The sequence below is a fragment of the Ursus maritimus genome, unplaced genomic scaffold (assembly GCF_017311325.1).
Source record: "Ursus maritimus isolate PB19 unplaced genomic scaffold, ASM1731132v1 scaffold_11, whole genome shotgun sequence".
Taxonomy (NCBI): domain Eukaryota; kingdom Metazoa; phylum Chordata; class Mammalia; order Carnivora; family Ursidae; genus Ursus; species Ursus maritimus.
The window spans coordinates 51604444-51676532 of NW_024423453.1; the positions used below are offsets into that span (position 1 = coordinate 51604444).

Genomic DNA, 72089 nt, shown 5'->3' on the forward strand with positions numbered 1-72089 from the left:
TAAATAATTAAATCCCAAAAACAAACAAACAAACAAACAAACAAAACTGTCATATAAAAAGGCATTTGGAAACCCTGGCACTGCTTAACCTGGAAAATAGAAAACTCAGGAAGAATAGAATACCTGCTTTAAAAATGAGAAATATTTTAGTGCACCTGGGTGGCACAATTGGTTGAGTGTCTGAGTCTTGGTTTCAGCTCAGGTCGCGAGATCGAGCCCCATGCTAGGCTCCGTCTCAGCACAGACTCTCTTTGAGATTCTGTCTCCCTCTCCTTCTGCTCCTCCTGCTCCTGCTCATTCTCTCTCTTTCTCTCTAAAATAAATGAAAAAAATCTTTAAAAAAAAAAATACTTCCTATGGAGCTGAAATATAGTCAATGCCACACATAAAGAGCATAAAAAATATTAACAGAGTTTCCTCCTCAAGAATCTTATACTCTATTATAATAAATCCACATTTCTAATGTATCTATAATATGCATCTTTTACATTTGTTTATTTGTGCTACTCATGAATTCATTAATGTGCTAATGTATTAATGATATCTTGAAGGCGACAGTATACAAAATGTGTTAAAGTGAACTCTTTAAAAATTGAATTTCTTAAGTTCTACCATTATTTAAAACAGAGTAATAAATAAGTTACATGTTTTAAAACCCTAAGGTATATTTAAAAACTAGGGTAAGATTATGAGGAAAAGAAATGTGAAAATGCTTCCATAATTCTCCTCCTACGTTATAACCTTATAAGATATTTTTTCTTGACATTACACCCAGCATGGTGCCTTACTCAATTAGATGTTAAATAAATATGTTCCATGAAGATTTGAAACATTAGACACCATCTGCAGCACGTGAATGCAAGTATCTTAAATACCCCTCTAGAAATAAGAATATATCATATGATGATTAGATACAGGAAAGAGTAAACCTAGATTTCATCTGTATTTGTTATATTTAATTAAATTAGGAAGTGTTAGTGAAGATTATCATCCTGCCCCTGTAACAGTCGGTTCATTTTGACAGTAGGGCACCATTTACCTTCTTTAGTTCAGCATTGCTTTCCTGCTCAAACCGGAATCCTTGCCATGAATTTAAGGCCATTCATTAGTGGTAGACACCTTTTAGTTTCAAAAATTAAACTGCCAACCCTCCATCAAAGCAGAGTTTGTAGCTATTAGGATCTTTATACTGTGCAAAATGTAAGAGTTTTGACTTGCTAAGTGAAAAGTACCAATTAAAATGAATAGATCACTCAGGGGCTCCTGAGTGGCTCAGTCGGTTAAGCATCTGGCTTGATTTCGGTTCAGGTCATGATCTCGGTGTGGTGAGATCAAGACCTGCTTCAGACTCTGCTCTGGGTATGTAACCTGCTTAAGATTCTCTCTCTCTGCCCCTTCTCTAAAAAAAAAATCAATAATAATAATAATAATAATAATAATAATAATAATATAGATGTGAGAACAGCAGAAAGACAATGTAGTCCTTATACCAAAATGTCACAATTGGAGTAAGGAAAGAAAGAAGAGAGGAAGCAAGGAGAGAAGGAAAGGAGGAAGGGAGGGAGGGAGGGAAGAAGGAAGGAGTTAAGTTACTCCAAAAAACTGAAGAGAGGTAATGGCTCCCTTTTTGTCATTGAGATAACCAAATTTTCCTAGATCATCCTTTGAAATCCCTGAAATTTAATCATTTACCCAAGCAAGCCATTAAAAGTCAAATAAAAGTTAGAGGTGAGTTTAAGGAGATAGAAGAAATCTGAATTTTACAAAGAATACAGACTCTCACAGGAAGAAATGAAAGTCACCTTGAAGAACAATTAGGAAATGGATGAGGTGAGACAGAGGCCATCTAGGGAACAGAAGACACAAGATTCCTACCACGAGACAATCAAAGGGGCAGAAACAATGTCCAAAAGTGAACAATAATCCTGATCAAAAAGACAAAACATCTTACTGCATCCTTCCTATCTCCTTGCCGCCCCAACCTACCCTTGTATGTTCTCAAAATTCACTCATGGGTTTCCAAACTCCTCCAGCTCCAACCTTTACAGGGGAATCCCCTTCATTCCTCGGCCTCCACCGCAACTAGTTCTGCCCCAGTGTTCCGTCTCCCCTGCAGCCCTTTCAAGCAGGGACTGAACTTTTCCCCCAACTCCACAGAATCCGAAGATGGGGTCACCACCCTCCTCAAACAGTACTGCAACTTCAAGACCTCTTGTCCGTCATTCCCCTTCTTTCTTCATCCTTTTGGTTCTTTTAAGGCCTGCTCCACTGTTCCACCGTCTACCATTTTCCTCGCCATTATCTATTGAACTCCAGGTCACTTCTGCATGTGCATTTAAGACTTTGAAGTCCTTCTGTTGCCCTGGAAGACCAAAATATTTGAGTAGATAACTTGTCAAATGACTTGCCTCAGTGATACCGAATGAGCTCCTTCCCCCGACATCAGCGATCTGCCCCCAAGAGCACATCAAGCTTACTATTAAAACCCGGAACCTGGAATGAAACACTTAGCCACCCCGTCCGTAGTCATAACTTCCTATCCTTCCTCAACTTCTGCCACAATTCTTAATCTCACCCGAATAACATTTTATCCTATAGTCCCTGGTACATTCTTCCTTCTGTCCTCACCCTCATCTGCTCTGCACTAAATTCTAAAACTAACGATACTGTCCTAGTCCTGCTTACACAAGTGTGTTCAGTGTGTAAAACTTTATCCGGGGGCGCCTGGGTGGCACAGCGGTTAAGCGTCTGCCTTTGGCTCAGGGCGTGATCCCGGCGTTATGGGATCGAGCCCCACATCAGGCTCCTCTGCTATGAGCCTGCTTCTTCCTCTCCCACTCCCCCTGCTTGTGTTCCCTCTCTCGCTGGCTGTCTCTGTCTCTGTCAAATAAATAAATAAAATCTTTAAAAAAAAAAAAAACTTTATCCAGCTGTATTTCTATGATATGGGCACCTTTCTGTCTGTGTATACTTCAACAAAGTTTACTTTAAATTCATAGCCTGTAGTTTTAACTCCTTTCTTGCCAAATGCCCTATCTCCCTTGTTCTGTTCTTTTTCAGCGTGTAAACCATCATGTCTGAATCCAGCTCTCCGTCCTATCTGATCCTATCACCAGGCTGTTCAGTACTGCTGGGAAGGAATCACAAGACTACACAGATAGGTGTCGCTGGAAATGTGTCTCTCATCTCCCCATCTCCATATCAACAGACACACCAGCATCTGCACTCATCTTTTCTTCTTCCTTTAGTTACAATGAAAAAAAGTTTGTCAGCTTACCAGGGTCGGTTCCTTCCCCCGTGCCCAGATCCTATCCCTGCCTACCTTCTTAGGGATCTCAAGTCATTGCATGTTTTCCTTCTACCCTCTATCTTTCACCTCCCTATTTCTACTAGACCCTTCCCTTCAGCATTGCTTCCCATTGCTTCCCATGCTCTCCCCCTCCAGCTTCTTTGACACAAACCTCCCTTGTCTATGCTATTCTCACTCAATCATTCATTCAATAGACTTTACAGAACAACTATGGTGTATCAGATACCAGTGACCCAGACAGAAATCTGCCTCATGGAGCTTACAGCCTAGTAAGGGCAGAGAGATGGATACGGGAAAGAGGAAACAATCATGTAGCCTGTCAGAGAATAGTATCATGGAGAAACAGAAAATAGGAGCAGGAGAAAGGGAATGGTATGAGGGAGAACAGTGTTAAAGGGGGGGCTCAAAGAAGGCCTTCTGAGAAATAATTGAGCAAAGTTCTGAAAGGGGTGAGGTGTGAGCGCTCTGGAGACCCGGGGGACAAGCAGTCCAGGCAGAGGAACGTCCTCCTCCACCTTTTCTTCTTTTTTTTTGAAATTATTTTATTGAGAGAGAGAGAGAGAGCACATGCACAAGTGGGAGGGAGGAGCAAACGGAGAGGGAGGGAGGGAATCCCAAGCCGACTCTGTGCTGAGCACGGAGCCTGACACAGGGCTCAGTCTCACAACCTTGAGATCATGACCTGAGCCAAAATCAAGAGTCAGATGCTTAACCAACTGAGCCACCGGATACCCCCTCCTTTTCTTCTTTATATGCTTTCTTCTGTTCTCATGATTTATACTCAGCAGTTCACAACAGACATCTATCTGTCTGTCTGTCTCCCTCTCTCTCCACTGCCACCGCCCTATCCTGTTATACCATCTTCTCACAAAAACATTCTGTCTTGTCATTCTGCTTCTTGCTCCCATTCCAAAGCATCCTCCGCAATTCCAAGCCAGAGGAATCATGCTAACAATATCTGGTCTTGTTTTGCCTCTTTCAGTGGCTTTTGCAGGACACATTCCAAAGGCACATAAGAACACCCCCTCCTTCCCCACACAATGTTCTGGAACCGTGTACTTTTCCACAATGACTGCTTAGCACTCCCTGCCTCATACTTCTTTCAAACCCTCAAACCTACTATTTCTAATGTAATATCTGAGGTCATCATTCATACTGGAACAGAAACATTCTGGTCTTTCCCACACCTTCCAATCATTTCCCACTTATTTTTTTAAATTCCTCCAAGAGGCTTTCTCTAACCTATTAAACACTTAATAATAATGACAATAGGTGCCTTGCGCCTTATTAGCATAACATGCTATCATTTATTATTGTTACTAAGTGGTTAATTGTCCTTCTCTTTAGGTGGATTATAAACAAGAGCCATGTACATTTTGCTCCTCAGTACCTAGCTCATTGCCTGGCACATAGTGAAAGCATAACAAATAAAGAATGAATGAACGGTGAAATGAGATCCCTGAGAGATGGGTTCAGGGTCGGTTGCTTTCTCTGGAACAAAACTAGTTCACTCAGCATCATCAGAAAAAAATCCTAGCCACCAATTTGCTTTCTTATGGGTCTGTAGAAGAATTTGAACAGAACAACTAATCATTTCTTATCTAAAGGCCATAACTTTGGGGTCTTGAAACACTTAAATGCTCAAAAATCCAAATAATTCTTTCCTAGCAGTGATGCTGACATTCAATTTCCAAGCACATAATATATATATATATATATATATATTTTATTTTTTGCTATTAATGGAAGGGATCTGTATTTCCAAATTGTATCTCCTTCATGGAAAGTTAAAGCTAACAGGGCTAATAGAAGATCAGGCCCACCACCCTCGTTTTCCAAATAATGAGGGCAGCTGAGAGGCAGAGTCACTTGCCCTAGATTGCACGGTATTTTTTTTTTTAAGTAGGCTCCACACCCAGCATGAAGCCCAACACGAGGATTGAACTCACAACCCTGAGATCAAGACCTGAGCTGAGATCAAGAGTCAGGCACTTAACTTACTGTGCCACCCAGGCACTGTGTTTGCACAGTATTTTTAATGGCAGTGCCTGGGCAAGGTTTCTCAGCTCTCAACATGGTGGCTTCTGAGTCTGCTTGGCTGCCTCTCATTTGAGTATGTGGGAGAAAAAAAGAATTATGCTCAAATCATATAACTATCTGGGGATCATTAAAGACTCTTCTAGTAGAATCTCTGAGCAGGAAAGAAAACTGGTATTTTTAACGCCCCTGCTATATCTCCTACATTTTAGGAACATTTTGTGTACTGTTTCACTTAATTTTTATGAAAGTCCTGTAAGTTAAATATTATTATTCCCATTTTACAGATGAGGAACGAAGAATAGAAGTTCAGAGAATATAGTAACTTCCCAGAGTAATACACATTGTAAATGGCGTCATCTCTATTGGAATCCAACTCTGTCTCAAAGTAAAAGGCACTCCCTTTCTTCTGAACTAGAAAATTTTTTTCAAAAAAAAGCCACAGTGCCTAGCCGGGGTAATTAGGCAAGACAAAGAAATAAAAGGGATCCAAATCAAAAAGGAAGAATTAAAACTACTACTATTTGCAAATGGCACAATATTATATATAGAAAATCCGAAATACTCCATCAGAAAACTGCTAGAACTAATAAATGAATTCAGTGAAGTTGCAGGACACAAAATCAACATACAAAAATCTGTAACATTTCAATACACTACTAACGAATATCAAAAAGAATTATCAAAATTAAGAAAATAATCCCATTTGCAGTTGCATCAAAAAGAATAAATTATGAAAAATAAATATGATAAGTTTAACCAAGGAAGTGAAAGACCTATTGAAAACTACAAGGCATTAATGAAAGAAATTGAAGGAGACACAGATAAATGGAAAGATATCTGTCCATGGATTGAAAGAAATAATATTGTTAAAATGTCCATACTTCCCAAAGCAATCTACAGATTCAGTGCAATCTCTGTCATAATTCTAATGGTATTTTTCACAAAAATAGAGAAAATGGCCCTAAAATTTGTATGAAACCATAAAAATCCCTGAATAGGTTTTTAAAATAATCTATTGAGAAAGAAGAACAAAACTGCAGGCATCACACTCCCCAACTTCAAACTATACCACAAAGCTGTAACAATTAAGAAAGTATGGTATTAAAGCAAAAACAGACACATAGATAAATGGCACAGAATAGAGAGCCCAGAAATAAACCCACACATGTATGGTCAATTAATTCACAACAAAGAATCTAAGAATACACAACAGAGAAAGGATGGTCTCTTCAATCAATTTTATTGGGGAAATTGGACTGCCACATGCACAAGAATGAAAATGAACCACCATCTTGCACCATACACAAAAATTAAATACTCAAAATGGATTAAAGACTTGAACATAAAACCTGAAACCATAAAACTCCTAGAAGAAAACATAGGTGGTAATCCCCTTGACATAGGTCTTGGTGATGATTTTTTAAATCTGACACTAAAAGCAACAGCAACAGAAGCAAAAATACACAAGTGGAGCTACATCAAACTAAAAAGCTTCTGCACAGCAAAGAAACCATCAACAAAATGACAAAGGCAACCTGTGGAAGGGAGAAAATATTTTCCAGTATGTATCTTATAAAGGGCTAATATACAAAAAATATAAAGAAGTCATACAATTCAATAGCAAAAAATAAACAATCCAATTTAAAAATGGGCAGAAAATCTGAATAGACATGTTTCCAAAGAAGACATGGAGATAAACAACAGGTACATGAAAAGACGCTCCACATCATTAATCACCACAGAAATGTAACTATCATCTCACATGCATTAGAATGGCTAGGATCAAAAAGACAAAAAATGACAAGAGTTGTCACGGTTATGGAGAAAGGGAACACTTGTGCACTGGTTGGCGGGAGTGCGAATTGATACAGCCACTATGGAAATAAGTATGGCATCTCCTCAAAAGATTAAAAATAGAAATACCACACGTTCTAGCAATTCCACTGCTAGGTACTGATCCAAAGAAAATGAAACACTAATTCAAAGAGATATATGCATCCCTGTGTTTATTGCAGCATTATTTACAATAGCCATGATATAGAAATTGTGATACATGATACTGTATATATGATATATGCATAATAGTGATATATGATTCTGTATATATGAAACTGTGATAATATGATATATACATGATATATATAAAACATATAATGGAATAATACTCAGGCATAAAAAAGAATGAAGTCCTTCCATTTGAGACAACATGGAAGGACCTCAAGGGCATTATGCTAAGTGAAATAAGTCAAACAGAGCTAGACAAATACCATATGCTATCCTTATATGTGGGATCAAAAAGAAATATATACATATATATGATATATAACACTTATATATAATATATTTTATATAATATATAATGTGATATATCATATAATATATGATTATATATTATAATATATAAGATATTATATATATATATCTCCAAGCTCAAAAATACAGAGAATAGATAGGTAGTTGCCAGAGGTGGGAAGTGAAGGATAGGAGAAATGGATGAACTGTTTTTATTTTTATTTTTTAGTTTAAATAAGTTGAATTTTTTAAAAAATAAATAAGAATATCCATAGCTACTCCTGGGCCCTGAGAGTCTCTTCTACTGCACCACTCACTGGACCAAAAGTTCTAGGCCTTTCTTCAAAAGAGCGTTTTTATTTTCACTTGCTACTAACATATAGGGACTTTATGAATATTCTTTTAAGATTTTCTTTATTTATTTGACAGAGAGAGTGAGAGAGCACAAGCGGAGGGAGCAGTAGAGGGAGAGGGAGAAGCAGGCTTCCTGCCAAGCAGGGAGCCCAATGTGGGACTCAATCCCAGGACCCTGAGATCATGACCTGAGCCAAAGGCAGATGCTTAACTGACTGAGCCACCCAGGCACCCCAGGACTTCATGAATTGATAAGTGTACTAAAATTTGGTATTGATAAATGAAGATCAGTACATCACTAAAGTCTGCAGAAAACGCTAATTCTAGAGTTGAAATGCCACAACAAGCCCATTCATACACACCCATTCGAAAATAGTAGGAGTTTCACAATGTTATGTTCTTGGTTGTTGACCCATCATCAGAGTATTTTCATATGGTCATGATGTCTAGTTAGTGCAAATTTTCACTTTTCTTTTATGAACTCTTTATCATCCTTGGACATTAGCAATAGAGTTTAGCGTATCAACTCTGGAGTGGACAACCTATAGCTGTGGTGCTGGACACATTGCTCAGCCTCTCTCTTCCCCGGTTTCCTTATGCAGTTTCTCATAGAATTAAAGGAAGGCCGTGTCAGGCACGTAGGGTAGGGGCTGGAACACAGTGGCTTCTTCATAAATGTCAGTTATCATTATTTTAACCTGGTTTTTGGAAGATCATTTAGTTAAGTCTATAGTGGGTAGTAATGTATATTTGCATGAATAGTTGGGTCTTTGTTTCCTAACTGGAACTGAAGACCTTGTTATTTATTTATCTATTACACCACTGTTAAAATAGATGATTTTATAATTTCCTCAAAATTTGCTTGTACACTGATATGTCATTAGTGTGGTCTGTGAACTTGTTCTATTTTAATAATTAGTAATATATTGCCAGATGGAATGTGATGAAATTGTTATTTAGTTTTTAGAGCGTTGCTTTATAAAAATTAAAAGCATGAACCCATATCTTCATTAATTTAATTATAGGCGATTCACATACATTGGTATCAACAGATTTTACTTAGTTCTTTCTTGGCCCCTTTTTTACCCATTTCTTTTCTCCTGGATAGTGACAATGATCTAGGTGGGCTGTAGAGAATTTTGACCTTAATTAAATGGAGTGCAGTAAAAAAAAAATTAAAAATAAAAAAGTTTGTGAACTAAAACAACTACTGTATCAGTTCATATCTACAAAATTATCACATACTGGCCTGCATTACAGTTATCTTCCTATTCACATCTTAACTCCTCAACAAGATTCCATTCCCTCGGGGCAGGGACCCTGCACAAATTATACTGGTTAGTGGCCCCTTGTGTCATTGAGTGGAAAATCTTGCACATAGGAGATTCTCAGTAAGAAGTAAGGAGTATGGTTGCAGCCACTATTTAATCATCTTCTGCTAGGCTTGAAAATGGGAGATATGATTTCCTTGATATGACTAGGTTTTGGGCGGGAAATTGCTGAGATTGGAACACCATTATAGACTTTTAGATATACCACATGTTAGAGCTATTTCTCTGATAATAACAGTGGTATTAGAAAGTTATGAATTCATAAGTAGTCTTCTAATACAGGAATTTAATAAAACTTTGTAAATGGCTCAGGCCCAAAGTTAAAGGTCACAGGGAAGATGAGACCCTGGCAGGTACTAACCCCCACATGGGTGAACAAGCGTCAGAAGCTGTCCTGCCTCTCACCATACTAACGACATATACCATCACTGATTGGCAGGAGTTCTTCCATTTGTGGGAATTGACTTAAGTCACTAGAGATCCTTATTTTAATGATGATTGACATCTAATGTGTCTCTCTAGCAAGAAGTTTTCCTGCTCTGACATTCAAAAATCTATGTCACAAGCTTCAAGAAAATGTGCCAGATGGTAAAGACCAGCAGGGAATTTAAGGCTGCTATGTACAGCTCTGCCCCTTATTAAGTAAGTGTTTGAAATTGGGGAAGAGGGAGGGGATACCTGCCAAAGATCAAGGCTGCTTATTATATGAGAATATGAAATAACTACTTGATATTCTTCTGTACCAAACATAGTATGTTTGATAAGGACAATCGTACTGAACAATTGGACAGGACCAAAGCCAGATAATTGCCTTGGCTATAAAAGAATACAATGAAAAACAAAGAATAGAAAGTATTATCTTTCATGTTGATATTTCATTTCACTTTAATACGTACAATCTCACTCTTCCAACGATTAAGGTGGCATTTATTTGTACCTATATAGGGAGCGGGGGCAGTGGCTGGAAAGACGAGAGTATTGAGAGGAAGAAGTAATTTATTTATTTATTTATTTATTTATTTATTTATTTATTTATTTATTTTTAAAAGATTTTATGTATTTATTTGAGACAGAGAGAGAGAGAGAGCACAAGTGGTAGGGAGGGGCAGAGGGAGAGGGAGAAGCACAATCCCCACTGAGCAGGGAGCCTGATGTGGGACCCAATCCCAGGACCCTGAGATCATGACCTGAGCCGAAGGCAGATGCTTAACTGACTGAGCCAGCCAAGTACCCCAGAAATAATTCATGTTATACAATAAGAATTATGTGTTTCCAGACACATTTTTTTTTACCTATTGTAAATACCTGAAAGTGTTTGTTTTGCTTCCTAAAGTCTTGACAATAGCCGTTGAAAGAAATTCAATTTATTTCAACAAATATCTGTTAGGCCCTTACTATAGAAAGCTCCAGAGGGACATAGAGATGGGTTAGGGAGGTTTATTTGTCAACGAGTTTGTGATCCAGAAGGAGATATGAAATGTTTAAGGGTAATCCTATTACAAGGTTGAAGGTGATTAGTGCAATTGGGGTCTGACTGCCAGAGGTTCTAATTCCTTAGCTGCAATTCACCAACTCTGTAAGCATGGGGAAGTCATATCATCTGGTGGTATCTCCCTGTCTTCATCTGGAAAATGGGAGCAATAATAGAGTAGACAGCACACGCTTTGTAGGAGGATGAAATGAGTGGATACACGCAAACTCTTAATACTGGCACATTAGAAACAATCCACGTTACAATGATTAGTGATACTCAATTAAAGTGCTATATTTCAAAGAAAAGAGACATTGTATTCCATTTAGAAGATTAGAAAATGTTTGGGAAAGAAAATATAGCATTTGGAATGGGTCCTAAAAAATGGGCAGAGGAATGGGAAAGGGGGGAGCGGGGAAGGGAGGAATGGGCAGAGGAAACAGTGTGAAGAATGGTGTGGAGGTGGGAAAGCCGGAAGTGTGATATAAACAGCACAGAGCAGTACTTAGTCACAGGAATGTGAAGTATTTGTACAGGAGAAAGAGAAAACGAGTCTAAGAGGCTTAAAAGTGTTAACAGAAGAGTCCACATTTTAGATGGCAAGATTTTAACAAGGAGCTGACCCATGAAAGAAGTCTGAATACCAACCCGTAGTCAGAAAACATTCGGTTTGCAGGCGTGTAGTTTTTGTTGCCACAGCTTTTTGGAAACTGAAATGCTAGACCATTCAATTAACTTTTTCATCATCGCATAATCCAATCAGTTACAGCAGTGGAAATATAATTCATGATTTCTGATTTGTTTTTCTCAGAAGGCTTCAGAGACTCCCTTCATAAAACTAAGTAAAAAATGTCAACCAGTCCCCCCAAAAATGTGACTTCTGTGTGAGTGTCACCATAAATGAGCTCTTAGACATCTAAGTCTTGCTATCTCTAGTAACCAATATTCCATAGCCCTTTTTACTTTTGGAGGGATACAGTCTGAAGTGAAGATACTATAGTGGACCTGTCTGGGTTCTAATCCAGACCTGGAACCCCAACATTACCATTAGGTAACAAGAAAGATGGCCTTCTTTATTCGGAAGAAATAGTTATAAAGAAAATAAATTGCCACATTAAACCACACACCAAATTATTACACCAAGGGACTGTGTGTTGGGCAAGCAACTAAAGTTGAAACTGCCCTTATTTCTTTATCTGGAAAATGGGGATAATAGTAGTATCCTCTTCACAGGGTTGTTGTGAGCCTGAAATGAGATAACCCCATGTGAATGCTGAGCACAGTGCCTGGCAATAAATATGCCCTGCTATTTTGACCTGCTATTTTGGGTTGTAGCTTCTCTGCAGCTGACTAGGATATATGCGGCATATAAAATTGTCACCAGAGAGAGAGAACCACAAGCTATCTGATTACACACTAGAAGGAAACAAAAATGAGTAAAAATGCTGCAGAAACCTAGGGAAATGCACTTCTGAATTCAGACACTGGTATGTTTCAACATTGCATGTGCTATATTGTAAGCAATCATATCAAGTGAGGTCTCTTAATTCTTGTTTCAGAAAAATTAAAGTATTTTGTAAATGCAAATAACTTCTCCCTGATTGTAAAAGTTTTGTAAGGTTAGATGTTTCTATGTTGAGGGCATGTTTGTAAATGATATTGTGACTAAAGTTTAAATACAGTATTTACTATCTGAAAAATTGATTTTAAATATGATACGTGCCAAAAGTCAGTTGCAGGTCGAGTCCATTTTGCATGCCAGATCCCACCCCCGCACCCCAAACCGTAAGCAACCAGCTGCATCACTATACCGTGCAGTAACCTTCTCCAAATTCAAATCGCTGTACATCCCTTTGACTTTTGAATAAATATAACACTAGAATTAAATTTTCTTCAGTTTTATTGTTGTGTCTTAGAAATAATCCCCAGTTTTGCATAATTTAATATTTTATTAATTTATTTGAGAGAGAGAGAAAAAAAAACAAGCAGGAGAAGGAGCAGCAGGAGAAGGAGAAAGAATCTCAGGAAGACTCCAAACTGAGCACAAAGCCCGATGTGGGGCTCGATCTCACGACCCTGGATCATGACTCTGGTGGAAACCAAGAGTTGGAAGCTTAACCCACTGAGCCACACAGGCGCTCCTACTTAAATTTGACTTAGTACTATTATTAATAGACCTCAAACTAAGATTTTCCATCAAATAATAGAACCACTAGTGTTCTTTCTCTATATGAAGTGAGGAAGAGAAATGACAGAGTATTAAGCAGCTGAAAATACCTCTAATTTAGCAATAGGCACAATAATGATGCTGTTATTCATGCTAGCGTTCTGTCTTACTTTAGCACAGTTAAAATTGTGTATAAGAAGCTACTGTCCTGCCAGAATCAATATTATCAGATGCCTGAGTTTCCCACTCTGTATTGTCTCAAACACATGGCTTTAACTGTAAAGCAATGCTTAACACAATTATCCCTTTTACTTACAGCTAAGAAGTAGAGGACAATCTACTTACTCCATTTCATGGTATTTTCTTCTCACCCTGCCATCATTATTTTTTTTTTTTAAGATTTTATTTATTTATTCGACAGAGAGAGAGACAGCCAGCGAGAGAGGGAACACAAGCAGGGGGAGTGGGAGAGGAAGAAGCAGGCTCATAGCGGAAGAGCCTGACGTGGGGCTCGATCCCAGAACTCCGGGATCACGTCCTGAGCCGAAGGCAGACGCTTAACCGCTGTGCCACCCAGGCGCCCCCCTGCCATCATTATTAATTTGTATAATTAATCTTTTTGGTTTGAGATAATTTAGATTCATATCAACTGTAAGAAATAATAAAGAGAACCCATGTGATCTTTACCCAGTTTTCCCCAGTGGCAACATCTTGCAAGATTACAGTACAGTATCACAACCAGGATTTTGACAATGATACAGTTAAGGCCCAGAACATTTCCATCTCCCCAAGGACCCCTCATGTTGTGTTTTTGTAGTCACACCTTCCCTTTCACCCCCCATCCTCCTCTTACCCCTGGTAGGTACTAAATTGTTCTCCATTTCTATAATTTTGTCATTTCAGTGATGCTATGTGAATGGAGTCACATAGTATATAGCTTTAGTAGTTGGCTTTTGTCACTCAGCATAATCCCCTGGAGATTCATGCAGGTTGTATGTGTCTCTTGTCTGTTCCTTTTATGGCTGAGGAGATACTCCATGGTGTGGATTTACCACATTTTGTAAACTATTCATCTATTGAAGGACATCTTGGTTGTTTCTGTTAATTGATTATCTATCTGTTTCTACACCTCCCAGGGCTTTCAGTCTTCATGTTCCACCAAACAGAATCTTTCCTACTTTACAAACCTGTGGTTTTCCTCAATTTAGTAGCATCTCTCTTGACTGGCAACCATGTGAGTGTTGTTTTTAAATATCCAAATCCAAAAGAGATGGCTGTCCATTTCTCTATCGCATCTTGGCCTAGGCTTGAAGAGAAGGGAAGAAACCATGGCCCTAGGCATCACCAAGAGAAAGGTTCAGCTTGTCCCACAGACAAGACGGTATCCCCTGTCTTTTCCAAAACACCCTCCTAAATGTGATTTTCATGCTTCAGTCCCCAGATGAAAAAACAGCATAATTCCATTCTGAGTTCCCAAGTCAGCAGACCCTTAAAAGGAATGCTGTCTTCCACACATGTATAAACAGATAGCCAAAGATAATCCACCTCGCTTAGATTTGTGCCTGAGAACTAATTGTCCTAATGTAACTAACACACGTTTTCATTTTGTTGAAGAAGACATGGATACTAGTCATGATCCGCAGGCGGAAAAAGCAGAAGGAAAACTGTCTATGCTTATCCCAGAGACAAAACAGCAAAAGAAACAAACTGGTTTCTTGTGCCAGACCAAGGATTTCCCAAATGTGTCCATTCAATGAACATTCATGGAGTGGTCAGATACCCCACTGAATATTGTGCTTACCAGGTATATAACACTGACATTACATACTTCTCAATCTTGGGATAATTAGATTTATTATATCCTGACCAGGAACTCAAATGAAAAGAACAGATGAGAATAATGAATGATCTCTTACTAGTCAGTGATTGTTAACAAATGTATCGTGTGGTGGCCTGGGAATATCCCCCTTTTATTTTTTTTTAAAGATTTTATGTATTTATTTGTCAGAAAGAGAGAGAGAGCACAAGCAGGGGGAGTGGCAGGCAGAGGGAGAAGCAGGCTCCCTGTTGAGCAAGGAGCCCAATGCAGGACTCAATCCCAGGACCCTGGGATCATGACCTGAACCGAAGGCAGATGCCTAACTGACTGAGCCACCCAGGTGTCCCGAATATCCCCCTTTTAAAACAGAGTTCCTTGGTGAAGGGCATCTCTGAGAGGAGGGGACATATATAAAATTACATTACATAATATATATAAAATTATGTTATTAGATATATAAAGATAATATAATAATATATTATTATATATTATAAAATAACTTATTGCCTATTATATATAATTATATATAAAAATATATATTAAAATTCATACACATATAATAAAATAAAATAAAATAAAATAAAATAAAATAAAATAAAATAAAATAAAATAAAATAAATATACATATATATAAATTCCAACAGGTATAAAAATTTGTTGCTCTAAGAAGAGAAGTGACAGAAAAATGGGGAAAAAATTTTCCCATTGAGCCTGATTATCACAAAATCTATAGAAGGAAGTTAGAAAACCTTAACATTTTCTTCCTAATTCTGGTTCTCTAATAATTAATAGATGGCTGCAATGGAGAACAGTGATACCATTTATTTGTACACTCCAGACAGAAGGGGGGCAATGGTTTCTTTTTTCTTTTCTTTCTTTCTTTTTTTTTTTTTTAATAAGGGGCAATGGTTTCTAAAGGAAATGGCAGGTCAACAAGTTCTGAATATTTTATACAAGGAGAATTAAAATTATTACAGTTTGTATGTTTTAGTCATTATTAGATTTAGTTAGTGTGAAATTATTTCTTCAAACAACAATTCATTGAACAACAACAATAGTACTTTCTAAGATTCATTGAATACTTATTACACGCCTTACCCTGTGCAAAGGTCTTACATTACAAATCTCACTCAGTCCACACTGCAACTCTTTGGGGTTATTGCTATTACTATGATTATCCCTGTTTTGTAGTTAAAAAGATACTCTAGCTTAGGGAAGTTGTTCCCTAAGGCCGCTGTAACAAATTACCACAAACTGCATGACTTAAAACAACAGAAATTTATTCTCTCACAGATCTCGTGGTCAGAAGTCCAAAATCGAGGTATCAGCAGGGCCACACTCCCTCTGAAGACTCTAGCAGTGGGCATTTCCTTGCCTCACCCAGTTTCTGGGGGCTCCAGGCTTGTGGGTGCATAACTCCAACCCCTGCTTTCACCTTCACATCACCTTCTCCTCAAGGTGTCTCTCTCAAATATCCCTCAGCCTTTCTCTTAGGATGACACTTGTCATTGGATTTAGGGACCATCCAAATAATCCAGAATGATCTCATCTCAAGATGCTTAATTTAACTACATCCGCAAGACTCTTTCCAAATAAATTCACATTCACAGGTTCCCGGTGTTGAGGCAGGGACATAAGTTTTGGGGGGCCACCCGTCAGCCCACTACAGAGATTGAACAATTTCTCCCGATCCACACAGAGCATAAGGGGCAAATTCCAGCTGTCTGACCCAGCATATGTGCTCTTCTCCACACCCCTATTCACAACCGCTCCCTGAAAATTAGATGTTCACCAAGGAGAATATTCCTTAGTTAGGAAATATAGGAAGCATCTAATATGTTACATTTGCAAGGCATTATGAAAACACTATTTTTAACCTTTCTTAAAAGCCACTAAGTTCAAAATCCTTGAATATGAATGCTAAGTATTGTCCTGAAAGTGACTTCTTTCATTTAAGAAATATTGAAATAGCCAAATCATCTTGCCTAGTTTCAGTCTTTTTGAAGGATGCTGATTCATTATTATTCAGTTGGTTTAAATACAAATGGGCAAGTCTGACAATTGCAGTACCTTCTGCATTCTGATTCAAGTAGTCTGACTTATCTTTATAGATTTAATGATGATGATACCCAATCAGAAAGCTGCAATGTTCTTCTCTAACATGGGAGAGACTGCACAGTTTCAGTTGATCGCTGTAGCAGGACCACACCCTGGGGTAGAACAAAGAAGAAATCACAAACGTGAAAATTTTTCCCGGAGAATTCTGATGTCTTTCTTTTCTTTTTCTTTTTCGGTAATAAATTGGGCAAGAATATACTATCACTGTTAAAAATGTTTCCTGGAGATTTTTAAAGTGCTCTACCCCTATGGCTTTTAAATGATCTATTAGTTGGGGAAGAAAGTGGGGAAAGAATAATAGTCTTTTAACTCCATTTGTCTGAAAGAGAAATTTATCCTCCGTATGATTGCCTAATGATGGAACATTATCATCCCCACTCTTTAATGGTCCATAACAAAACAAAATACTCAGAGGGCGCATGGGCATAAGACCTAGCAAAAAATCACAGCTACCTGCTCTGAGCGCCATTAAAGCAAATGTGAAAATAGCCTGTTTTCAGAGGAATTAATTTGTGTGATAGACAGTCAAGCAGAATTCTGTTGGCAAGGATATCTTTTTTTTAAAACATCTAGTTATTGCTTTGGGCACAGAAAACATATTTGCATGCAGCAGTCATTTGGTAAAAGAGTCGAAAAACAAAGAGTAAGGCTGAGAGATACCATCTACTTTCAAACATAGAGGCTGCGACTAAACTAAAACACAGTTCAGGTACAAATTCAGAATTTCCAAACCAAATTAGAGAAGGCCGTTATCTTTTTTACAAAACTGTAGCAGCTTGCAGAACCTTTGTTACTTTGCTTTGACAGGCAAGCTATTTTTTCTTTCCTATTATAGATCCTGATATTCTTACCAGATATCAGATTTTTAACTGCATTTTCTTCATCTGTGTGTGTCCAAAGCACCTTCTTTTTTATTGTCTTATTTGTCTATGATAATAGTGTGTTGTAGAGAAGAAAGTAATCGATCAGTAGTGGTTATCGAGGCCAGCACTCAATGTGCTAGGTGAAGTAGGAGACACGGAGGAAGCTCAGAAAGGATATGATTAAATACCCGGATGTGGTAGGGAAAGTGCTTTAGGAAGCAGTAGTGAATAAAAGCTTCATAGGGCAGATGGAGACTTGAGCTTGGCCTTGGAGTTCAGGTCGAACAAATGCTGGGAGAAAGAAGGAACGCTTTCCAGCACAGGAAAAGCACAGAGGTAAAATGCTCACTCATTTATCCCAATAGCTAACGTAGTGCCTGGCACATTCTTGGCACTCAGTAAATATCTGTGGACTGTTAAATGATTAATAACGTACACAGATAATATTGATTTAGGGATGACCTTGCATCTTAAAAAACTCTAAAGCTACGCAGAGTGTTTTACATGACATGACTCAGTAAGCAAGAAAGTGCGCCATTATTAACTTGCATTTTTCTGTAGTATAAATAGACCAGTACCACCCCACCCTCCCCCACCCCTGCCAAGAGTGGCCATGACATTGCTGGAGCATGGACACAGCAAGTGTTTGAATTCTTATGCAAGAATTTTCTACTGGATAGTCCACATACCGTGGAGAAAGTGTAGGTCTGGAAGGGGGTTAGGAGAGATGTCCAGCTCATCCACTTTTTCCCGCATTCATCTTGAGGTCAAGCACCCTTAGCAAGCGTCCGGTGATGCAGTATCGCTGTATTAAAATCAGGACATACTAGAGAGCCCTTCCATAAGTGATGGCTGACTGAAGCTACTCTCTTCAAACTAGCCTCTCAGTTTGAGAATAATAGTTAGAGAACCATGAGCAAAGTTCACTGAGAAAGCCATAATTTCCGTCCGCGTTGGTACTAGGTAATGCTTGAATTCCAAGCCCAGCCAGCTGGAATGAGAACATTGCTCCTTAGATCCCACAGAGCCCTGTGTCTTCTCTTCATTTCTGATGCTCTTTCTCGCCTTTAAATGGTACCCACAGAGGACTGAAATGTGCTTTTTAGCATTTATTGGATATATTGGCTAAAGGCTTATGTTTATGCTGCTTGATTTTAGAGCAGATGGTTAATGAATGTGCTTGTGTGTGTATGTGTGTGTGTTCAAATGGCTTTCTCTATAAAGACGCCAAAAGTTAAATCAAATTCTTTAATTTATTCGTGACTCTCAGTTGATAACATTACCCATGTGTATCCATAGCTCTCCAAGAGGTCCATGATCTTTCAGATAGTTTTAAATTTCTCTAATATATTTAAATCTTATTTTTAATATACAGGAAATATTATGTATATTGAAATATTAACAATTCCACTTGGCTTCTACAAAATGCCATCCATCAGAGAATGCTCTACTATGGCCGTCTGTCCTTCTCCCCATCTTTCTCACTCTCCATGATCAAAACTGCTTCTTATAGTTTTATTAGACAAAAAAATAAGTAGGAAACAGCATGACCTTTATACCTTCTTTCCCACCTGTACTTATTGGTATGAGCTAAATTTACTGTAATATAATGCCTTTATAATTCTAGTGTCAAAGGGCAGGATTAATATCAATATATTAGACTATATTTCATTGCTACATCCCTGAGGACCTAGTCTACCCTGTGACGTTCCTGAACTTATGAGCTAACAAACTGCTACATGAAGTACTGGCAGAAATGTGAGATAGAAAGCCCTTTAAAACCTCACTGGAAGCACCAAGAGCATCCCTAGTGGCAAATATAGGAAAAGAGTAATAAATTTTTATTTCACATAATATATGTCTCAACATAGTATTATAGAATATTTTCTTCCCAAATATTAATATGACATGGAGGTATGGCATACATTATAGAATATATTCTGTAACACTTCAGAAATCTTCAGGATCATCCTTGAAATGGAAGGATACACACATAGACTCTGTGTGTGTGTGTGTGTGTGTGTGTGTGTCCCATCAGATATGATGTCAGCCTCCAGAGGAGGCATGTTCTGAGAGAGACTCTTTATCACATGCCCTTGACCCAGCCACCTCATTTCTTTTTTTTTTTTTTTAAGATTTTATTTATTTATTCGACAGAGAGAGAGACAGCCAGCGAGAGAGGGAACACAAGCAGGGGGAGTGGGAGAGGAAGAAGCAGGCTCATAGCAGAAGAGCCTGATGTGGGGCTTGATCCCATAACTCCGGGATCACGCCCTGAGCCGAAGGCAGACGTTTAACCGCTGTGCCACCCATTTCTTATCTTGAAACCTCATCACCTATATGTGAACATTTTCTAATACAGTTTCTTCTCTCTCTTCTTCCCTAGTAGGGCTCAACCTGGAAGGGCTCTACTCTTTCTGTGTTGCTTTTCTGTAATTCATTGTTTTTATCCTGGTAAATATCATCTGCAGCTTTTTAAACCAAACTCAATACTCAATGGTGGGAAGCTATCCGGTGACAGAATACACCCAATACCAGCAAGAGTTCCCACGACAGCCAAGTACCCCTGAAATGAGTACTTTCAACCGCTGGAGGGTACCACGGCTCCACTTTCAAAGCACCCTTCTGTGTGGGAAAATACGCAACATTATCTCACTTGGTAGATGCAAATGAAATAAATTTATAATAAAAGTCATCCACCTCCATAATTTACCAAGGTTCTGACGTATCTCCAGATCAGTTATTTCAGTTATATCAAATACACATAAAAACTAGTCGTAAACTCTGGTAGCAAAACAAAACAAAACAACTAGTAGTAGTTCTTTAATTTAGCTATCTTAAATTTGTACGAGTTAAAAGTAGGTGGAACTAACAAGAAGCTCCTTGCCTATTTAATATACATTTCCTTAATAGTTTGAAAGAGCTTTAAACCTGCTCATTATGTGCAAGATATTTATACTTTTCAATGCAAATCATTTTAAAAATGACCTTCTTTTTGGGGCGCCCAGGTGGCTCATTCAGTTGAGCATCTCCCTTCAGCTCAGGTCGCGATCTCAGGGTCCTGGGATCAAGCCCTGTGTGGGGCTCCCCACTCAGTGGGGAGTCTGCTCCTCCCTTTCCATCTGCTCCCCCCTGTTCATCCTCTTTCTCTCTCAAATAAATAAATAAAATATTTTAAAAATAAAACAAAATAAAATAAAATGACCTTCTCTTTTATTTTTAACAATCCCTAGTTTTTCTACACAAGAAATGGGTTTAAAAAAAAAGAAATGGGTTAGTAATTTAATATAAAAATAGTGATAGAGATAGTTTTACTAATACTGATATCTCCAGCCTAGCTCAGTGACTGGCATTCAATATAGTTTATTGAACAAAAACATAAATAAATGAATACATGAATGAATGAGTAAATGAGAGCAAATGAAGGAAATCACCTGGAAGTTAATATAGAAAATTAGATAAGATCTACACTAGTGAAAAGCTCTCTCTTTCCAATAATTTTAATACATTAAAGTCATAGCCTATATATGGGGGACCCTTGTTATAAAAATAATTTTACTTTTATTAATTTCATAAATGTTTCTTCCAAAAAACAATGACAGAAATGACACAAAATGGAGACGTTTGTACAGCAGTTCCAACGTTCTATAGTTAGTCAAGGTACTTATCCAGGACAAAAAGATATTGCCAGTAGGGCAAGAAGAAATGTTTGAGTTTAGGGAATTGGTCAAGATGAGGTAAATTAGATAAAGAGCATAAAACTATGCTAAGTAACAAACAACGCCCAAATCTTAGTGCCTTAGAACAACAAAGGCTTATTTCTCACCTACATGACATGTCCGGCACAATGGCTGAGTTTTCTGCTTTACATCTTCCCACACTAGGGCCTGGCTGATGGAGCAGCTACCATCTTTAATGTGACCAGTCACCATGCCAAAGAAGAACGACAGCTCTTCAGAGTCTCATGGTGGCAATGAAATGCTCTGGCTTGGAAATTCCAGTCACCTGATCCATAGGCAGCACAATCTTACTATGTCTCCGAAAGAGAAAGGAGGCTGAGGTATTTCATAAATAATGACTACCACCTTTAGAAAATAAATCCTGGCTGATTGCCATTCAAACAGTAAAATCTTATATACCTTTAAAAGAATAATGAACTAAGATATATTTAAACCCTAGCAACTTTATTTTCTTAGTTTGCAAGTAAGTAAAAGTTGCCCAAATTTCTTCATGGAGTCCTGTCTTCTCATGTGCTTCCAACATGGCAGGGTTGCACACAGACGGCATCTCAGCGCCCACCCAGGGGCCACTCCCGGCACTCCTGCTGCTGCTTGCCTATGCAGAAGAATGACTAAAACGAACACGGAACTGTGAATATGGTTACTTAGGGAACACATTTTCCTTGCAAGTTTTAAGGAGCAGAGATACCAGAGGGCAAAGAGTTTAAATGCTAATATGGATGTTCAAGGTTTTCTAGAAGAGAGAATGATGTGTAATGTGCATGCTTACGTGCGTGCGTGTGTGTGCGTGCGCGCACTCGCGGGTGCATGCGTGCTCACACTTCACCTGGCTGTCCTTTCCAAGGAATCAAGAGAAATGATGTACAGCCCAGCAAAGAGAAAGAAGAATAGGGTGGGCCTTAGGTTGTAAATTCAAAGAACTTCAAGAAGAACATTTAAATATTGAATATTGAATACCTCTTTGCAGGAGTCAACAAAGATTGATGAGGAGAAAGTGTGAAGGGGACAGGATTTATAATCTGTTAATGTTCCCAGCCTCCCCACCCACCTCAGGGAAGAGAATGAGACACCCCTCCTGCTGCTCCTCCCGCCTCTGCCTTGTGAGGGGCTTCTCTGACAAACCAGTTCAAGGACTCCGTCTGGCAAGGCTGAATTAGCAAATGGGCAGAGGACAACTGAAGCTCAGAACCCAGAGAGGAAAGGCTAAGGAGAAAAGAAAAAGTTAAGTAGGAGAGAGTGAAAGAGAGACAAAGTCGAGGGAGAAAGAGGATGACAGGAGACGAGAGAGTAAGTCGTGGGGTTCAGAGAAATAGAGGAGTTATGCTGTGGGGGTGGAGGGTCACAGACGAGAGGCTCCAACGTAACGTGATACGAAAGAGAATCATGCCAAAGACGGAAAAGGGACATGAGAAGCAGTCCCTGGGTTTATGAATTGCATCCCTTTATTGTTTTCCGGAGGCTGAATGTTTTATTACTTGTGGTTATTGGGACATGCTTATTTGAATATGACTCTCTCTAAGGTTTGCATTTATCTTTAAAAATATGGATTAGAAATTGCCCCACTTTATATAAATGCACAAATTAATATGCCATAAAACACTGAAAAGATATCAAAGTTTTTGAGTCTTTTGTCAACAAGGAAAAAAAAGGTTGTTTGCCTGCATTCTCTTAAAGGCTCTCCTTTCACAGACAGAAAAGAGCCACCAATGTTTTGTAATGCTGATACTGGCCTTCTTTACTGCTCTTGGACCCCTTGTTGTTTATCAGTTTATTGCCTCACAAATCCAAACACAACCCTAAATATAATCTTTTATGATAAACCACCCATGAATTCCTTTAAACACTTCGCCTTTAGGGTGAGTATGATATTAAGCTTCCCCCAAAGAGGGTGCTGAAGGGACACTGCAAGAGGAAGAGGCTTCCAGAAATCCTCAGCATGGGTAGGGGAGGTAGGGGAGGCAAGTCAGTGTCCACCATGTGCAGATGGAGCCTGCCCATGCCACACAACATGATCCCTCACCACCTTGCAGCTTGGCCAGGGGATGACTCGTCCTCAGCTTTCTTGAAAGCCTTCGTCCACCCACCTCCATCCCCAATGCATCCCTCACCACCAAAAACCTTCGGCCCCTGCTGACATGCAGCCCCGCAGCACATGCGCACACGACACGTTGCCGATCACCTGCTCCCCACCTGCGTGCACTTCAGAGCGCTGCCTAATGTTTGCCTATAACTCCACACCAGCCAACTTCTCTGCTCTTAGGTGGCCAAAGCACGTTTTATCCAAGTCTGAACTCCTCCCAAATGTGTCTTTCCTTAGGTATTCTCCCTCAGCCTGTAGGTCCTATATAAAATTACTTATAGTTACTCACTTATTAGAGTTAAAAATTCTTCTATCAAATTTCCTCTGTGTAACCTACTATGTGGTTTCTATCTCCCGATTAGACCCAGACTGCTCCGACTCTTTGATGTAGTTTGGTATACCAACCTCCAATCCTAATACCATTTCCTCAGAGGAATGTGTAACTGGTTCACTCCTCGGAAACACCCATTTTGTGAATGCTGAAAAGGGGGCGGGTAGAATAACTTGCATAGAACTGTAGGGGTCTGCAATAGATTCAAAACCAGATCCTCGATAACTAAAGAATTTCCTTCAATTCATTGCTGAGTAAACACTCAAGAATGAATTATAAATACATAGCAAACCATGTTCTATGAAAGGCAAGACACAGAAATGAAATGACACATCCAAAAATAGGATTGAGATTTGAGTCCAAGTTTTATGACTCGCGCTATATCCCGAATCCAGAGGACGCACTTCCTACTAAGTAAGCATGTTTATTTTTGTTACTGAGGAATATGTGGTATATAGCATTGTGTTACTTTCAAGTGTACAACATAACAATTTGATATTTGTATAGATTGTGAAATGATCACAATAAGTCCAGTTAACATCCATTTCCTTACATAGTTACAAACATTTTTTTCTTGTGATAAGAACTTTTAAGATCTACTCTCTTAGCAACTTTCAAATATGCAATACAGTATATTAACTATGGTCACCATGCTATATATTACATCCCCATGACTTATTTATTTTATGACTAGAAGCTCACCCATTTTGCCCATCCCTCACCTCCCACCTCTGGCAACCACCAATCTGTTCTCTGAATCTGTGAGCTCAGGGTTTTTGTTTTGGTGTTTTTTGGGGGAGGTGGTAGGGGGTTAGGGATTTTTTTTTTTTTTTAGATTCCACATGTAAGTGAGATCATATGGTGTTTGTCTTTCTCTGATTGATTTCCTTTAGCATAATGCCCTCAAGATCCAACCATGTTGTTGCAAATGGGGAGCTTTCCTTCTTCTTATGGTTGAATAATATCCACTGTACATATGTACCACATTTTCTTTATCCATTCATCCATCCGTGGACAGTTAGGTTGTTTCTCTACCTTAGCTATTGTAAACAATGCTGTAATGAGCATAGAGGTAGAGGGATCTTTTCACGTCTGTGTTCTCATTTTCTTTGTATAAATACCCGGAAGCGGGATTGCTGGGTCGGTGAGCATGTTTATTTACATACCGTACATTCTTAGGGAGCGCTCAGGGTCTACTTCTTTCTTCTCTGGGTATCCTGCCGCCGCTGCTTCAGAGTTATCTTTCACTCTGCGAAGTTCACAGCTGGAAAGTTAAAAGAACCTTCCTTACCCGCACCAATATCACACGCAAGTTTGGGACATCTGAGTTCTAAGTTGCATTTGTTTCTACATCCTATCATTTTGTTCTTTTCTCGTTTGCAAGTGCCACTATTGCTTTTGAAAATCAGTTTGTAACTCACTAAATTCCAAAATGTCTTAATTATAGGTCCTGCAACCTTAATCTATACTTTTTGAGCAATTGTCTGAGTTTTTTCCATATTTGCCATGCCAACAGGTCTAAGATTAGAATTTACATTAGCAATTCCCAAGCCCATGAGTTCCAAACTCGGAAGAGAGAACCTACAGTTGCATTAGCTTTTGACAGAAAATAACATCCTGTTGCAAATACCTTTAAATCAAATTTGTCATGCTCCAGAGGGCCCATTTCTTTCAAAAGCGCAAATCTCAGAAGGCCAAGGAATAGAAATAGAAGGTGTGATCTTGAGTGTGAAATATCTGACTGTGTAATTACTACATTAAATATTCCTCCATTTCAAAGCAAATGAAAATTCTCTAATAATCAACTGGCAGTCACAAACTAATATGTATCTTATTAATTAATCTCTTAACAGGAAGGGGACCAAATATGAAGTCCGACCACACTAGTCTAGTTATTGTTTGATCTGCTTTTCCTGAACTTGTTAAAGGACATACCAAAAAAATTTCGGTATAGGAGAAAAAACGATAAGAGAGTTTGTTAGAAAACACAGGCTGAGCCAAAGCCTGGAAGATACTATCAGTTGGAAAATACTGAATGCATTTTCAGCAGGACTTATGATGTTACAAACTCAAATCAAGTTACCTGAAAGGCACCAGATGTAGAAATTGAAAAACTTGCACCAGATGTAGAAATTGAAAAACTGATTGCTAGGAATGTCGAAAACAGAAAAATAATATTAAACAAAGCGGAGCCATGCATAATTCCTGTTAATATATTTATCATCAATCACCAGTTTCATATCAACTATAGGTCTCTAGTTCTTTCAAATTCTCTACAATTTCTGATTTTTTTTTTTAAGTTTCTGAAACTTTACTGTTGTAAAAGTTTCCACGTAGCCTGTGGGTAGCCTGTTTTGAAGAAGTTGCTATATGTTCACTATTTTCTCTTTGATATATTCATATAACCTTTCTCCACCAAAGCCTTTTCCTTACACCATTTAGAAGCAATGGTTTGGCATTCTTTCCAACTACCTCCTGAAGTGTCTAAAACCAGCCCCTCCCCTCCATCACTATTCCCATGACCCTAATGTATGCTCTCATCATCTTTTGCTTGAATGATTCCAGTAGATTCCAAGCTTGTCTTTCTGGTTTCCCTGAGAGAATAGCTAACACTTTCTTGAGGATGAACCAAGTGTAAAGACTTGCTCTGCCAGATGTCGAGACTTATTATAAAGTCATGATAATTAAGAAGATGTGGCATTAGTGCAGGAAAGGACAAGTAAACCAGTGAAGCAGAATAAGGAGTCCAGAAATGGACCCACACATACCAGAGCACTTGATTTATAACTAAGATGACATGGCAGGGCACGGAGAAATAATATCCTATTCAATTGATGGTTCTGGAAGAAGTACATATCCCTATGAAAAACAATGAAGTTACAGCTTTAGTTCAGACACAATTAAGAATCAGTACCTGTAATACAGTTACAGTGAAAGATAAAGCTGTAAAGCTTTTAGGAGCTGATAGGTTTCTTCGTGTCTTCAGATAGGAAAGGTTTTCCTAAATAAGACAAAAAAGCATCAAAAGAGGAGAAATTAGATCTATTTCAGTATATTAAAATTAAGAACTTTATAATTCATCCAAAGACACACATTAATGGATTTTAAAAATCCAAGAATGGAAAAAGCTATTGTAACATGTAAAACAGGACAAACATTCATATCCATAACGTGTAAAAAAAAAAACCTACAAAACATTAGAAAAAGACACAAAGAGTAGGAAAAAAGGACGGAAGACTTAAACAGACACTTCATAAAAAAGAAACCGAATGGCTAAAAAATGTATGAAAGAATGCTCAGCCTCATAAATAATGAGAAGATGCAAATTTAAATCATAAGGAGATTCTACTACACGCCCACCGAACTGGCAAAAATTAAAAGTCTGGGGGTGCCTGGGTGGCTCAGTTGGGTAAGCGGCCAACTCTTGGTTTTGGCCCAGAACCTGATCTCAGGGTTGTGAGTTCGAGCCCCACGTTGGGTTCCATGCTCAGTGCGGAGTCTGTATGAGATTCTCTCTCCCTCTGCCCCTTCTGCTTATATTCTCTCTCTCTCTCAAATAAATAAATACATCTTTTTAAAAAAAAAATAAGAATAAACTAAAAGTCTGACGATATCAAGTACTGACAAGGACATGCAACATTGAGAACACTCATACTACTTGCGGCAGGCAAAATGGCTAGGCCTCTTTAGAAAACAGTTTGGCCTCTGCTGCTAAATCTGAAGATATGCTTATCTCATGACCCGCAAAGGGCACTCCCTTGAGAAACTTGTGTGCATGCGCAAGAGGAGAGATGTAAGGACAGTCCCAGCCATGTTGCTTATATGATCCAAAAGTTGGAAGCTACTGATGTGTCCATCAACAGTAAATTGTCTTGTGTATTCATGCATGGAAAAGTCCTGTCAATGAAATTGAATAAACTACAGCTACACAAAGCAGGTAATAGCTTTAAGCGAAAGAAGCAAGATGCAGAAGAATATATACAGAACAACTTCATTTATATAAAATTCAAAACAAGCAAAACTAAACTGTAGTGTTTAAAGATACACACATAGCTGGTTAACTCCACAGAGATGGTAAAACTATAAAGCTAAATAAGGACTTGATCATCATTAAGGATTGTGTCAACTAACAAGGTTAAGGTACGGGTTGGGGTTCGAGTTCAGGTTCAGGTTAGGGTTCGTGAAGGACAGAGTGTGGGGGGATGGTGTGAATAGCAAGGAACTTCGGGTGTGCAGGCAAGGCTCCATCTCTGACCTGGGCACTAGTTACACGGGTATTCGCTTTATAATTTTTCAATAAACAGTACCTTTAGGGTTTGTGTGCTTTTCTCTATATGGGCTTTATTTTACAGTATAACCAGATTGAAAAAAATATATATTTTCCACCAGACAAATGAGAATCAAACTACACAAACATTCCTTATAGACCCCTTTGGGTTAATTATCTTTAGCTCCGAAAATATTTGCTCCCATTAGAATAATTCTGACTTACTGCCCTTGTAGTCCGTGCACCTCCACAGACTAGAAATCTTTCTCTATACCTCTAAACTTGGCTCTCAGACATTTTTCTTGATGGAGACTATAACTACTGTCATGGGAATGATCTTCAGATAGAATCGAGATACTCTATAATAAAAAAAGATAAAAGTCAAATAACTGGGAAAAGTTTAATGCCAGTGGGAAAGATAGCAATTGCCGATATCTTCCTGAGGACAGTGACAAAAGCCTGATAGGTACAGGCTGCTGCCCTGTGACCAGAGCCCAGGTGCTTCAGACGGCCATTGCTGCTCTGTCCTGTTCTTTCCAATCCTTCTACTCAGCTGATACATTAACATTTTAAATTAAAAAGAAAAATGAAATGTCTTACTTGGGGGATCTAAAATATTGACTCTTCTATTGCTGCTGCTACTGCCAGCTTATCATCGTGTAGCTTATTACCCGTTCATTTCGTCACTGAACATCCAGCTGCTATTCAGACCCAAGGCGCTGCTGGGCACTGCTCTTGAGAAGCTCTGTCCATCACAGGCATCATTGCTTTCTAATCTCATATAATCTCCAACAATGTTCTGGGGTAGGCAGGGGGTATGTTGCCGTTCATTGTTTGGGTTTTTTATTTGGACTTTGTATTAGTTATCTTTAGCTGTGAACAACCCAGCCAAAAACTTAGTGAAACAACCCTGTATGGAGCTCCAATTCTGCGAATCAGCTAAGGCAGGTTCCTCTGGTCTGGGCGAGCTCCGCTAATTTTAGCTGGGCTCACGAGTGAGTCAGCCAGCAACTGGCTGACCTAGGATGGCGTCGCTCCGGGTCTGGCCGCAAGGACAGGATGACGGGGCCCCACGTATTTCATCATTCTGCAGGCTAACCCAGGCTTCTTCAGGTGGCAGCCACAGAGTTGCAAGAGCAGCGAAAGGGCAAGCCAAATGTGCAAGCACCTTAAAAGTCTCCGTGCATGTCGCGTTTGCTCAAGTCCATGGGCCAAAGCAAGGCACACGGTTCAGCCCAGAGTCAGTGTGGCAGGATATAAGCAAAGGGTGTGAACGTAAAAGGTGATAAACCTGTGGCCACCTTTGCAATCCACTGTGGTCCTAAAGTGCCTCTCCGAAGATCACGCTGTTAGTATATGGCATTGGAAGCACAGCTCATGGCTCCTCACTTCCAGTTCAGTGTTCTTTCCATCGGGCAAACGGGGAAGAAAGAAAGCTAGCGGAGGTAGGGACCGGGGAGGGTGTACAGGGGAAGATGATTGGGAAGTCACACGGGGTAATTCAGATTACCAGGTTACTCAGTTAAAGTGGTTAAGGCAGTGAAATTAACTAAGCAATTGCCACATGTTGCTTTGTTTTATGCAATGCTAACCAATGTTCTATTGTCTAGAGTAAATATGTAATATTTAATAATATGTAATATTATTGCAATATATCTTTTTTAAAAAGAAATTTATAAAGACAAAAAAGTCATAAACAAAGGCCAGCATCATCTTACCAAGAACAGTGTCACTGCTATTTTCTGTTAGCTGTTTCACTTCAGAGCAGGAAGAAAAAATCAAGACCCTTTTAATCTTCTCCAACCACAAATCTAATTTGTTTGTTAGTTGTATTGGTAATTAATTGGCATCATATTTGAAATTTTCCAGTTTTAAAGAAAAATCCTCAGAGACAACCACTTTAGGTGCATTTTCCCGGTTTAAGTATAAATTGGTACAACATTTCAGAAGATTAATTTATAAATATGAAGGTGTGGAGAATGTAGTTAATTAATTTGATAAAATCAATGAGGGTACATGTTAAAGCCAAAAGAGGATAATAAATTAGAAGTCTTGAAAAAAAAATTTAGAATGTTCTAATCATCAACATAAATGTGAAGAGCCATCCTCTTACATCCCTTCTCCTCTCCCCCATGTCCCCCGGATCACCATCTCAATACAGCTTCCTAGAGATCAGCCAGAAATCCTCTATTTCCCTAGCAAGTGCACACAATATTTAAGTCAGTTTCACAAAGTGGACGTCTATTAAATGTGGTTGACTAAATGATAGCTAACGCAAAGAATACAGTAAAATATAAAAACTGTTGCCCCTGGAATATTTACTTTATCAGTAGTACTGTAAATACTGCAAAGAGTCTTCAGTCCTCCCATGCCAGGGGCGCTCCTCATTGGCAACTTCAGTTTTCCATGGTACTTATCTCATGCAAGGAACATGGCAACTCAGCCCACAGTTTGGGAAAGTCAGCAAGCATAAGTACGTGAGGGGGCGTGTGTGGCTCATACTCCCGCACTTACTAGCTCTTCATTCTTGAGCAGGTTGTTAGTGGTGAGACACAGGGTCATCTGCACCTACCCCAAAGACTACGTGAAGGATTGAATAGAATCAATCTGTATGTAGCATGCTCAGCACAGAGCTCATTGGGGATACTCTTTATATGATCATCTCTACTATTACTAATAATAGAATTATTATAAGACAAATCATTTAAAGAGTGTTGGTTCACAAACTGAGATGGTAGGGGCAACCAGAAAGTCTATTTCTAGATAATTCCCAGATTTTCTTTTTTTATTTGTTTTCTAAAGTTCATTAAATCTCATTTACAGCAAACCAGAGAAGCTATTTCCTGATATCCTCTCATGTATTAATTAGTTTGCCCAGAGCCTTGTTTATGCTACCTGCCGCTCCCTTTCCTTATTCAGAGGACAGATGTTATTGACCTTCCTTCAATCCCATCAGGACGCTGCTCTGCCTTCTTCCCAGAGTCTCTGACCATCTTTCTATGTATATTTAAAAGCACCACAGGGATTAAAAAAAAAAAAATCAAGCTGATAAACAGTCTAGTTCTTTATTTTTTTTTAAGTTATCTTTCTGAATAAAGATTAGAGATTTCAGTGTTAATATCCTTCTTGAAAAAAAATCATGTTTTCATGCACATATAAGGAAGAAAGGCAAACTCTTTGCAAGGGGCAAACCTTATTCCTCATTAGGCCCTCATTGTTTCGTAAACACTAATATGTACACTCTAGGAAGAGAATATCTGATTGAAACAATAAATGACCCCTAAGGACCTCAAAGTGCTTTGAGGAAACTGCTATTAATTTTCCCAATCACCCTGTAGCAATAAAAATCTCAGTTCACGAAATTAAATTGAGATCTCAAGAGTCAGGTGGCAATTGCACAGTAAAGGGTTCCCCCAGTGGTCTACTTTCTGAAAATATTTTGGTCATTTTCATGAAGGGTTATTATGAAAAATGAATACCCACAGTTCAAAAACTTTGTCAGTTATTCTGAAGAAAAGTTGTCAAAGAAACTAGGCAAGTCTGACTTTCCTTTCAGGATTACTTTAAGAATTAACTGAAATGGATCAGAGGGGGGGAAATGTGAAAAAATAAAGCAGAATGTGCCACACACAAAAAATATGCTAAGAGCCGACTGTGTCCTCCTAAGACATAAGCGCTAGGCATGACTTCACTCAGAGATGTGGATTCAAATGTGGGTTTGAAATGTGGATTTATGTGGATCTTTCATATAAAATTGTTCGGGGTACACCAAAAAAGTCTATTCCAATTAAAACTATTTTCTCCAACAGTTCCTATTGTGATTCTCATTCATTTAGAGTAATTCATCAACTCCTATAATAATGACTCGGAGAAGGGTACCACAATAAGTCACTGTTTTAGTGTGAATATTTTAGTGTAAATTCATTCATCCAAAGAAAACTAAACAGACTCGATTTCTTTATATCAAAGGGTGTAGATACAGAGCATATCTGCTGGGCCCTCACAATGGTGAGCACTGAGCAAGCAAGAGATCGTCAGAGGAACAAACACAGTCGATGTGGAAGGACAGAATGCTCAGACTAGGGTCAGGCAACTTTTTCCAAGCCTCAACTCCCTCCTGGTAAAAGAGGAATAATTCTGTCTTACTTAGCTCTCAGAGTCACAGTGAAAATCAAATTCAATAATATTTTAAAACACTCAAATATTTCATTCAAATATAAAAAGTTAAAGAATGGGTCCTAGAAGTGTGGCAAAGGGTCGTAAGGAAAAAGAAAATTCAGACGGCATAAGAGTGGTGGCATAAATAAATGAATACATAGATAAATAATATAAGAAATGTCAGTTACTTAATTTTGCTTGAAATTTCTCCTGGAAAACACTGTATTTTTTATTCAAGGACATAAAATAAGGATAAAAATAAGACAAGTTGCTGCATTAAATGAAGATTTTCTAACATTTCTAAAAAACCCTGGAGACATGAAAGTCAGTCTCTTTCCTTGATCTCTCCTTAAAGAAAAGGCAATTGCCAAAAAAAAAAAAAAAGTGGTAGGTTTTCAAGCCCTGATGTGCACAGATGCCCATGAGATCTGAAATGGGGGAGGGGGGGAAGCAAGCTACTGAACCATATTCTTAGATTTCATTATTTATATGTATGTTTGTAAATGCAGATAAAAAGATCTAGAGAACACACTAAACTATTAATAGTGTTATCTCGAGGGAGAAGAGTGAGGCTGGGGAAAGCTGAGAAGGAGGACTTTCTTTACACGTTTGTCATATTTGAAAAATTTCGAATCGTACACTTAAGGATCTAAAAAAAATGGCATGATAGATATTATGATAGATGTGTGTGGTTTCTTACCATGGGAGATGGGCTCAGCTGAGCCTTGATAACTAAGCAGGAATCAGCCAGATGAAATATTAGAGGAAAGCACTTATGGCAGAGAGCTACCATGTGCAAAGGCACAGGGGCCTAGCAGGAGGAGTGGTATCCAATATGTATAGTAGTTTGGCAAAAGTCAAACTTAGGTAGATATGGGAGAAGAGTGGAGGGTGATGGTAGAAGGCTGATTGCATGGCCTGGGTAAGATGCTAAGAAATTTGAACCTTATTCCAAGTTACTAGGAAGCACTTGATGAATTTGGGGCAGAGGAGTAACATGCTCCAGTTTGTGTTTTATGGAGATGCCACTAGAAACAGTGTGAAGAATGGATACACTAGAAGGAAAAACAGTTAGGGAAGTGCTTATTATATCAAGGAAAGAGCTGTTGAAGGCCTGAACTAAAACCTTGGAGAGGAATCAATAAACTATTGGTTTTTTGCAACTAAAGTTTAAAATGGAGATCCTGGGTATTTAAAGGGGCACCTGCACCCCAATGTTTATAGCAGCAATGTCCACAATAGCCAAACTATGGAAAGAGCCCTTATAAATGGATAAAGAAGATGTGATACACACACACACACACACACACACACACACACACACACACACTGGAATATTATACAGCCATCAAAAAATGAAATCTTGCCATTTGCAACGACGTGGATGCAACCAGAGGGTATTATGCTAAGCGAAATAAGTCATTCAGAGAAAGACAATTATCATATGATCTCACTGATATGTGGAATTTAGGAAACAAGGCAGAGGATCATAGGGGAAGAGAGGAAAAAATGAAACAAGATGAAACCAGAGAGGGAGACAAGCCATAAGAGACTCTTAATCATAGGAAACAAACTGACAGGAGGGAGGGTGGAGTGATGGGGTAACTGGGACATTGGGGAGGTTATGTGTTGTAATGAACACTGGGTATTATATGACTGATGAATCACAGACCTGTACCCCTGAAACAAATAATACATTATATGTTAATTAATTGAATTTAAATTTTAAAAAATTATATAAATAGATAAATAAAATTTTAAAAATAAAATAAAATAGTTTTTAAAATTTTTTTAAAAATAAAATGGAGATCCAGTCAAGAGATAAGGCTTTAAGAATCGGCATTTCCCAATTCCTTTATTCATGTTCCCCACCACAATCTAAGAAAAACCCATATTATTTTGTACTCAGTAAATTTTTATTGACTCACATTAAGCCCCTTTTCGAGCTGGAAAATCATATGTTTGATGCACTGTGATTTTCTAATACACCTTAATATAAGCACATAACAATTAAAATAGCATCTAAATATTCTCAAATACCAGCAATGAAAACCATACCATGCTTTAGGACACATAGGACCAATTGCTTCCAATTCTAAAACTCAGTAAGTCTATGTTATTTAGCCAAAATCTTCCTTGGAAAATTGAGCCCCAAATATGTTCTAAGTAATTTGTCCAAGGCTTAGCTTAGACCAAGCAGATCTAGTCTCCAGATCTAGTAACTCAGAAATGCAAATTCTCAGGCCCTACTAAATCAGAAACTCTGAAGGTGCAAGGGAACAATGTATATTTTAAGAAACATCCCATGTGAATTTGATGCCGCTGACTACCACTGCTTTGGGCCACCCACAGGCTTCTTCAGCGCAGAGACTGAGGCAATTAAGAGAAACCAGGTGAGATCATTTCCAAGTCAATGCTCTTACATCTAATAACATCTGTTACTCTTTTTTATTATCCAGATCCATACTGTGCCTTTTAGAGCTCACGCTCAGTTCATTGACAACCATTAAATAGATCAATTGAGGATGAAGGCGCATTAGTGGTTTCCTCGCTCTCTAGCGCACCGTTTCTCAAATTCCAGTCATCCTCATACCACAGTCACTACTCTCAGAATTCTGCTCCCACTGTGTATCACATATTATGCACATATATTATTTACTTGAAGTTTTTCTTTAAATAAATTCCCCTTTTTTACTTTAATAAATTAAGGGACACCTGTATACTGCTACCATCACAGAAAGTCAGCGTCACTTGCCGTGAGTAAAAGCTAACCGCACAGATAAATACAGTGTGAGATTCTATCCTTGTTTGTCAAAAGTTCTGCTCTTAAGAACTGCATTCCTCTAGGAGTGCCTGAGTGGCTCAGTCAGTTCAGCATCCAACTCTTGGTTTCGACTCAGGTCATAATTTCATAAGTCATGAGATCATCCCCGTGTGGGGCTCTGGGCTCATCAGGGAGTTTGCTTGAAGATTCTCTCCCTCAGCCCCTCCCCCAACTCGCACGCTCACATACTCTCTCCCTCAAATAAATAAATATTTTTTAAAAAAACTGTATTCCTCTAGGAATACAGGGGTGCTTAGCCCATATTAGAACAGCCATATTAGAACTCATCAGGGAGTTTGCCCTGATGCTTAGCCCATATTAGAACAGCCATATTAGAACTCATCAGGGAGTTTGCCCTGATGCTTAGCCCATATTAGAACAGCCATATTAGAACAGCCATATTAGAACAGCCATATTAGAACTCATCAGGGAGTTTGCTTGAAGAGTCTCTCCCTCAGCCCCTCCCCCAACTCGCACGCTCACATACTCTCTCCCTCAAATAAATAAATATTTAAAAAAAAAAAACTGTATTCCTCTATTGCCAGGGGTGCTTAGCCCATATTAGAACAGTATTCAAGTTTTGGACCTAACTGATTAAAGCATTAAATGGACATGAAGTTTTCATCATGTGACTCAGGATTAGTTAACTGTATGAGCATAGGCCTCCAAAATCATTCCATTCCAGCAGTGGTCCGTTTGCCATACTTCAGGAAATTCTGGCTTAAGCCTTATGTACAGGACAGATAAATCCTGAGAATGCACAGATTTAGAACAAGAAAGTCCTAAAAATAAAACCTTCATATTTAAGAAGTGAACAAAAAAAGAGCAAACAATGGTGACTAGAACACCATGCCTGGCCTGAACTGAGAAGGAAGACCTAAAAGGGCTGGAGAAAACTGGACACAAGAATTGCCAGTGAACCCAAGGGAAAAGCAATTTAGGAAAAGAAAGCACCAGCAAGAATGAGTGACCCTTCTAACCAACCCTAAACCCAATGACATAAATAATTTTATTTTATGAAAGTTCATGCATTTTATAAAAGTACCACCAATGGAACAGGAATTTTAAGAAATTCCTGAAAGAGATAATTCCCTTTCCTTTCTCTCCATTCTAACTTTTGAAGACTCCCAAAGGGAAGAAGACGAAGGGGAAGAAAGTGGCCCTGGACCCTGCTGTCATGATGAAGCAAGAGGCCAAAATGGTGGTCAGTCCCAGTTTGAGGAAAGGTCCCAAAACTTTGGCATTGGACAGGACATGCAGCCCAAAAGTCACCTCTCTCACTTTGTCAAATGTTCCCTCTCATCTGGTTGCAGCAGCAAAGGACTCTTCTCTATAAACATCTGAAAGTGCCTCCTGCAATTAACCAGTTCACCCAAGACTTGGACCACTAAACAGCTACTCGACTGCTTAAGCAAGTCTACATATACAGACCAGAGACAAAGCAAGAGAAGAAGCAGGGATTTGGGGCCTGAATTGAGAAGAATGTTGTCAGCCAAGGGGATGTCCCTGCTAAAAGGGCACCTGTTCTTCAGGCTGGTGTTAATACTGCCACCAACTCTGTGGAAAACAAGAAGGCTCAGCTGGTAATGATTGCACATGATGTGGTTCCCATTAAGCCGGTTGTCTTCCTGTCTGACCCGTGTTGTATGATGGGGGTTCCCTACAGCAGTATCTAGGGAAGGTCAGGCTGGTCCACAGGAAGACCTGCACCACAGTCCCCCTCACACAGATGAACTTGGAAGACAAAGGAGCTCTGACTAAACATGAGGAAGCTATCAGGACCAATGACAATGACAGATATGATGAGATCCGCTGTCACGGGGGAGGCAGCACCCTGGGTCCAAAGTCGGTGTCTTGCGTTGTCAAGCTGAGAAAGGCAAAAGCTAAAGAACTGGCTACCAAACTGGCCAGGTGTACGGCTGCTGAGTTTTCCATACATTAAAGTAATAAAAGTTCTTTTTCAGCCAGGGAGAAAGGAAAGGAAAGGAAAGGGAAGGGAAGGGAAGGGAAGGGAAGGGAAGGGAAGGGAAGGGAAGGGAAGGGAAGGAGGAAGGAAGGAAGGAAGAGAAAGAAAAAGAAAGAAAGAAAGAAAGAAAGAAAGAAAGAAAGAAAGAAAGAAAGAAAGAAAGAGGAAAAAGAAAAGAAGATGGAAGGAAGGAAGGAAGGAAGGAAGGAAGGAAGGAAGGAAGGAGGGAAAGAAGGAAGGAAGGAAGAAGGGAGGGAGGGAGGGAGGGAAAAAGAGAGGAAGAAAAGAAAGAAAGGCCTGAAAGAAACCAGACGACATCAAATGCATGAAGAAACAAAACCATACCCCATGTGCACACTGAAAATGGTCCCACAGGCTTAACAAAGGTTAATAAGTTTATCAAGGTTTAACAGAGATTATTTCAAAGTAGAAAGCATTATAAATACCCCTCTTTGTTCATCTCCATTATAATAAAAATTAGCTACATTATTCACATTGTAAAAAAAGTTCTATAATAAGTAAACTCTATTTTGTAATACTGAGAAATATTTTTTAATTAAATGAGTGCATTCATTTTCTATTGCTGAGTACCTAATTATGCCAAAACATAGCCTGTTAAAACAACACACGTGTGTTCCATCACAGTTTCCGTAGGTCAGGAATCCGGAGACGCCCGCTGAGTCCTCTGCTTCCCGGCCTCTCACAAAGCTGCCGTTAAGGTGTTGGCTCCGCGTCTGCCGCCTCAGCTGTGGGCTCACTGGGGAGGGATCTGCTTCCGTGGCCACTCGGTGGTTGTCGGCCGCATTCAGCTCTTCGCTGGCCGTTGGTCTGAGGGCCTCAGGCCCTCACTTGTTCTCTTCTGAAGGTGGCCCTCAGTTTCTTGCCAAGGGCCTTCCCCAACATAGTGACTTGCTTTATCAAAGTACACACAAGCCAAAAAAGCGGTGAGGAGAGTCTGCTAGCACGAGAGAAGTCCCAATACTTGATAGTCTAATCATTGCAGTGACATGCCCTCAACGTTGCCGTACATGGCAGGAGGCATGGCGGCCTCTGCAGAGGCTGCCTTATCGGGGGGAATCCTTCTCACCCAAATAATCACACTGAGGTCTAGACAGACACTAAAACTATAGCCAAGCTTTTCATTTTACAGCTGAGGAAACTGAGACACAGGGTGATTCTATGACTCACTTAGGTCCAATCTAAAGTGAGAACGAAGGTCTGCTGAGCCCCGTTTTTGCATTTTTTTACCCTACACTGCGGCTGCTTCTAAAGCCTAGGACAAGCGCCACATCCCAACAGCTGCAGCCCACTGACAACCCTCCCTCTGAAGGGCCACAGGTAACATGAATGCTCTATGTTACTCCCATGGTAGTTAACCCAACAGTGCTTACGCCCTGGAGTGGCTGCCTTAGCTCCCCCCAAAACCTCATCTGAGGAAGAGCCACGCTTCATGCATTCTTTTGTCCCCTGTAAAGGAAGTCCTAGGAGCTGCCTATCCACAAAAGAAACTTGGTGAAATGTGTGTTGACAGATAAAACTTAAAAACTGCAAGAACGCATAAGTGTTAGAGAAGGAAAAATTGTATAATTTGCTTTTGATGGTCATATAATATCCTCAAATTGTCCAATAAAAATTTCCTTAAGTAATTTTTTATCAAATAATGTAAGGTCAGTGAATTAATAGGAGCAAGGGTCAGCACGGTCCATGTAGTAAAGTTCAATATGAGAAAACCTGAAGACTGAAATTAATTCCCACCTCTCAGCCCCTGGCCCCGGGCTGGTTAGCATTTTCACTCACTGGGTTCTGCGTGTGCATGAGGAGAGCTGCAGCCTACGTTATAAGAGTGTAAAAGACACATACCTGACAGAGTAACACTTGGAGTGTGCAGACCATTGAAAATCTCTACAAAACATTCAACATTTGAGAAGTGAAAAATCATGATTTCTTTTATTCCTGTTCCAGTGCCCTAATCCACTCTCTTTTCCTCTATATGAAACAAAATAGATCCCCAAATAAACTGGAGGATAAAACTAGTACTTAAGAACTCCTCAGTGAAAACCAATAGCTGCTCATTTCATCCAAGGCATTACGAATTCCTCCATTTCATGAACTTTAAGAGGCAACAAGAAACCATGAAGATGACCTGTTTCATTTTTGAGACATTCTGGATAAAATAAAATATGATGTATGGCTTCCTCAAAATTCAAAGACTAAGGAACCTTCTAACCGATATAGTAGAGTGGTTATACTGACACTGGTATATAGCAAACGATCCTGAAATAATGGCTTGTTCCTGTCAAGACAGGTGATTTTAACATGTGTGCAGGTGAATTGAGGGGGTAGCAGTGGAGCTGTATATAAGCAACTAATTCTAGTGATGCTATTAACAGAAAAGTCCAGGAACACATCGGTCATGTACCTGAAGTCTTTACAATGTTTCTACTTTTATAAAAATACGTCACATTTGTCCGCACAATCTTATCAGAGTCTGAAATGTTACTCAAAGCTGTGAATTGGGTCTTATGTGCTCTTCAAGATTTGAACAGATCAAGTTATTTCCTACATGAATACGTTCATGATCAGCAAGTCTTCGATTAGCTGTTGGGAGTGCAGCAACCAGACACACCCTTCTGTACCGTAGACTGATACGCATTGAAACATCCCGAACAGTTTAAATTATTCAGTTTAGGAAGGACTTATGCCCAAAGACTGGGAAAATATTATCAATGCCAAGCCTTTCTCTTCCCCCGGAAGGCTTGTCTCTTCTCATTCCAAAAAAGTAAAGAAGATTCTAGTTTTCCTTACCAGAATCCTTTTAGAGGCCTGAGGCAGGGCAGATGGGAGGTAGAAAGAGAATACAAACTCTTTGGGAATTCCTTCACATGAAGGAAAATAAGTTGTATCAAGATTTAAATACTTCTGCCTCAACAAACACAAATAACCAAGCAAAATTTAGCTTACAAAAATTCAAATCGCTGCCCTAAGGAGAAAAAGCTCAAACTAACAGATGCTCCGTCATTTTAGCAATCTTTTAGAATATTGGAATTTAATAGCAGTTTATTATCTGTACCAATAACAACAAAAATGATGGAAATACAGGTCTTGGTATTAAAACAAAATTATCCCTACTACATTATCCATAATATGACAATTGTGAAGAAAACATCAAGCCTAAATAAGAAATGTGTTCAAATGAATATTGCTATTGTGTTAAATGAAATTAATATGGGTCTTGAATTTTAGAAACATTGAATTAGGCAGCAGGTAATGAAAAGGGATTATCCTAATTAAGTAGGAAAAAAAATACAAGTACACACAATGGTCTTCTTCCACACCAGAGATACCCCAGTGTGTAGTATCACACTTCCTCCCATGTGAACTCTGAGCTGCCCTCCAAATAGAGTAAGGATTTTGCTAAATTCGCTGCATAACATCAAATAATGGTTTCTCCCCTATTAGCCTTCTCAATTCTGCAAACCAAAGAAAGAAAGAAATGAGGATGAAATTCTCTAATGATAATGCCGTGAGTTCTTGAGAAGGAAGATTGTGTAAAGGCACATCAATCTTTTTTTTTTTAAAGATTTTATTTATTTATTTGACAGAGAGAGAGAGACAGCCAGCGAGAGAGGGAACACAAGCAGGGGGAGTGGGAGAGGAAGAAGCAGGCTCCCAGTGGAGGAGCCTGATATGGGGCTCGATCCCAGGACCCCGGGACCACGCCCCGAGCCGAAGGCGGACGCTTAAGGACTGAGCCACCCAGGCGCCCCAGGCACATCAATCTTAATGGAATCCTGGAATCAGATTTGTGAGTTTGGGAGTAGGTTTCTAACTCAAAATACAGTCTCCTCAAAGATGGGCATTGGGCTGCATGCGGATTGGTGGCTCTGGCAGTCATGGGGACAGAGACTTAGGGTGTGTTTGGGGCACGATGCCATGCCCATGCTGTAGCTCATCTGGAATGAAGTTTAGGAAGAATCATGAAGATGGGCTCCCCTGCTTCCTATTTCATTCCCATCCGTGGAATCACTGAAATCCCTTCTCAGGATCTCAACAGAATCATGATATCAGGGAAAAAAAGTGCCTTTGGGTAAATCTCCAGGGGAAATTAGAGGTATAGCCATTAAATAGAAATGATATATATTTTATTTTGGCACCTGACCTTTTTATGTGGTTAATACATGAAAATAGCCTTAGAAACATTTTTTCCTTTTTTTTTTTCTGGGAAGATAACTAAAATTTTCTAGGTCTTGTACGTGTCAGACACTGTGCTAAGTGCTTTGGCATTTGACATGTTATCCAATTTAATCCTTGTAATCCCATACAGTAGGTGTTTTATTTTAATGTTACAAGTGAAAAAAAGCTGAACCTTGGAGAAAAACAAAAGAGAGAAGATAAAAATGTTGATCATTTCTTAAGTTAGAGTATGAATAAGACATGAGCTTATCTACCATCAACATCTATAAAAACAGCCATTCTAAATAAAGATAAAATATTTTTTTTATGTTTCACGAGATTATGACTAGTGGAAAGTGTCCTTCTAAGCAGCTGACTACCCAGTTCAGGGGAAAGCCTGTCATCCACTGATGACAGTTCTTATGACTCAGTTCCTTGGATTTCTCTGTAATTCATGGTGGTTGAAAGCTCCATGCCTTGGATGAGATGGTCTGAGTTTGAATCCTAACTGTACGTTTAGGGTGAATCCTAGCAATAAACTTACTGGCTGTATTCCCTTAGGTGTATTACTCACCTTGGGAATTTGTAAGGGGTTATTTAAAGGGGTGGGGGTTTGATGGTTTCTATCCACATGGGGCAGTTTAGGCACAGTCTGAAATCCTTCTGCAAATTGACAAGAGAGAAGTAGGTAGACAGCTAATATTAAAAGAACCCTCAGGGACAAGAAAGGCCACTGTCATAGCTCCTTCATCCAGGCAGCACGCAAGACTCCCTCAGCAGACAGTCAATAGTCTTTGGGATGTTGGTGTAGTTTCCAGCATTGGCCAAGTCTATCTGAAATCTCAAGTAACCCCATGTTATTCCTCTAGCTCCCCGCCAGGGGGCAGGGTAGAGGCAACTCTACTCAAGGATGACCTCAAGTTCTGCTTCCTCTTTCATTCTACTTCCATGGTGTAAATTGTTCCTCACATGCTTTAGGTTTTCCCTTTTGAATCTCAGTGCCGATATTGGAAGTCAAGGAAACTGAACACTGACTCCTTCTTTTTTAAAATTTTATTTATTTATTTGTCAGAGAGAGAAAGAGAAAGAGAGCACAAGCAGGGGGAGTGTCAGGCAGAGGGAGACGCAGACTCCCAACTGAGCAGGGAGCCCAATGTGGGAGGCATCCCTGAACACTGACTCTTTCTAGTTCTTTTTATTCCTTTTATAATATTTCTACTTCTTGGAGCAATATAGAAGTCTCTGATTAACTAGGGGGAAATAAGTTGGGGGAAAGAGAAGCTGGATGAATAATATCTCAAGATATAATCTCAGTTCTTAAGTATGGAGAATAGACCGATATGTAAGTGTCTTAAGTTAGAGTTCTTTCTTTTTTTTTTCTTTCTCTCTCTCTCTCTCTTTTTTTTTTTTTTTTATCTCTTCCCCTCCCCCTCGAAAAAATCTCTTGCACCTTTTTCTTTCTTTTTTTTTTTCCTAGAGAGAGACAGCATGAGCAGGGGGGAGAGACAGAGGGAGAGGGAAAGAGAGGATCTCAAGCAGGCTCCATGCCACACCCAGCACAGCGCCCAGTGCTCAATCCCACAACCCTGAGATCATGACCTCACATGAAATTAAGAGTCGGCCACTTAACCAACTGAGCCCCTGAAGTCAGAGTTCTCTCTAACATCATTTCATGGACAACAAAACGAAAGTGCCAGATTCACTTAATAATGATCATTTTGTTTTCAGCCACGTCCTTAGTTCCCTTTTCCGTCCTCCATGGTTTTGCACATTAGTGTAATCCAAAGCTGCTCCTCTGAAGCGAGGCACTGACATTTTCTCCTGCGGTGGAGACACTCCAGCAACAGAACGCTGTTTCTGTTCAGGGCAGGCTTTACTATCACGTCCGCTTTTCCACTCCTGTAACCACGCACACCCACCACCACTGCCCCTTGTTCATGCTTAACGTTTTTGCCAATGTTTCTCCCACCTCTCACACCTGTATCAAATGATAATGGGAAATCTGTTTTATAAACCAAAGGCAAGTATGATCTAAATTCCAATGCTAGAAATTGCCTCAAATAACAAAAATGAGAGCATTCACATATAAAATGGAGTGCTGGAAGCATGTCGTTACGCATAAAATATCCTCTGTTATTGCTGTTGGAGATAAAGGCTTCAAAAGCACCTTCCCGTGCACTATTTGGTTCGATGTAACAGCTCACTATCTCATTTGAAAGAAGTATCCCAATGAAAGGAAATGTTAGCGGTTTGTAATCTTAAGGACAGCTGGTCCTCTCTCTTAGGCTGAATGCTCACAAAAGCAGGCACCTGGCCTTTCACCTAGTAAGTGAACCGCACGCCAAGTTTGGAGAAGGTGGGCTGCAGGGGCGTTTGTAGAATGAGACAGCCAGTCCTCTAAATGCAGTTATGTCTCTGGGAACCGTTTCTACCTGATCTTAATGTTCCCATTAGTTCTATGATACAATTCAACCAACTAGGCACTTTAAAGTTTTCAGCAATTTTTCCTTTGGAATTTTCATCACTAAAGCTGCCAAAATCAGTGTGTCCCAGCTATTGACAGTTCAGGTGACATCTCAGAATCATGAGATCGAGCCCCGCGTAGTCAGGCTGCACACTCAGCGTGGACTCTGCCTGACATTCTCTCTCTCCCTTCCCCCCCAAAAACAAAAATAAGAAAAAAAAAGAATTAAAAAAAAGAATTACTTAATTAAATAAATACCAAAGCAGAAAAAGCCTATAAGTCCTTTTGCCACCAGAATATGGTGGCTACATGGGATTAAGATTCAGATCATGGGAGCGCCTGGGTGGCACAGCGGTTAAGCGTCTGCCTCTGGCTCAGGGCGTGATCCCGGCGTTATGGGATCGAGCCCCACGTCAGGCTCCTCTGCTATGAGCCTGCTTCTTCCTCTCCCACTCCCCCTGCTTGTGTTCCCTCTCTCACTGGCTGTCTCTATCTCTGTCGAATAAATAAATAAAATCTTAAAAATATATATATATAAAGATGCTTTTAAAAAAAAAGATTCAGATCATGATACATAAAAACAATAATTTACGTCATGTGGTTGATATATTATGACTTGCTAGAGTATAAAAACACCTCTATCCCTTCTTTTTGTCCTTTATGTGCCAACCTCAGGATCAAAGGGAAGAATAACTTCACCAGTGAGATGCTAAGTATAGTACTTCTACGGACATCATCTCACTGAGCCAGGGAAGTCCCAGTTACACTAGAGGGGTGCGAAAAGGTCAACAGAGCACACACTCCACGGACAGCTCTTTGATAACAAAATAACGATAAGAATGGTGATTTTGAGGATGCTGATAAAGATGATGATATATAAAATAGGATGACAGCAAAGGAAAACAGCCTTTCTGGTACTCTTCACTAAGCCATGTCCATCACTTCCTTTAAAGCTCAGCTCAAGGGGCGCCTGGGTGGTTCAGTCAGTTAAGCGTCTGCTTTCTGCTCAGATCATGATCCCTAGGGTCCTGGAATGGAGCCCCACAACAGGTCCCCTGCTCAGTGGGAAATCTTCTCCCTCTCCTGCTCTCCTTGCTTGGGCTCTCTCTCTGTCTGTCAAATAAATAAAATCTTTTTTAAAAATTAAAAAATAAAACAAAACTCAGCTCAAGCGCTATCCCTCAACCCAGCCAACTTACATGAGTCTATAGCTGTCCGCTGCTTTCCCACTCATGCATTCTATCTTACCATTTGCACCAGCGATTTCACTTTACAAGTTTCCTAAAATTATTTCAGTTCTGCACATGTTGGTTTCCTATCTCCTAGCAAACCGAAACCGTGACTAATATTTTTTAATCCTACCAGTTAAACCTGGTCCAGAGCTCTATACGTCATAGGTACTGCTTAACAATTAAATCCAAGTTTGCAAATATATACACATTGAAAACTTATTTGACATGAACAACAACGGGCTGTGGAAAACACAAAGATGAATAAGACACAGCCTTACCTTGCACTCACAAAACTTAACATTTAGTAGATAAGAGAGACTTGTGAACGATTAGCAATAATAAAGGTAAAATGCCATAATTGAGCATGTAATTAACTAATGTATGCACGAAAGCTTCAAAAAAAAAGTAAGACATTTGCTATAGTGATTACAGACGAAGGCAATCCCTTTACACTTAAAAGACCAGGAAAAGTTTTGAAGTGAACAAAATCAAGTGTCTCAGGAGGATAAACATGAGAGGAGCGCGTATCAGACTGAGCCAGAGAAAGTAAGTGCATGGTGAGCCAAGAGTGCAAATTACACTAACCGAGAAGTAGAACATGGCTACGTACAATGCACGTGGGGGGAAATGTAGGAGGTTGGACTTTTGGTTGAGATCATTATGGAAGATGTTGGAAGCCATACTAAATTGTTGGATTTTATTCTGCAGGACTCTATTTCCCAAACTGTTATCCAAGGAATTCTACCCCAAAAGATTTTCTGATATTAAGCAGGTGTGTGGTCAGAAACTTGGGGGAAATATGCATACTATGCTCCCCTCTTGAATACTCTTTATGCACATTAGTAGACAAAAAATTCTGAGAAGTCTGATAATAAGAAAGATTCTTAGTATTTTTTTTATAATTTTTATTTTGTTTTATTAGTCACCATACAGTACATCCCCAGTTTTTGACGCAATGTTCCATGATTCATTATTTACGTATAACACCCAGTGCTCCATGCAATATGTGCCCTCCTTAATACCCATCACGGTCTATCCCAATCCCCCATCCCCCTCCCCTCTGAAGCCCTCAGTTTGTTTCTCAGAGTCCATAGTCTCTCATGCTTCATTCCCCCTTCTGATTATCCCCCCCTTTCTTTATCCCTTTCTTCTCCTACCGATCTTCCTACTTCTTATCTTCCATAAATGAGTGAAACCATATGATAATTGTCTTTCTCTGCTTGACTTATTTCACTTAGCATAATATCCTCCAGTCCCGTGATTCTTTGTATTTTTAACTCACAGTTTCTCAAGCTTTATAATTTCTTCAATTATTTTTCAATGACATTTATTAATACCTTGTGGACCTAAGTTTCAGGAGAATATGGCTTGTGAAACGCTACTAAGCAAAGAAGACCAATTATTTACCTGGATGGAAGTGAGTGATGGGGTCTAACCCATGTTTAATAAATGCTCATAGATTGCCCATTTCGAAAAAGGCATTTCAAGCAACATAGAATTATTAGTGAGATCCCTGAAACACAGCCACTAACATGTCAGCTCTGCAAGGGGGAGGTAGGGTAAGTTGGGACGACTCTTTTTTGTCTTGATGAAATATATGTAACATAAAGTTTGCCATCTTAACCATTTTTAAGAGTACATTTCAGCAACATTAGCTGCATTTGCATTGTTGTGAGATCATCACCACTAGCCATTTTGAGAACTTTCCCATCATCTGGGGCACCTGGGTGGTTTAGTCGGTTAAGTGTCTGACTCTTAAATTCGGCTCAGGTCATGATCTCAGGGTTGCGGGATTGAGCCCCACATCGGGCTCCTTGATCAGTGGGGAGTCTGCTTGAGATTCTCTCTCTTCCTCTCCTTCTGCCCCTCTCCGCTCTCTCTCCCTCTCAAATAAATAAATAAATCTTTAATTAAAAAAAAAGAGAACGTTTCCATCATCCCAATCTGGAACTCTGTACCCATTTAAATAATTCCCATTCCCTCTCACCCACTCCAGCCCCTGGTGACCACTGTTCTTTCCGTCTCTCTGAATTTGACTATTACTGAGTAACTTATACAAGTGGAATCACTCAATATTTGTCCTTTAATGTCTGACTTCGTTCACTTAGTGTGTTTTGGGGATGATTCATTTTTAAAAGAGATAGTCTGTGGTCTATGAAAAAATAAAACAAAACAAAAAACCACAAAGAACCACATACTACAACAGGTCCTAGTAAGAATTACCAGCAAAAAAGCCAAGCAACACCAATCTAAATGGAAAGCACTGAAGGATATGAAAGCATCAGAACTTTCCTCAGGAGGGCAAACCTCTAATATAAAGGGCAAAAAGGTAAAGAGCTTAAGATTCATCTCACCCTGTTATGTAATTTCATAGGAGATTGTATCATTCCCTGCCAGGCATCTGGAGCCTAATTAACATTATCCAGGCCTTCAGAAGGCTTTGCTTGTGTTTAAATATCCGGAGTGCCTAACCATCACAGAAGCCATTGAAGCCACTGTACTAGATCTCCCATAAACAAGAGCATAGACAGGAGCATGCTTTCGTTTGTCGCATATGGTTACCTTTCAAGTCATAAACAGCAGAACACAACCGTAGAACATCTGATTAGCACTCAGCTATCAAAGGCTAAGCATGACTGTTTTGCTGCCCTGGGAAATTCTCACAGGGAAACAAAACAGAAAAATTAAGTGTACTTGTGGTAAGGAAAGAAATCTGAGAAAAAGGGAAAGTATTACATTGTATCCTCTTTATCTTCTCCATGTCTCCTGAAATAATATTGTGTGAAGCCCAAGTCCTGCCTACCTACACAATCGTGAGCTTGGTCCTAAAGTCTTTCATCTTGGTCCTAACAACACCCTAGTTCCCATGGCCTAGTTCTCCTCGACGAAACCATCTCTCACGCGGCTGCCAAATTGTCTCCCGCTAAAGCAACACCATGACAGTTTTCCTCCCTTGCTGCGAAATCTCTAATGCTCTAGTGTGTCCCCACTGTCCAGCAGTTAAGTTCAACATTCATAATTCTCCATCCTTCAATCTTTTTTGAGGCCAGGTCAAACACCAGGAAGTCAGCCATGCCTTCTCTACTTCTGGAAAATCACTGTTCCGGCGTGTCATAAAGTGCTGTTTGGTGTAGATACTTACATTTGTAGCTTTTGGAAAGATAACTGAGTGAAGGAAAAGGCTTTGGAGTCTGCATACTGAGGTTCAAATCCCACTCTGTACCTGTGTGACCCAGGGCTGGTTGCTTAATTTCTTTGTGCCTCAGTTTCCTCACCAAAAGAACAGGAAACTAGCAATGTCTATGTGACTGGATGTGGGTACGGATTACATGAGGTAACACAGACAAGGCTCTTAGAACAGGGCTGGATACTGTTAACTTGCACTATCACACACAACACAATATGAATCACTCAACAGTGTCTTCTGGATGAAAGGACCAGTTGAAATTAATAATATAGCTAAATGGAAGATTCTTGGGGCACCTGGGTGACTCAGTCAGCTAAGCATCCAACTCTTGATTTGGCTCAGGTCATGATCTCAGGGTCGTGAAATCAAGTCCCGTGTCAGGCTCCGCACTCCATGCTGGGCATAGAACCTGTTTAAGATTCTCTCTCTCTCCCCGGGGCGCCTGGGTGGCTCAGTCGTTAAGCGTCTGCCTTCGGCTCAGGGCGTGATCCCGGTGTTCCAGGATCCAGTCCCACATCGGGCTCCTCGGCTGGGAGCCTGCTTCTTCCTCTCCCACTCCCCCTGCTGTGTTCCCTCTCTCGCTGGCTGTCTGTCTCTGTCAAATAAATAAATAAAATCTTTAAAAAAAAAAAAAAAAGATTCTCTCTCTCCCTGTGCCCCTTCCAAAAAAAAAAAAAGTATCAGATTTTTATGTTCAACACAAGATACCCTGTTAAAATTGAAAATTTCCCAACTATTTAGTCATGTCTCTCATGTTTATGAATTAAGAAAGGAAATAAAATTCTGATCTGCTCACTTTTTGCTCCTAGTAATAAAAGTGAGTCAAACAAAAGAAGAAAGAAAAAAGAAACTGATAGGGAAGAAAGGTCAACTGTCTATAGATGTCTCTTTTGTTTACTTGCATTCTTATGCAGACCCCACACAGCCTCTCTGCAAATGCTTGCATCACAGAATTATGAACCAGACTCATCCAGAGATCAATTACTCTGCGTCCTCGCCATAGACGAAGCCTGGCTTCTCCCTGGGGACACAGTGTAGCTCTTAAAATCTTCCAGTGAGAGTAGACAGACCCCTAAGGCATTAAACAACAAAAAAGGATTTGCATACATTTTAGTGCCAAACTTCAGCAAGCAGTCACCTTCCCTTACCCATCTCTGGATTTTGTAATATGTGTTGTTTTGTTTAGTTGTGCTGTTTTACATTCTTTTTATGAATTACGCTCACCTCTTCCATTATGGTTGCTCTAACCCATTGACCTCCAGAATCCTCTCTCACCTTCCTGGATTTTCTTATGACTATATTTAACCCAGTCCTTGTATTTGACTTTTGGGCTTTCATTAATATACTTGAAACTACCATTTGGACTGGGAAATAGAGAAAAGTGATCTGCAGAAACAAAAGAAGAGGAAAACAGATGCACAGAGGGGGCATCCTGGCTCTCTACAGCACTCCAGGTCGTGATAGCCCTCCAAAGGCCACTCAGGATGCCTGCTCTTAGAGTCGAAAGAGACCTAGTATCCCTCCCTGTTAACTGAGGTTGTTCAAATGGAGTTTCTATTCTAACAAAACGACCCTTTTGGGGTATTATTTATTTGCCTAAAGTCAGAAAAAGTTACAGCTCTCATGTTCACGTGGTCTTCATTTATGGCATGAAATCAATGTCTGACACCATCTTTGCCTCATTTTTCACTTCAGCAAAATGAGAGGTTGTATTTAACTGCTTCCTGGAGCTATTGGAAAGAACGACTGACTATTCCATCAGCAGGACGTGTAGTGAGCACCCCCGCACTGGACGGCACAGTGTTCCTTCATGAACTGATGAGGACTCTAACTAGATCATCTCCCAGGAGCTTTTTAACTTGGGGGTTGGGGGAGGGGATTCCACTAGTACTGGATTCAACTTTGACTAGGACTCTTCCCTAACTCTGTGGCAAGTTACCCAGAGGGTTCAGTGATTGTCTGAGCAACCCAAGCTAAAGACTCAGGTGGTGAACCTAGATTAGGATGTTGAGTGTTAGAGACGCGAGTCATTGCATATCCGCAGACTCATCTAGCCTAGAAGTTAGGACCCCAGCTAGAGCAAGTATCTTATTCTAAGTGCTTTTTCCAATTACTTTCTACTCACTCATATCTTTGATGTGTCTGTTTCCTTTCTAATTTTTAGCCTTCAGCCTTAATTCTTTGATGTGTATATCCTTATTTTTTAAGCTATTCAAATAAACACTTTACAGAGGGCCTAAATTTTGAATCCCTTCATGTTCTCTTAAATAGCAAGATTTTGTAATGGTTCTACCTTGATTATCTGAAAATATAACTGAAGTACATGACAACTAATTTTTGTGTGGCCTCTCTCCAAATTTGATCCAAACCCTGACAAAAACTCAAAGCAACACCAAAAACAAACAAATTAAAAAATACCCCATTTGATTTTATAGCCAATTAATCAGATTAAAGCCTCTATATCTCCCTTCTCTGATTAATCTTTCAAGGAGGATTTGACCATCTTGATGAAACAAGCACTAACCTAGATTTCATCTGATTTAAGGGTCTCCATATAATTCCCAAGTGACAAAGATATATGATCTTTGGATATTCATTTGAAAAGAAAAAAATATAATGTAAAAGACTTTTGATCGAGCTTGAGGTGAAATCCTGCGGCTGCCCACTGGTGGAGGATGAATCCCATCAGCACCCGCCCCCATCCCTTCTCTTATTGATGTATGACTCCTAAATCCTGCTCCCTCCAATTTCACTCACGAATTGTGTCCCCCTGTGAGCAGCCATGTTTGCTAAAGCTGAAATGTCATGATGATGGATCACAACCAGACACTCCATTTGGGGCTAGATGCCTGCGATCTGTCATTATGTGCAAATTTGCTTCTCACTGGATCTGGGAGAGATAAATAAGGAAGATGAAATCGCACATTGTTTTATATCCTGTTTTAAGTAAACGAACATGGAGCCCTATTAGAATCGGGGTCAGGCATGGCGGGAGTCCATGCAGCCTGTGAGTTATGGAGGTGGGCCAGCTAAAGGCCCCTCTAAGCCCTTCTCTTGCTTTCTCTTGGTTTTCAGATGCACCTAAGAAACGCTTAAGGCCATCTGGCTTCAGCTTTATTTCATATTTGTTCCCTTCATGCTTGAACCCTCGACCTACTCCTCATCTGCTCCAACCCACCCAGATCCTAATCCAAAGATGAGTCCTTGGATTCATTATAGATGATGCCATTTCAGTCTCCAGCAGGAGCCCTGGGGAAACTCTTACTGCATCTCCTTTATCTCCAGTGAATATCAAATCATATTTCAACGTATAAAAGTGAGAAAGACTTTATCAGTTTTATTAAAGCTGTAAATTTTGTTTTGAAAACCTGCCAAAGCTTGTGCTCCTAGAACCTTCACAGAGCAAATTAACTTTTGCCGCTCCTTTCTCTGCTGAGGCCTCCAACCGGCCAGACGACCAAGACACTCCACGTGGCTCATATGTAGGAATCGTCCTATGATTCAAGTTAGCAGCTTCTGTCAAGAGGGATATTTCTGTTTATTCTATCTAGATTCGTACTTGGCACTACACTGTAACTCAAAGAAAAAAACTGCAGGCCAAGAGGGCTATGGGCAGCTCTGGTCTTGCAAAGATGCAATGGTTACTTTGATTTGCTTGAAACCCCAAATGTACCTCCTGTTTTCACTTCTTTTTTTTTTTTTTTTTCCAGTAGGTTCCACACCCAGCATGGAGCCCAACATGGGGCTTGAACTCGGGACTCTGAGGTCAAGAGTCAGCTGTTTAACAACTAAGCCACACAGGTGCCCCTCCTATTCTCACTTCTTGTTACGACCTTCTCCACGCTCTATAGCGTGATCTGACCCCAGCCTGGCCTGGATCCCCCCATCGCCTGTCCCCTCCCACACCCTCACCAACCCTTGCAGGAGCCCCACAGACAGTGCTGTCTCAGTGCTGAACACAGGACGTACCTTCACACGGCTCAGATCTGCTCTGAATAGTCCATCCAACTGCAACTATCTTTGTTTCCCGACTGTTGAAATGGTATACATTTTGTAAGCCCCAGGTCAGATACCCGTGTTCTAGGCTCCTCCTTTGGATCCAATCGCCTTTCTTCCCTCTCCACATTCACCTAGCCATCCACATGTCTTCCTCATCCGCCTCCCTCCTTACGACCAATGCTCATGATCGCCCTGATTCTCTTAGCACCTAACACTGTCTTCCCAATCTAGGCATACAGAAAAATTTGCTGACGAAGTTCAGATTCCAATAGAAAGAAAGGGTGAATGGCTTCCAGGGCAGATTATGGAGCCAAAGAAGTTTGATGTGTGTTCTAGGGTAGACAGAGCAACAACGGCTCCATCGGCATGACGCTCTGAGGCTGCCGTACCAGGTGGCACTCAAGGATTCAATCTTTTACTCATCCATTTAGTCAAACAACGCCCTCTGGGGGTCAAGACCGTTTTACAGATCTGAACAGTATCTCCATAGTGGCAGTAGGGGGCGATATTTCCAAAACCTAAATAAACCCCCAAAGACTTTACTCACACTTACATTTTCCAATATTTCAGAAGACAGAAAAAAAGATATTAGAAGACTAGCCCACTGACGGTGATGGAAATGTTGGTCATGGAGATAGTATCTTCCTGTCCCAGGTGTAAACGATAGCACTAGGGCAAAGACCACAGAAGTCATACCTTATGAGCGTTAGTTTCCTGAGTACCTAGAATACTCCCGGGGCCATGACGGGTCTTAGGTGTAAGTGAAATAAAGGATAGAAAATCAGCTGCTAAATGTACACGCACAATAAACCACATTCAGAGTCTCACTCAGAAAGTGACCCGAAAGGCAGAGACGTTGGCCTGTTTCATTCACCACTGTGTATTCAAGCTCCAAACATGTCTGCCAGGTGCTCAGCAAACATTTGCCAAGTGAATGATTGAATGGCAGCCAGATCGTGGAGGCCTTATCACCAGGTTAAACTTTCAACTCCAACCTAATATCAGTCAGAAGTCATTAAAATGTTTAAGCTAGGTTACCCGATCAGATTTCCGTTGAAAAGATCATACCGGTGGAAGAATAAGAAAAGGCCAAATGGAATGCTGGAAAAATGTTTGGACACTATTGCACACGTACAGGTGACAGACAATGCCACAGATGGTGGCGGCGGGGATGGAGAAATGCGGACTAACTGGACAGAGTTTGAGGAGGAAGAATTAATAGCATGTGGCTATTGATCAGGTGTGGGTGGCAGGGTAGAGAGGTCTAGGGCAGCTGCCAGTTAGGAGCTGAAGGAACGGAGGGGATGGTGGTGCTGTTGACTGGATGCACTAGCAACAGGACAGTGGGTTTTCCAGGGAAGACCGTGGAGCGGTTGTGTATTATACGTTGAACGTACGAGAACTCTACACGTCTCAGGACGGAAGTCGAGTAGTTCATTGATTACTCAGGTCAGGAATTTAGGAGAGAGGACTCATCTATAAATTAAGGCACAATTAAGTCGTTGTGAATCAATGGCCCACAGGCCAAATCCTTCCCACAAACTTGTTTAGCCAGCACAACTGGCTAATTTTTATGTGAGCTGATAACTTGTAAACATGAGGAGACTGCACCTAAAAATCCAGATTTTCAGCTTTTCTTCAGAAACGTTGAAAATGTAGGAAAGTTCAACCCACGTTCGTTCCCTGAAGCTAGCAAAGAGTGAGGGTTAAGAAGCAGCCTCCGCCTTGGATGGACATGTAGAGGTCACCACAGAACCCTCCTTCCACACTGCCTGCCCCACGCTGAGAGTTCAGGTAGCACTGTCTTCCTGTTTGTGTGTCTGTTCTTCTTAGAGTCAAGATAAGGGGAAAATGAAATCTTTCGTGCACTACCATCTCTACTGCAAAAGCTGGAAAGTGAAAGCTAGAAAGAGGATTGAGTATTTCATGGAAAAACGATTTTTTTACACCTGTCCCATATCTTGGTGTTATCTATCCAGCCCCTAAAGGCATTTGACGTTGTGACCTCTAACATTGTTTCAGAAGCTCTTTTGAGTTACTATCGTGATATTTAGCTTAGAGATTCATTACCCAGAACTCAGCAGCAGACGGTTCTCTCTCATAAGCCCGCACCGATCTGGGGATCAAATTCCATTCTTCCTTCATCTTTATCTCTGATGCCATAGCAAGCTATTTTTACGGCCTTGTTAAATTGGTGGTAAGTAATTGATTTATAGTAAAATTGTATGTATTGATATTCTTTTCTGATGGTATTACTGATATATAAGCAGATGAGACTGTCACTTGATGGGGTAAGTGGGAAAGCACCCCTCGTGAGCTAACATTAGGTGATGCTTATGTTAGCAATATCAGGCCTTGTGAATTTCCAAGAAATGCGGCACAGACCTGTTTACAGAATTCTAAACCCTCCTTACAGTGAACAATGAAGCACTTCTAGCTTTATTTCTTTAAAAACCAAAACAAAACCAAAAGCAGGAACTTACTGTGCTCCATTGGGCTCAGGTCCTCATTTTGCCACAAACTTACTGTCAGTCTTTGGACATGTTAATTAACCTACCTAAACCCTTCTATAAAATGAGGTTAAATAATAGCTGGAAAGCCTACTTCTTAGAACTGTGGGAATTAATAAGTAAAAAATGTTTGATAAAGCCATATATGACGTTTTACAAATTTTAGTTGTAGTTCTGTTTTCTGGTGATAACAACAAAAAATCGCCTATGTTGAATCTGCCTCCGGTTCAAACCAACCTTTCAACAGCTTTCTTCTGATTTACTAATAACTACGTAAATAGTTGAACTCATTGGTGAAAACAGAGACTTTGCATTGGTGTTTGATAAAAAATATATATTGGAAAGAAAAGCGTTTTCATATTGAACTGTCCTTTCAGAGGCAAAAGTTTTTGGCTTCCCTTCGGTACCCCTTAATGCTGACTTTATATCTAGTAATTGAAACGTTTTCTGAAAAGCCTACCCCTTAGAGGCTCGAAGTTTGTGCAAGTTACTAAAAGGTTAGAAACAACAACTAACATTGCAAAAGAAGTATGCGCTGTCACCCAGGTGATAGGAGTTGCAATGGTGCCCTCTGGTGAGGATGTTCTGTCACTGCACCTCGCGGATGGATGATGTAATACGTGATATAATCCGTGTTATAGGAGGAGGACATTCTCAGCACCAATTTTAAGTGAATGAACTCTGCTTCTCTTTATTTTATGTTTAAGAGGTTCTCACATGTGATAATCATTGACCGTGATCCTCTAAGCCAAAAATGCAATCAGAGTTTGACTTTTACTATAGTATTTCTCGAGTTTTCTTTGTATCTGTGATGGTACTGGAAACAGATTAATAATTAATTAAACAGATAATAAATCAATTAAATTTTTAATTTATATTTTGATTTGAGTTTTATTTAAGTGTTATAAATACATATATCTGGGTCACCATTTTACTACTTTTAAGAGAAGATGATAGGAATTAATCGTTATGATATACCCACTAAATGCAAACCAATGGGCTCCATTTAAGTTTATTGTTAGTCAGTTCTTGTATCAACCAGATATTAACTTCTCCATTCTCCAAAAGGAAAATGAGTGTCAGAGAGAATATTACTCAAATTCATGCAAATAGTAAATAATAAAATTGGAATTCAATAATCTTTGAGTCTTATTAATATTTAAGCATTCTACGGGCACCTGGCCAGCTCAGTTGGTAGAACATGTGACTTCTGATCTCAGAGTCATGAGTTTGAACCCCACGTTGCATTTAAGTTTACTTTTAAAAAAAGATTTGGATATGTCAATTATATATCTATAAAACTGAAAAAACAAAGATTAATTTAAAAATATTTAAGCATTATGAAGTAAGTATATAAATATATGTGTGTATGTATATATACTATCTTCATCCTCAAAAAATTTCATCATCTAAGGAGGGATAGTAACCACTGATATGCTGTGTTGACCAATGTGTATAAGGTCCCTTGGAACATGACCCAGACTAAGGAAAGCAGGGGCAGCTTCTCAGGGAACATGACACCTGAGATCAGACATGAAGGCCGAATAGAAGTTCACCAGGTGAAGAAAGAGGAAGGTAGAATGTTTTTCTCAGGCTCAAGCCTGGATTCTATTCTGGGATAACTAAAATTAGGTACAGGTAACTCTAATAAACCAAAATATTAGTCCTTTTAAGAAGATGAAAGTTTGTTTCTCTCTCATGCAAGAGAAATCTAGCAATGTCTAGGTCATGGCTGTAATGGCAGACTTGTGGTGTCAGTAGGGGACAGGCTCCTGTCTTGCTGTCCCACTATCCATGCTTATGACTTCAGGTCCAAGATGACTCCTGGAAGTTCTGCAACCCCAGTGTCACATTCCCTGAGCAGTTATAAGAAGGAGGAAAGGGCCTCCAACTAGATCTGTACCCTTTCAGATGTCTTCTCATAAATCCCAAGCAGTACACCCACTCTCATTTTATTGGCCATACCCTGGATATACAGTCACACCTTGCTGTGGGAGTGGCAGGAAATGTCTTTTATTCTGTGCCATGTGTGCAATTGAAAAGCAGTGGTCTGTTACCAAGGAAGAAGAGAGAATAAATGGATGGCCAAGCAGCTTCTACCAGAGTCCAAATCCCAAATTTCCACAAACTAGTTATTATCCAGGTGAAATTTTTTAGGCAATTAATAAAAGAGAGTCAGTGGATTTTCATTAGAGTAAATAAAAGTCAGAGGAGCAGGAATATTTTTCAATGATCAAATGAGATATTACAACAAAGAATATTTAGAATATATTTACATCTATTTCTCTGCCAACTAATAAGAACACGTTGAGTACATAGAATATGATATTTGCCTAAAAACTCATGCCTCTTAAACATTGACATTCATGAGTACACGAGAGCCTCTGCATCTTCCAGTATGAGTAGATATCTATCCAAGCAAATTATTAGAAATCTGTTAATGTGAAGTTAAACCATTGGAGATTACCTCACAAAACAGCAACACTTAAGGATGGTGTAACTGCTTTGGTCAAAAAAATCACTTTCCCATACATTTCTCTTTCCGTTTTCGAAGATTTTTTAAAGATATGATACTTAATCACAAATTTTAAGCATTTTTAAAATATTAAAATACATGCTTGATGACATCTAAAGGAAAAACCCAGAATCACTGGAAATGTGTCCAGACAAAAGCCAATTGCTAAGTTATCCCTGATGTTGAATTAAGCCTTACACACCAAATCTGAAAACACGGGTGTGTTAAATATATGTACTTTTTTTTTAAAGATTTTATTTATTTATTTGACAGAGAGAGAGACAGCCAATGAGAGAGGGAACACAAGCAGGGGAAGTGGGAGAGGAAGAAGCAGGCTCCCAGCAGAGGAGCCTGATGTGGGGCTCAATCCCAGGACTCTGGGATCACGCCCTGAGCCAGAGGCAGATGCTTAACGACTGAGCCACCTGGGCGCCCCTAAATGTATGAACATTTAAGTCACTAATGAGGGCGGGACTGCCCACAAGATGTCTAAAGCTTGCTTTTCCAAGTTCGAAGCTGTGTGTGTGCTCTCGCCCAGGGTGTGAGGCCTGCGGTGGTAGCATGGCACTTTCTCGTCGAAGATGCTATCACTCCTGGGTCAGGCCCCCCTCGTGCAGTAACACATGTGACGTGACTTACAAATCAAACTGCTGGAACATTTTTCTTTATGCCAGACACAGGCACATTTAATAAAGCAAAAATGGATGAGCATTTGTATTAGTTTTCTCTCACTCGATAAAAATTACCAGAAAGTTAGTGGCTTAAAACACCACCAATTGTCACATGCTACAACGTGGATAAAACTTGAGGGCATAATGCTAAGTGAAATAAGCCAGTCACCTGCTGTATGATTCCACTTCTATCAGGTAACTGAAGCAGTAAAATTTACAGAAACAGAAACAAAAATGGTGGGCACCAGGGGCTGGGAAGTGCAGTGGGGGGGCAGGGGGTGGAGAGCTGTTTCATGGGTATAGAGCTTCCAAATTGCAAGATGAAAAAGCCCTGTAGACCTGTTTCACAGCAGTGTTACGGACTTAACACTGCTGAACTATGCACTTAGAAATGGTTAGAAAGGGGACCCTGGGTGGCTCAGTCCCTTAAGCATCTGCCTTCGGCTCAGGTCGTGATCCCAGAGTCCTGGGATTGAGTCCAGCATCGGGCTCCTTGCTCACTGGGGAGTCTGCCTCTCCCTCTGCCTGCTGCTCCCCCTGCTTGTGTGCTCTCTCTCTCTGACAAGTAAATAAATAAAATCTTAAAACAACAACAAAAAAAAATTGGTTAGCAAGGGGGTGCCTGGTGGCTTTGTTGGTTAAGTGTCAGCTCTTGATTTCAGCTCAGGTCATGATCTCAGGGTTGTAAGATCAAGCATCTGGCTCTGTGCTGGGTGTGGATCCTGTTTGAGATTCTCTCTCTCCCTCTCTCTCTGCCCCTCCCCCCAGCTCAGTCACACACTCTCTCTCTCTCTAAAATAAATAAATAAAATATTTTTTAAAAATCAAGAGGCGGGGTGCCTGGATGGTTCACTCAGTTAAGTGTCTGATTCTTGGTCTTAGCTCAGCTCTTGATCTCAGGGTGGTGAGTTCAGCCCCGTGCAGTGTGGAGGATTCTTAAATAAAAAAAAAAAAGTTAAGAGGGTAAATTTTATATTATGCGTTTTTACCACAATTTTTTTAAAAAAGGAAATAGCTTTAAAAAAACAAAAAGACCTTGGGGGGCGCCTTGGTGGGGCAGTTGTTAAGTATCTGCCTTTGGCTCAGGGCGTGATCCCAGCGTTCTGGGATCGAGCCCCACATCAGGCTCCTCCGCTGGGAGCCTGCTTCTTCCTCTCCCACTCCCCCTGCTTGTGTTCCCTCTCTCGCTAGCTGTCTCTCTCTGTCAAATAAATAAATAAAATCTTTAAAAAAAAACAAAAGACCTTATGTAAATATGGCAAAAATGATCTGAGTGATGAGAAATATAATCTTCTGAATCTCCCTGTTTGAATTATTCTGTATTTAAAATTTTCGAAGGACAAATTAAAAAACAGAAAAAGTACCAATTTATTAGCTTACGTTGAAAGGTCAGAAGTTTGGCAGGGCATGACTGGATTCTCTAGGCATCACAGAGCTGAAATCAAGGTATCGGCTGGACTGAGTTCTCTTACGGAGCCCTGGGAGAAAATCCACTTCCAAATTCGTTCTTGCTGTGAACAGAATTCAGATCCTTGTAGTTGTGACACTGAGTCCCCATCTCCTTGCTGGCTCTCAGCCAGCGGCCACTCTCAGCTCCCAGATGCCACTCTGAGTTCTGCACCACATGGTTCCCACAATCTCTAAGCCAGCCAGAGTGTGTCAAATTCTTCTCACACTTAGAATTTCTAAATTCCTTTCTGTGACCAGCTGGAGAAAACTGCTTTTCACAGATTCATAATTAGGCCAACCCACATGATCTATTTTAAGGCCAAGAGAGCCCCATAACAGAATCTAATCATGGGGGTGAAGTCCATGATACTCACGAAATCTTAGAATTCTGTCTGCCGTTGCACCCATTCTGGATGCGGCTGGGGAAGGAGTGGCAGGCAGAGAATGGTGGGTATCTCTTGGAACCGTAACTCTAACACGAATAGCAAGGCTGATTTTCCTAGAACTCCTACTGAAATGTCTAATTCCCATATTAGACAAATATCCATTCTTTATTTTTCCTGATTCCTCTAAATTAAATGAAGCTGAAAATACCCTAGAAGGGATTTGCTTGAGACTTGTCACCCAGGGGTTGGGTCTAATAAAGCAGGAGATTGAGTTGTTTCGTATTCCCAAGCAGTACCGCAAAAAGCACTTAAATGTCTGATTATTGGATAAATATCATCCCTCAGAGTCCTCACATGACACCACTTGATAAACCTGCAAAGTAGGTGAAAGAAATAATTTTAAGCTCCTTAAGGTGACCCCCAGAGTCCTGAGCTTCCACATCATGAAGTTTCTTCCTCCATAAACCTCTGGTTTCTGGTCCTTGTTTTTATTCCAAATAATATTTCCAAACATGCACATTGATAAAGTTCTACACTTGTTAAATACATAATGGACCCCTTTTTAGAAGCTACTTGTTACATTTCTTCTTTTTTTTAACTGTTACATTTCAAAGGAGAAAATTAACCTTAAGTATAATAGTAAAATAGCATTAAAATATTTACTCTGTTGAAAGAAGAAATTTGAGTGGATGTGGAAGTCATACAGACCATCTCTAAGTTAAGTATTTTGTATTTGGTTGTAATTTGTATTGTCTGGCACTTAAATATTGCCTTTTTAATCTGCATTCATGCAAAACAGCCTCAATATTACGTTGCAGGAATTTGCTCAGTTTTCCCAAGGATTAAAGTAAGTGTTTCATTTTTCAATAGCACATTTTTTTCTGTTAAAATGTGTGTTTTTATATTTTTGCCCTTTGTATTGCTTACAATAAAAAGATTATTTTAATAATTTTTAAACAAAAAATCTTTTAAAATGTATTAAGTTAGTTCAAACTTTTTAAAGAGGAAATTAAGCTAGAAAGCAAGCAGATGGAAACATTTTCAGCCTTATTAATAATGAACAAAATTCAAAAACACTCAAGAAGGCAATACCACCTTTCTTATATAACAATTTGATGAGACATAATTCACATACCATGTAATTCATTATTTAAAGTGTATAATTCTGGGGGCCTGGCTGGCTCAGTCAGAGAAGAGTGCAACTCTTGATCTCAGGGTCATGAGTGTGAGCCCCACATTGGGTGTAGAGATTGCTTAAGAAAAATAAACTTTAAAAAAATAATAATAGGGGCGCCTGGGTGGCGCAGTTGTTAAGCGTCTGCCTTCGGCTCAGGGCGTGATCCCAGCGTTCTGGGATCGAGCCCCACATCAGGCTCTTCCGCTGGGAGCCTGCTTCTTCCTCTCCCACTCCCCCTGCTTGTGTTCCCTCTCTCGCTGGCTGTCTCTGTCAAATATAAAAAATAATAATAATAATAATAATCAAGTGTATAACTCAACGGCTTTTAGTATATCCACAATGTTGCACAACCATCACCACAATCAATTTTAGAATGTTTTCATCACCCCAAAAAGAAACCCCATGTTTCTAACCAAACCACCCAGCCCTGGGCAACAACTAACCTAATTTCTATCTCTATAGATTTGCCTCTTACAGACATTTCATATAATACAATATCTATTTTTTTGTGACTAGCTTCTTTCATTTAGCAATATTTTCAAGGTTCTTCTGTGTAACATGTATCAGTACTTGGTACCTTTTTTTTAAAGATTTATTTATTTGAGAGAGAGAGAGCAAATGAACGTGTGCGTGTGAGAGAGAGCACGGGTGGGGGGTGGGAGTGGGGAGAGGCAGAGGGAGAGGGACAAGCAGACTTCTTGCTAAGCAGGGAGCCTGACACGGGGCTTGATTCCAGGACTCTGAGATCATGACCTGAGCTGAAGGCAGATACCCAACCGACTGAGCCACCCAGGTGCCCCAAATTGTACCATTTTTATCTAATAAATCATTTTTTAAAATTTAATGATGCGGGGGCTCCTGGGTGGCTCAGTTGGTTAAGCATCTGCCTTCAGTTCAGGTCATGATCTCAGGGTCCTGGGATCAAGCCCCACATCTGGCTCCCTGCTCAGTGGAGAGTCTGCTTCTCCCTCTCCCTCTGCTCCTCCTCCTGGCTGCACTTGCTCTCTCTCTCTCTCCCAAACAAATGAAATCTTAAAAAAAAAAAAAAATTAATGTTGTGGTATTGGTAACATGGTCCTCTATTGCTAGTATCCTAGTTTTATAAAGAAATTTGATAATATGTACCAAGAGTCCACAGGAGTCCCGTCCTGACCAAACTTTAGTCAGGCTCCCCTGAGCTATCTTTTTGACAAGGCCCTATCCTTGGCCTATGGTCCTTGGCTTGCTGAGCTCAGTTTAGGAAGAATTACCCTGCCCTTCATACCTAATCAAGTTCCTCATCTTCTGTACTATCGATATCTAATCCGATTCTCTTCCTCTCACCTTTGATGTCTAATCAAGTTCCTCCTAGTAATGAAAAAAAAATTTTTTTAAGTGATCTCTACACCCAACATGGTGCTTGAACTCATGACCCCAAGATCAAAAGCCACATGCTCTATCAACTGAGCAAGCCAGGCACCCCAGTAATTTTCTATCCAATGATTCCTCACTCTGTCCATCAGTTCTGTGTCCCCAGCTACCCTTGCTACATTCTGAGTTGAGGTCAGGTTTATACTAAACTCTCTCTCCCTTATTGCAGTAACTCAAATAAAATCTGTCTTGCCATTTTAAAACAAGTGTCTGATGCAATTTCTCTTTGACAAGTTCTAAAAATGTTAAATGAACATTTTTTTAAAGATTTTATGTATTTATTTGAGAGAGTGAGTGAAAGTGAGCACAAGCTGGGGGAGGGGCAGAGGGAGAGGAAGGAGCAGACACTCCACTGAGCAGGGAGCCCGATGTGGGACTCAATCCCAGGACCCTAGGATCATGACCCAAGCTAAAGGCAGGCACTTAACCAACTGAGCCACCCAGGCACCCTAAAAATATTAGATGAACTTTGCATAATTTCATCTCTGAGAGTTTGTCTTAAGGAAATAATTCAGAGTCCAGTAAAAAGATTTATTCATAAATTTGATAGCAATGAATAAAATAGGAAAGTAAGAGGTATGGATAGTCAGTTCTTCAAATGTCCAACTTCAGGGGAATGAGTGAACAATCCAAGGTGTAGTAATTCAGTGGTATACAGATATAGTTACGACATTATAGCGATACGAAAAATGTTTTATTATGTTACAGAGTGCTTGACACAGATTTGTGTACAGTATATTTTAAAGTACTTTTAAAATATAACTATAGTCTTTTCTACAAGTCAATGACTTTTTTTAAAAAATTGGGGTTATTCAATATGAAAAGAGATATAAGATACGATAATCATACATAATGTGTGGATCTGGTTTGTGATCTGATTTAAACAAAATAAGTGTAAAAAATATTTTAGGAACAATAACAGAATTTTGAATGTGGGCTGGTTATAATATTATGTAAATATATTTTACGTTTTACATTATGTGGAGGAAAAAGTTTCTTAATTTTTAGGAATAGAAAATGAACTAGGGGTGAAATATCATGGTCTGAGATTTGCTTTAAAATTCTGCAGGGGTGCATGGGTGGCTCAGTAGATCTGAAGCATCTGCCTTCAACTCAGGTCATGATCCCAGGATCCTGGGATTGAGTCCTGCGACTGGCTCCTTACTCAGGGGCATGCCTGCTTCTCCTTCTCCCCCTGCCTGCTGCTCTCCCTGCTTGTGGTCTCTCTTTCTCTGTCAAATAAATAAAATCTTTTAAAAAATAAAATAAAATTCTCCTGCAAAGAAAAAAATTACATGAACAAATATGGAACTCTGTTAATTTTATATCTGGGTATTCTAGTTAGCTATTGCTTTTTAATACACTGTCGGGAGACAGGGTCTCAAAACAATAACAATCATTATTTTGCTGACAGATTTGGTAGTTGACTGGGATCAGCTGGGCAGTCTCTCTCGCAGTCTCTCCTGCAGCTGCACCAGATGCTGGCCGCACCTGGCTTCCTTCTTCACTGGAGCAGATGGGGGCTGGGAGAGCTGGGACTCTTCAAGTGTGTCCCTCCTTCCTCTTCTTCTCCCGTCTCTTCATTTTCTTTCGTCCTCAGGTGATTTCTACACTTGGTGGCCTCAGAGAAAACACAGTTCTTACATGGTGGCTGAGGCCCTGGGCAGGTGTCTCAATAGAAACCAGCAGGAGACGCATGTTCTCTGTTACTATCTAGAGTGTACTTCAGTCTACTCTAGACAAATGGTCTACTCAGGTCAAGTGGAAGAATCATAGACTCCACCTTTTAATGGCGGAGTGGCAAGGTCACATCGGAAAAATAGCATGTGAGATAGAAATGTTGTTCCAGGCATCTTTTAAAAATAACATCTGCCACACTAGGTGGTGGATATTGGTTATTTGTTATCATATTCTCTCTACTTTTACATATTTTGAAATTTTTACTTTTTGAACTGAGGAAAAAAACTAAAAGGAAATGAATTAAAGAGTGCACAGTAAATCCTATTAAGTAATTTTCCATACTCTTAAATTGCCTATAATGTTATATTAATTCTCTAACTTATTACAAATTATAATTTAAAAAGAAACTTTCTCTTAATCCCCTTCCAATAGCTAAAAGTAATCAGGATATCCTAATATTCTAAAATTAAACTATAATAAATATTATCATTAAGTGCTAGAGCCATTTTTTAATTTCTTTTATATCTTTTCCTCTTTACTATCCTAAGGTTGAAGCAAAGAGGGCAAGTATTTGTATCTCGGCTTGGCTAAGAATTAGATTTTATTTAAAGCAGGAATCCAGGGTCACTGGATGAGTTAATTAATATGTAAATCATCTAAAATGGTGTGCAAAATTGGGTGGACATGCATCAGTACATCTTGGGGGAGAAGCCACAGTTTTTATCAAATTCTGGGATGAAAAGTTTAAGGATCACAACTGTTATTGTTCTTCTTGCAAACTAAGTATCGCATGTTCTTCTAGCTCTGTGGATTTACTAAAAACAGAGAGATCACATTTCCACCTCTCTGACCTGTCATTTTCCCTTGATCATCCCCCACCTCATTCACACCCACCTACATAGATTATATTTGCCAACTTCTCCTCAAAACTATAAGATAAGAGGCAAGCATAAAGCTCTGGCCATCCTTTTTTTTTTTTTTTTAAAGATTTTATTTATTTATTTGACAGAGATAGAGACAGCCAGCGAGAGAGGGAACACAAGCAGGGGGAGTGGGAGAGGAAGAAGCAGGCTCATAGCGGAGGAGCCTGATGTGGGGCTCGATCCCATAACGCCGGGATCACGCCCTGAGCCGAAGGCAGACGCCCAACCGCTGTGCCACCCAGGCGCCCCATCTGGCCATCCTTTTAATAATAGCCAATAAATATTCACAAGTTTGTGACTCTGTAATTTGAAATGTAGGTATTTAAGGAAAAATATTCCTGGGTGCGCCCGTCCTCTACCTAATAATATATTATACTGTATTTCATTAACAATTGGTGCTACTAAAAAGGTCACCAAATTGGCATTTTCATCAGATTCTCTGTTTTTTTCTAAGAGGTTTTGGGTCATATTTTAAATTAATTTTTTTCAGGTTTGTGATACTCTGTCTAAATTACTGGCTCTGTAACCTACCAGGTTGTCTAGGTTGGGCAGCATTTATGTTGTTCAGCAAAAGAGAACTTCTGCAGTTAACTTTAGTCATTAGTTTGCTCTTGTTTTGGGGGGGGGGAATCTTACGAGGAATGAAAAAAATGAAAGCAAAGAAATAAGAAAAACATACAAACACAGTTTTTCAAAAATGAATGTTCTAAAAAAATTAAAAAAGAAAAGAATGTTCTAAGAAACCAAGCAAGAACATCATGCTGATGTTTCCTAGTCCCTTTGTGTGTCTTACTGGGAAAGTCCACTCACTTCACTCCAACTACCGATTATGGGCCAATAGCCTTCAGGTCAATATTCCCAGAACTGACACAAAGAAAGTGTGCAGGTCTAAAACCCATTATTCACAACTCCCAGATCCAACAACTACTCTGAAAATTCAGTGTGTTTCCATAACTCATTTGGCACTGAAACATGACCTGACTTGATTCATTTGGTAATAAAACATGACTTACATTGACGTGAGACTACTTTTAGTCATTTTATGTTCCTCTTAGTGTAAATACTCACAAACTTTACTGAAGAACTGGTAATACATTTGATCATTGGGTGCTCTCCTAGCCCTCCTCTGGGAGTATTATATAACACAGGGGACACAAATTAATTAACATGTCTAAAATGGAAGATTTTTCCATACAAAACACAGCCAGACCCATGGGCTTTCTCTAACACATTGTAGATCTAAACTAATGTTTATTTAATATAGTCAGTCTAAATAATTTCAAACATTAAAACACTCCAAAGACATTTGAACAATATAATAAAGATAGAAAAACATATCAATTAGCTTCATAGAGGCAATGTTTTAATGAACTCTCTAATGAGATTACATGTCTTTATGAAGTTCTAAAAAATCTGAAAGAGAAGAGTAATAATCATAGCTAATATTTATTGAGCCCTGATAAGTTGCTAGGAATTCTATTAAACAATTTACATACATTATTTCATGAATTCCACTAAGCAACCATATGAAATAGGTGTTTTTATTATACTACTTTGTAAATAAGGGAAGTTAGAAACATAACAGTTAAATACCATTCAAGGATACATTTAGAAGTGGTTGAGATAGAATCTGAGTCTGACTCCAGAGCCTGTACAACAAACCCATGGGTATATGGATTCTGTAATAGGAAACTGGCCCTAAACGGTATTATAATTCTACAGTGTTGACCAGTTTGGTACTGGCTCAAAAATAAACAGGTATGCTAAAACCGATGAGTAAAAATGTAATGAGTGTTCCAGTGTGCCACACAACAAAAAAACCATAAAACTTAGTGACTTGAAAAAATTATCTTTAATGGTTTTGTGACTTCACTGGGCTCAGCTTATTTGGGATTTTTCATATGGTTCTTATTTGGGATTTTTCATATAACTATAGCCTAATAGTGGTTGGAGATAGAATCACTTGAAAATTCATCTGGGATTCATGTCCAAGAGGGTCCACTCACATGGTTGGCAGTGGATGCTGGCTATCTGCTGAGGGTATAAGCTGGAGCACCTGCAAAACACCTCTCCACGTGGCTTGGATTGTTAACAGGACAGTCACTAGTTTCTGAGAGGGAGCATCCTCAAATAAGTGTTTTAAGAAATCTGGGAAGAACCTGTAAGACATCTTCTGACATAGCTTCAGAAGTCCCAGAACATCTCTTCTGCTGCATTCTCTGGGGCAAGCAGGTCATTGGGTCCATCCCAGATTCAAGAAGAGACTAACATGACCCCACCTCTTAATATGAGGGGCAGCATACACACACAGAGAGGAAAGTAATTGATGGAGGACATCTCTCGTTAGTAGTTACCATAGTTCACCCTCTGGTCACCACAATGATACCTTTCTCGTAGGCAAAATGGACTCACCACAACTCTTAAGATCCTCTACCATCTTATTTTATTATAGCATCAGCTCAAAATCCAGGATCTCCTCATTTAAATCACAGTCAGATACAGATGCTGTGGTTCCCTGGATATAACTCTTCAAGTATGCTTCTGCTCAGTCTGAAGACCTGTGAACTCAAGAGATCAGTTATCTTCCCCTCCCACACACAGAAGTGCAAACCTTACATGCGTTGGTGATGCAGGAATAGGATGACCACTGTTCTCTTCAAAAACAGCAGGATGGAAGTGGAGGAACTAGTTAGGAGGCACAAAGCAGTCCCTGGTCCACAGAATTCTGAAATTCTGGAAGGCACATGCCACTAGTTCTTTGATTAGGAACTAATCTTCTCCCTGGGAGTGGTTCTCCATGAGTCTTGATTCTACACTCTGGACTCTCAGCTCTTCATTTTGAGTCAACATTCCTTTTCTATAAGAAATTATGTTTTATAGCTGAGTAGCTTTCTCAAACTCTTTCTTGCCTGAAGAAGTCTGGAGACTCTTCAGGCCCTTTTCATTTTGAACTTTTGTCCTTTCGATCCAGCAAACTGTGCTTCTAACTACTTCTTGAAGACTTAACATATTCCCTACTGATCTTACTGGAGTTCGCTCCTTGATACAAAAGTCACAACCAAAATCTCTTTAAGACATGCCTTCTTTACCTGCCTGAGAGCCAGGGTGCGTGGGAAAATGCCCTTAAGATTCTTAAAAGCTCTAATGTCCACCTGCCAGAGTCTACAAGGCCGACACTTAAATCTTTCTGGCGGCTCAACGCGGGGTGATACAGCTGCAACTTTCATTCTATTTTTATCCTGCCTCCAGAGTACTAGTAATTCTCCATCTTTGATCTTTACCCTTTTCTAATCTTAAGAAAATTTTACTTTCTGGGAAACTGTCCAAAAACAAGAGTATCTTCTTCTAGCTCATCGCTCTACATCCATTACTTTAGTATATGTTGCTAAAAGAAACAAGATGGCACTTTCAACATTGTACATGGAAAGTCTCCCTGGCCAAGTCCTTTCGTTCATTTCTACTTCCCACATTTCCGCAGGCCACATTTTTGCCAAACTTTCTAAGACTACATAGCAAGAGTTCTCACTCCTCCAGTTTCCAACAATAACTTCCTCACCGTCCTTCAGGTTTTGCTAACCATTTCCTCAATGCCTTCCAATATTCACCTGCTGCCTAGTCTCAAAGTTAATGCCACAAGTTTTAGGTCTTTGTTACAACAGAATCGCAAATCCAGGTAATTTTTTTAAAGTTTTATTTTATGTAAGTAATCTCTACACCCAACATGGGGCTCGAACTCACGACACTGAGATCAAGAATCACATACTCTTCCAACTGAGCCAGTCAGGTGCCCCTCAATTCCAGGTAATTTTTGTTTCACGTATCTAGTGCTGTGTGACAGGTCAACCTATATTTAGAGGCTTAGGACAAAAATTTATTATTACCTCTCATAGTCCTGTGGCTAGACAGGGCCAGGCTGTGTGGGTCTTACTTGGAGTCACTTGTACAGGTGCAGTCTAATGGCTTCTGGGGCCGGAGTTATCATACGGGTCGAACCTCTGAAATGACTTACTGACAAATGGCCGTCGATGTTGACTCTCAACAGGGAGTTCAGCTACCACTGTCACCCACAGCACCTGCATATGACATCTCGAGATGCCTGGGCCTCTCACAGCACGGTAGCTGAGCTCTGACAGGGAGTGTCCGAGGAGCAAGACTTTCAAGAGATTCACGCGGAGGTGGCCAAGCTCTTTACGAACTACCTTAGAAGCACCAGACTATCCTTTCCCCCTCATTCTCTTAGTCAAGCGGATCACTGAGGGCAGCCCAGATTCAACAGAGGAAAATTAGATTTCCCCTCTTGGTGTGAGGAGCACTTGTGGTATAGAAAGAATTGATGGTGGCTGTCTTTACGCTATCTACCATAATAAAACACAGAATATTTATACGGTCTCAAAGTCTCCTTACAGTGGGAAAAACCATCAGACACCACCTTAACTAGCTGATCAATGTTAGCATTGCAGCAAGGTACTCAACGTTACTCCCGCGTTCCTACCCAAAAAGCATAAGCTGTATCTAACCATGAGGAAATATCACACAAACCTCAAAGGAGAAAATGTACTCTTCGAAATGCCACGGTCATAAAACACACAAAAAGTGCTAAGAAACTCTCCAGATTACGATAAGGACGCCCGACAAAGAAATGCAGGGCACGATCCTGTGTTTGATCCTGGGCAAGGGACTTCTTTTTCTTTTCTTTTTTTCTTTTGCTATAAATTATTAGGAAAGTTGCAAAATTTAAATAAGGTCTTTAGTTAAGATGGATGCATTGAATCAGTGATAATTCCCTGCTTTTGATAATCATACTGAGGCTATTTGAGATTTAGGAAATACACAACGAAGTATTTAGGAATAAATTATCCTTATGTCTACAATTGACTGCCAAACGGTTCAGAAAGCAACAATAACGATAATAGAAAGATAAAGCAAATGTGGCAAAATGCAAACATTTGAGGAATTTCTTGTGCTATTCTTACATACTTTATGTAAGTCTGAGATTATTACAAAATACAAAGCTGTGAACAAAACTAACAACATATACGCAGATCAATAAAAAATACTAAAGAATTCAGAATTGGAATCAAAGAATGAAAACAATTGACATATAGGAGAGGACTAATAAAATGTCATGAAACAGCAAGCACACAGTCACACAAAGTCCAAATGTTTCCGAGGGAAATCTTGGCAGTGCAAATGACAGAAACCTCATTTCCTTAATTTTCGAAGGTAGTCCCAAACAAGCAGCAAAAGACTAGCAGCATTAAAGAAAGTTGAGCAAAATATACAAGCAAGCGCTTCATGAAACAGTAAATACAAATAGCCAAAGTATGCAAAGAGATGCTTTAGGACTTAAATTTTATGAGTTGAACACATGTGTCTTTCTCCATCCTTCCCAAACCCCCACTGAAATTAGAGTAGAGGATTCTTTTTTAAGGCATAAATCTGTAGGTACAAAGAGAGCATGAAACAAGACAACAGAGGACCAAAGAGATCACCAATTATAAAATCCAGAAAGCAGACAGAAAGTAGCACCTATGGTACAACCAAAACACCTACAAATTAAGTGCCTATGGGAAGGGGCAGGTGGAGTGGGGGCAATTTAGAAGAATCATGCCTGTTTGCTTTGCCCCAGAATGACCCAAGAGTTGAGGCACCAGATATTACTAAAAGTGAAAATGCAGGGAAGATCATTCTATTTGCCAAGCTCTTCTGTTCATTGGGAAAACAGTATGAAATAAGAGGCAAAAATGCCTATCCTCATGGAGCTTATCTTCTAATAGGGAGCTTATAAAAATATGGGAATATATAATATGGGGATAATATATATTATAATAAATTAATATATAATTATATGACATATAATTATAATATACTACATTATGATATTATATTTAATTATATATTATATTTATGTCATTTGGGAATAAGGACAGTGAAAAAAAATCAGAACAGAGGTAGGCAGTACTGGGGGTGGGAGTACATTTTAAAATATAGTAATCTGGAAAGCCCTTGCTGAGGCTTTCATCTGAGCAAAGATTGAAGGAGTTGAGGGAGCCCACCATCTAGAAACCTGGGGAAAATGGTATCTCAAATGTAAATGTCTTGAGTTGGGACCGGGACCGGCGTACTGGGAGTTAGTTTGGTGTGGGGTGGATGGTTAAGGACAGGCCTTAGGGGATGGTCAGGAAGTCCTTAGAAGACCTTGGAGGCCATTATAAAGTCTTTGGAATAAGACAAGGAGACTTGAGAGTATTTGAAGCTGAAACCTGGAAAATTAATTGAAAATCATAAAAAAAGAATAGTTTAACTCCCAGAAATTGTTCCTCTTCCAACACAGTGAGGAGAAGACCTCTCCCCAGCAACAGTAGAAGACTAGAGGCTGACATTCTTGAAGTGTGAACCATTCAGTATCTAGCCCCAAAGACATCAAGCACTGATAGAGCAAAGCCCCAAACTGAAAACAGGCCAGTGGGTGGAAGTCTGCTCACCCACCATTGCCATCTTAGGCCATTTTCCCCACTAGCTCCCTGCTCCCCCCACGATGATGGCTGCCCAGCAGACCATAGAGGGTTTCTGTCTGAGAAAACTAGCCAGCCCAAGAAAAAAATAACTCTAGACTGACACTTGGTAGTCTTTCAATGATATACCAGATCCTTCTCTGATCCCCCTGCAGTAAAACTCAACAGCTGATGAACGCCCCACTCTCCTAAGAGCTTCCAGTCAACACTCTTAAATATGATCAGCCAATTAAAAATCACAAGACATTTGTGGAAAGTCTCCTCCATAAAAGAGAGACTAAAATAAGTAAACCAAAAAAATTCAAAGAAAGTAGAGCTAACACATGATAATGTGAAAAACAAAGACTTTTTAAAAATCTATAATTAACATTCTCAGAAGGAAAAAAAAAAACAATATTGCAACTACAGGAAAAAAAAAAAAAAAAAAAAAAGCTGCTACCGAAAGAGTATCCAAAGGCAAGATGACCAGCCTTCCTGGTTTGTCCAAGAATACCTCTGTTTTAGCACTGAAAGCCCCCTCTTCCAGGAAACCTCTCAGTCCCAGGCAAACCAGGAATGCTGGTGAACCTACTAAAAAAGGGGAAAGATTTATTAAATTAAAAATATAGGGTGAAGCCAGGGAACCCCCTAATCTCACAGGCTCACAGAATCCTGCCTTATCCTGGGC

General features: G+C 39.7%; 1 pseudogene; it reads left to right on the forward strand.

Moving 5' to 3' along the window:
• The first annotated feature begins 29208 nt into the window (after positions 1 to 29208).
• LOC121101634 lies at positions 29209 to 37107 on the forward strand (annotated as a pseudogene).
• Positions 37108 to 72089: the final 34982 nt, after the last annotated feature.